Raw genomic sequence first — 70,216 nt, 5'->3', positions numbered from 1 at the left:
GGATTCATAAGTCCGAGCAAGTCCATATGCTCCATACGGTCCAACCAGTCCGGGTCCCTCGTATCCCGGGCAGGGAACAACCCAATCGGGTCTAGCACGATCTCAAGAGGGTGTGCCCGGCAGAACTGGGTCAATGTCTGCAAGGCTCCGAACTCCCAGGCGTCGTGGAGCGTGTGTCCCTCAGCCACTACCTCCAACAGTGGCCACTGTGGCTGATCTGGATGTGGGGATACCCGCACATGTACGCGGCTCCGCGGAATCCCGTGGTCCTGGTACGCACGGCCCGCATAAACCGGTGGCGACTGATACCCGAAAGAGCGCAGAGTGTCCCACAACACAGCTGGAAAACCCTCGTAGTGAAGGCACCATGAGTAGGTGGTGCCATCCGTGCCGACTGCAACGTGCACGGGCTGCGCCATCTGTAACCAAAGGTCAAGTGAGAACGGAGCTAACACTTGGAAATCAAATAGATTTCTAGCAGTTAGAGGAAAGCTCATAACTCATCAAGTATTCCTCCAAAACTTCTCAAATTTTACTAGCAGGTTCTTTAGATAGCGTGTAACAAGTTTGGTATTCAAAGGTAGGGCTAGAACAGAACCTAACGAGGTGATGATCTCAGATTCCCATTAAGTGTACCTGCTGGAACTCTTTAGACTGAGTCAAGATAAACTGAACACAACTTCCAAGCCAGAGACTCAACAAAGCTGAAACTCTACCAGTAAGTCCTTCACTAAGTTCTGAAAAACTTTGCTTAAAGGGCTCCTCACTGAAAAGGTCCTTAGGGTGGTCGAAACAGCAGAAACTCCGCTGGTGTGCACTTTGGGCTAACAGCCAACAGGGGGTCACCAACTGATCACAACTCTCAACCCAAAAGTTAGTACCTGGTGGCAGTTTTACTTGAGTGTTTTAACACGACTTGCTTATACAAAGTTTCTAGAGTTATCATGGCGGAAAAAGACAGCTAGACAATCCTTAATGCGGTGCATTACGTTTTACGACGTACTCGAGTTTGAATGCATGCACGTCTTAGTCGTCCTCTCAACCAAAAATAATTGCCAAAAATCTTTGGACTTACGTGGTTAGTGCCGGTGGCAAGGCAACAATACGACCCTCACTATAATAACTAGTCGAGTTACTAGGCATCATTTCGAATGCAACCTTTGTTAGTGTACCTGCAGAAAAACACAACACAGCTTGAACCTTCCGTGCCAGCACTCACGAAAGCGTCCACAATCATTACCGTTCGCTATAGAAACGGCACCCATGCGTTTAACGCTGCATGGACAGCGCAACAACCGTGGAAATAGGTTCCTTTGAATAGAATCCTATAACCCTTCGCATTCTCGCGATGCGGAATCATGCACACGTGTAACAAACGTGGGCGAACAACCGTGACGATAGGCTCGTTGGAATTGAATTCCCATCACCCTTCGCATACTCGCGATGCGGAATCATGCACACGTATGATAGACGTGTCAAAAAGTGCTGGAAGTTAGAAGATAACCAATAACTATTAGCCACCTTAAAAACAATCCCAAAATCCCCTAGGGCTCCTCGAACTATACTCATCCTTAGCGAACTTACGAGCTTCTTGATTTTTACTTCTTGTAAATTTTAGTTAGAAAAAGAGTTTTAAGGTTTATTGTTCTCCGTACTGTGCTTCGAGCTCTGATGCCAGCTGTGGCGGAACCGCCCAAATTAACCTGACTAAAATGCATTGAAGTCGCCTGACATGCGATTATGCACTTTAAGCAAGTCAACTTGGTTGACCGTCGGATTTCCTCCGATAAACCACGTAAACAGGATTGAGAAGCATCGCTCACGCGAAGGTGAGTAGCACAGAGATTACAACATCCCATCATGACAACATAGTTCAACAATTTATTACATCAGAGTTTTGGAACTTCAACCGAAATTTTGCATGGTTCGAGGTCAAATTAAAACTAGCGTAAGCTAAACGTCGATACAAGACATCATGACGGAGCCGATCATGACATCAAAAATTTCTCCCTTCACCGTCCGAGGAAGGATCCCACTCGACGGTCCAGCCTGGAGGAAGCTAGGTCGGCCAAGTGGTACCAACACCAAATCTACTGATATTACCTGAAAAAGATTAGCCACAACAAGGCTGAGCAACTAGTACTCAGCAAGACTGATCCGTCGGAAGGACACGACCGAGACCTAAACATGCAAGGCTTTCTGGCTCTGGGGTTTTTCTTGCCAAAAGCGTCTAAAGTTAGTCCTTACTTTCAACCTTTTAGCTCATGTTCTATGTTCTTTATCCATTCTAAATTAGCAACTTATACTAAACAAACATGGTTTCCAGGCAATTACTTATCAAACATCAAGATTTAAAACCTCATCATGTTCCATCCTTACTCAGTGCAGCATAGCGATCAAGTAGTCCCAATCTGTGAGAGGCAGACGAATCGATTCGAATTTATTAACCATGCATGGCAAACCTAATCTCACGACATCCGCGCACCACGAAGGGTTGCTTCATTTGTCAACCGTCCCCATCGATCCCTTAGGCACGTGTCAGGGCCAACTTCCTTTGGCATGCAATGCTCCACAGTCCCGGCCTAGTGCTGCACTGTGACCGCACTTGCACCCACATGATGCACCATGGGAACGACGTTCCAAGGACAGCTGGAAGGTATGCCACGCCCCAGTTCAATCAGGTACTAGGCTTCCCCATCCCATACTAGGTATGAGATTAGTACTTTCAATCACTTGATCACGAACGCCGACATGTTTCGACCTTAGTTCGTTTTCATTTAGACAGATGGGGCAATCCACCAAGCATCGAACACAAGCCTGACCCCGTCCGTCGTCCTTATAGTTGCGACAAAACTGAAACATTCAACTCCTATAACTCGCGAGTGACAGGAGATCACTCGACTTTTACCGAAACCTATTAAGCAATGCAACTACTCGGCCTTAGAGACTAGTATTCAAAACAAGGTACTAAGTTATGCATCTAAGGTTCCATTACAACTCCTCGAAACGTAAATGCGCAATCAAGTAATCAATCAATGGCATGAAAGCAAAACAGGGAGTTCATGCACCGGGGCTTGCCTTCAGAAAAAGCTTGGGGGTCCTCGGGGTCTTGCGCTGGCTCGGGCTCTCCTTCGAAGGGGTGCAGTTGTTCCTCGGCAGGGTCTTCTTCCGGGGCTGGATGAAGCTCGTACGTCCCGTTGGCGAGATTCAACTCTACACGGAAATGCAATGCAGGGGTTAAACATTTTAGATAGTTATTTCAACATTCTCATGCTTTAACATGGACACTTGTAGCAAAGCTACAGGAAAGGTGGGGGAGTTCAACTTCTGCATGTGGAGAGCAGGATGGAAGGGTCGGATTGGGGAAAACTTAGGGTCTGACCCTCAGGTTTAAGGAAAACCGTACCGAGGTCCTCAGACTCAACACAGAGGAATCCCCGAAAACATTTCACCGATACCCTCGGGTCAAAGAAAAAGAATTACAACCGAGCCCTCGGGCGAGGCGGAGAGAGGGTCGGCGAAACTTGGCAGGGTCGGGCGAGACGAAAAGAAAAGGGGTCGGGCGAACCGAAACAAAGGGTTCGGACGAACCAAAACAAAGGGGTCGGACGAACCGAACGGAGAGGGGTCGGACGAACCGAACAAGGACAGGGGTCGGGCGGGACGGAAAGACAGGGAGGTTAAGTAGCTTACCTCCATGTCTACCGGCGATGCCTTGGGGCCGAACAGGAACAGGCTGGGGCGGGAAGGTTGTATGCACGAAGGCTTGGGCGGCGGCGAGACTTCGACGGTGGTCCGGCGGCGGCGTGCTTCTGGTGGACACAAGCAAGCTCTAGTACCGCGCGGAGGAGCAGCGGCGGGTGTGTCGGATGAAGCGGCTTGGGGTGGCGGCGAAGTCGCCGGAGTGTGGTGGTGGCGCAAGGGGGTGAGCTCCACGGAAGCTCAGCGACGGCGCGGAAAGAAAGCGGTGGCTCAGAGGAGAAGGCAGGGCGCAGAGGAGAAAGCGGCGGCGCAGGTGCGGGCGGTGGCAAGGGGTGGCATTGCCGGTGAGGGGGTCCCCTTTTATAGGCCCGGGGTGGCGCGGAGGGTCGAGGCGGGGCTCCGGTGGGGAAAGGATAAGGCCGGGAGCGGCGAGTGCTTGAGCGAGGCGGCCATTGGCCGACGACGCTATTGGGCAGAGGAGGCGGAGCTCCGGGTGGTCTTCGGCGGCGATTGGCCTTGGGCGGCGAGCGTGTGGGGCTTCCGGTCTGTCGGGCGGGCGATGCGGAAAGGCTACCGCGGGGGTTGGGCGAGCGGGCGGAGACGCGGGATGTCGGGGGCATCTCAGCTTCCTCGGCGAACGGGCGGAACAGGATTGGCGGAGCAGAGCGTGGCAGACGGAAGGTGACTTGCGCTCGGCCGACGATTGGCTAGCCCTTCGCTCGCTCCGTCCTGTCGCGGGTGCGGGTTGGGCACCGTGGCTCTTGTCCGGTCGCTGTCGCGCTGGGGATAGGGCGCCGGCGAGCTGCTGGTGGCCGGCGGCCACGCAGCGCGCGAGCGAACATGCTCGGGCGCGCGAGCGTCGAGGCTCCCTTCGGGCTGCAAGCCAGACCAGCTTTGGAGCGATCCTTCTCCGAATCTTTCAACACAACACCCGAAACGCCCTTAAACAAACTTGTTCAACTCTGGTAATCCTTCAAACTTTGTTTAAGGTGTCGGTTTAGGTTGTGAAAGGATTCAAAGATATTTCCGGCCAAAATTAGCCAAAAATCTGGGATTCCAGACTTAGGATTTTTAAGCATCCGGGGTGAGTTGACTGGTTTACCTCACTTTGACCGGGATTTTGAACAAGTTCGGGCCCGATTTGGATCTGGGTCAGTGTAACAAAGCTGGAACACTCTTGAGGTACTACAACTTCTATTAAGGCTCTGACTCGAGTTTAGATAGGAAAACGGGAGATGAAAGCTTGCAAAGATGGAGGAAAACTCAAATTCCAGGACTTAAAAGATTTTCAGGGTCCTGCAGGAGAACCGGCTTGGGTTGCTGTTTCTGACTCCTTTCCACTCCGACTTAGACAAGGTGCCTTTAACAAAAGTTGTGGGAAATTAAAAGTTTTACAACTCTTATTTGGGCAGAAACTTAAGTTTGTATATAGAATTTCAAGCTTTAAAACAAACTCCAAAAGAGAGCTTCTTAGGTTTAAAAAGGTCATTTCACTTCGTAGCTTAGGGGTTTAATTGACACTGGTTTAGGATTAAAGCACTTAATTTAGGTAGAGTTGTTACAGGCGCCGGGCTTGGCAGTGAGGATGTGGCCGGGCTTGGCAGCAAGCCCACCGCCCAAGATGTTGCCGTCTCTGCTGCACAACACACAGGGTTGAAGAAGGCATAAAAAAGAAATGCTCCTGACACGGTAATGCAAACTGAGCATCCTATTCAAATTCAGAATGTGAATGGAAATTGGTAGCAACCGGTTAAACTTTCTTGTGTTGCTTTCTTGTGTTGCTTGTGGATGACAAACTCTGTATAGTGAATTGTGATCATTCAAGAAAGTAGCAAATTAATGTAACTGGATGCTTTCATCTCATGGTTAATAATAGAATATTGAATCATACAAAATACTTCATTTTTTTAATAGAGCATCTCACAAAATACTTCTGTAATGTAGGAGGGTGTGGTAAGGGATTAGGTTTTACATTTTTGGTTAATGAGTGTACATGACATGCATAAGCTAAACAGTTGTACTATGATTTGCTTCTTATATAATGAGTGTACATGACAGATTAGATGAAGTGGCAAATTCTGACATGATGAAAAGGTATGGGCTGCAATCTTCTATGCACATAACCACATATGAGATGCTTGCTATGTTCCTATACACATGTGTTGGAAACGAGTCTAATAGGAGAGCTCAAAATAGATTTAAGCATTCAGGTGAAACTATTAGTAGGAAATTTGATGAGGTTCTAAATGCTTTGATGGTTATGGCAAAAGATTACATTAGACCAAAAAATTTCAACTACTCCACGGTCCATAAAAGGATAAGATATGACAAATGTGCATATCCACATTTCAAATATTGTATTGGTGCACTTGATGGCACTCATATCCGTGTCACTCTTTCACATTATGAGCAAGTGTATATTGGAAAAACTAGGGTAGCCACTCAAAATGTACTAGCAGTATGTGACTTTGACATGCGTTTCACTTATATTTTCATGGGCCAACCTAGAACTATGCATGACACAAGTGTGCTGTACAATACACTCAGAGTTGATGAAGATTTTTTCCACATCCTGCACAAGGTAACATGTGTTCAATTTGAACATACAAATGTGATTAACATGTAGCATTAATCCATAACTCATATTATTTTTATCTGAATATAGGCAAATATTATGTTGTGGATGCGGGATATCCTAATCATCCTGGCTACCTCGCTCCTTACAAGGGTGAAAGGTATCATTTACCTGAATGGCATAAAGGTACCGAACCTAAGACTCATATGGAAAGGTTCAATCGGATTCACTCATCTATCTGCAATGTGATTGAGTGACCTTTTGAATTATTAAAAATGAAGTAGCAAATTCTTTGGAAGATGCTACCATATCCCATGTACAAGCAAAAGATGATTGCTGTGGCTACCATGGTCCTTCACAATTTCATTCGTGAACATGGAGGTGAAGATGAAGACTTTGCTCGGTTTGATCGTGATCCTAATTTTGTTCCTACAGTACCGAAAAGATATAACAAATATGCAGTTTCACAAGCGGCGTCGGATGGGTCAACTTCGGCACTCAACGCACCAACTATGGATGTCTTTCGTGATGAGCTAGCCACCGCACTCTCTTCCTTGGAAGTAGTTTGTAATGGCAAGGTTGATTTTGTACCGTATTTGTTGTGACTTTTCATTTGGCAAAACATTATCGGGTTGGACATTTTTTTAAAAAATAATTCCTGTAGCGAATTACTGCAGCACGTCAAAATAAATAAAGGAGTCTCCACAATGCTAAAAACAGAACCAGCTATCCATCATGGGTAAAATAGAACTTTCCCACCAAATTCTTGTATTTTTGGAGTTGGAGCACTATAAACAACCAAATGTGTACAGCAGCTTCATAGTTTTCTGGAGTTGGTGGAGTGGAGCTGGAAAAGTGTGGAGCTGGTGGAGTAGAGCTGGTTTTTGGAGTGATGCCAAACACCATCTTAAGCAGTTGGATTCATAATCTGAAGCCACAGAGTTTAGCCAAATATGCATTAGAGGATTCATTTTCAAACGGATTTCAGACTGAAACCATTTCACCATCAAGAAGAAGAAAAAAATAAAACCATTTGCATTGTACAGTTACATAAAGAAGAAGAAGATTTGTCAATTTCCTGACAACAGCACTCAAATTGAACCGTAGCCATGGAGTGGGAACATCATCAACTGTTGATTTATGCTGTACTTCTATATTTTTTTTTTTTGAAACGAAGCTGTATTTCTATATTGTTGCCCGTGTTTCGCGTGGTAGTTAACTATATCGATATCAATGTTGGCGCATTGAAATCGGCTAATAATGAGTCACTCCCGATCACGATAAGAACGGGCAGACAGGTCCCTTCTTAAACCGGCCACACACGTCGAGTCTAGCGAACTCACTCACTCTTCTCGGTGAGCCGCGAATCGATCGATCGGTCACTACTCACAAGCAAAGGAACCAAGATGTCCCCTAATGAGGAGACTAGGATCCTGGTGATCGGCGGCACGGGCCGCCTGGGCAGGCACATCGTGGCGGCGAGCGCGCGGCTGGGCCACCCCACCGCCGCGCTCGTCAGGGACACCGCCCCCTCCGACCCGGCCAAGGCGGCGCTGCTCCGGAGCTTCCGTGACGCCGGCGTGACGCTCGTCAAGGGCGACCTCTACGACCACACCAGCCTGGTGCGCCCCATGAAGGCCGCCGACGTCGTCATCTCCGCGCTCGGGACGCGGCAGATCGCCGACCAGACCCGGCTCATCGCCGCCATCAAGGACGCCGGCGGCGTCAAGGTAGCAACCTTTGTTTACTCGCATCACTGCACTGCCTTCGATGCTTCGATTCAGTGATTCGTTGACCGCAAGCTCGCTCGCGGCCGGCGTGCTTGTAAATGCTTACGTGCAGAGGTTCTTGCCGTCGGAGTTCTGGACGGACGTGGACCACACCGCCGCCGTGGAGCCGGCGAGGTCCACCGTCTACGCCAGCAAGGCGTCCGTCCGGCGCGCCGTGGAGGCCGCGGGCGTCCCGCACACCTACGTGCTGTGCGGGTACCTCGCCGGCGCCGCGCTGCCCAGCGTCGGGCAGGTGCTGTCCCCGGCGCCCCCCGCCGACGAGGCCGTCGTCCTCGGCGGCGGCGACACCAAGGTGTCGTACGTGGCCGAGGAGGACGTCGGTGCCTACACGGTCCGGGCCGCCGCCGACCCCCGCGCGGCGGGCCGGATGCTGTACGTCAAGCCGCCGGCCAACACGCTGTCGCACAACGAGCTGCTGTCGATGTGGGAGAAGAAGACCGGCCGGACGTTCCTGCGGGTGTACGTCGCCGAGGACGCCGTCCTCAAGATGATCCGAGGTCAGTAGGACACGCCTGGTTCTGGTTCTTCCTGAGAAGACAGCATCTGCATTGTATTTACTTGCTGTGAAATGTTAAGGGGGGAAAAATGATTCTGCAGAGGCTTCTCACGCGCTGGGCATCGCGCTCTCGATCGGGCACGCGGCGTACATCCTGGGGGAGACAAACTTCAAGATCGAGCCGTCGCTGGGGGCGGCCGCCGGCGAGCTCTACCCGGACGTCGAGTACACCACTGTCAGCGAGTACCTCGACAGGTTGCTGCCGACAGGCTCCTCTGGACGTTATCTGCAGGGGCACAAGGGCGTGCTGACGTCGCTGGCGGCGCTTTGCTGCGTACTTCTATGTATCTTTGTGTGGATGCTATCTGATAGAATATCCAGATGATGTTAGGCTTGTGGTTGCAAGTTCACCCTCCCCTGGAACTTCTAGCTGCTTCGCCCCAAAATTCCATCCCTACTTATTTCACCAGCATTCCTCCAAGATCTGTTTTCCTGTACAAGAGTGCATCTAAGTTTAAAAAAATGCTTCGGTGTGCAAACAATGATTATAGATGATAAGCAAAAGCAAGGATTTTGTACAAGCATATGTCCATGTACCAACAGAAAACTAAACCAGATGAAACCTACACAGCAAAAGCAAGGATTCTGGGTCCAATGGAAACGGATGAAACCTAAATAAATAGCAAAAGCAAGGATTCTACGGTGAAGGATCGGAACGGGCGACCAAAGGGTGGTGAATGGGAGCCAATTCAAATTTCTTCAAATAACCTCGGCTATAGTCTCAAACCAATCCACAAACCTCTCTTCTAGCAATATCAAGTCCCCTTAGCTATGCAAGAGCTAATGGATCTAGAAATGGTGCTAGGAACCAAATTAGAAACTAACGGAAGCGAGAAAGAAAACCCAAACAAGTGTCGGAAGAAGAGATTGGAAAACCAACACAAAAGTACGGAAACTCCGCAAAACTCTTCGGAATAATCCGCAACTTCCGGAGAATCTGCACAAACCTTTGGAGAATCCACACCTACGAAATTTCCGAAAAAATCTTCGCACCTACAGAATTTTTCGGAAAATTCTTTGGAATATTCCGCAGCTCCAAAAACAGTCTGCGTGAACAAGTCGGAACAATTCAAAACTTGATCAAACGACCTCCAAAAATTACAAAATTTGAACCATAAACTTATAACAACATACCAGGTTATTCCCAAAGGCTCACTTCGAAAAGCTTAAGTATTCATAACGAATTTTGGAGAACACTGAAACCCTACCAAGAACTCAAGTCTTTAGGAAAACTACAAATTCAAGTCGAATCCGTGGGGGATTTGAGGAGGGATCACATCATACTAGTTGGGGCTTTGAGATGAATCTGTTGAGGGCCGTCATGTATCCAGTCAGCTTCTGGATGTCCTTGATGCCTGATGGGGCATGCATATCGGTGATGGAGGAGATCTTCTCGGGGTTAGCTTCAATGCCTCGATGACTAATGATGAACCCGAGTAGTTTCCCGGAAGGTATGCAGAAGACACAATTTGTCGGGTTGAGCTTCCATCGGAACTCTTGCAGACTTGCAAAAGTTTCTTCTAGATCCGCAATCAGGTCGTCGGGATTTCTGGTCTTTATGACCACGTCGTCCACGTACGCCTCCATGTTGCGGTGTAGGTGCTTCTTGAAGCACTCCTGGACTGCCCGTTGATAAGTAGCTCCTGTGTTCTTCAACCTGAAAGACACTGTTGTGTAGCAGAAAGCTCCGTATAGGGTGATGAACGCGGTCTTAATGTGGTCTTCCTCCTTGAGAGCTATTTGGTGATACCCTAAGTATCAATCGAGGAAATAGAGTAGGGCACATCCAGCTATGGAGTCAATGACTTGATCAATCCTAGGGAGCTCGAAGGGATCCTTTAGACAGTGCTTGTTGAGGTCTGTGTAGTCAACACACATCCTCCACTATTTGTTATTTTTCTTTCACACTAGGATGGGATTGGCGAGCCACTCTAGATGATAGACTTCTTTTATGAAGCTCACCGCGAGTAGTTTGGCCAGCTCTTTCTTGATGGCTTCCCTTCTGTCTTGGGCAAATCATCGTAGGTGTTGCCTTTTTGGTGTAGCTATTAGATTCATGTTGAGTGAGTGCTCGATCAACTCCTGGGCACCCACGACATGTCTGTTGGTTCCACGTGAAGATGTCTTGGTTGGCCCGAAGGAACCTGACAAGCGCGCCTTCCTATTTAGGACCTAGCCCTATGCCAATCAGGGCTGTCTTGAAGCTGTCACCAGTCTTAAGGTCAAAGGCTTTGATGTCTAGTTCACTTGCTAGCTTGCCCTTGGTTGCCCCCGACTTCTTTTCTAGAATCTCGAGCACTGATGGAGACAACTTCTTGGATGCAGTGAAGACTTGCATCATCAAGTTTGGTACTTGAGTAATTGCTGCTAGCTCCATGGCTTCTGTGTCGCAGTTGTACAACCTCTTCAAGTCTCCGCACAGGGAGATTACTCCCTTGGATCCTGGCATCTTGAGTACTAAGTACACGTAGTGTGGGATGACCATGAATTTAGCCAATGCTGGTCTTCCGAGCATGGTGTGTTGTGATGTTTTGAAATTCAACACCTCGAACCGGATGTATTCTGTCCGGTAGTGTTCTTTGGTCCCAAAGGTAATTGGCAAAACCACCTGTTCGAGGGCTACAACCATGTTGCCTGGGACAATCCCATAAAATGGAGAGTTTCTTGGTGTGATCATATTCGGTGATGTCGAGGCCCATCTTATTCAGTGTATTGGCGAACAGGATATTGAGACCGTTGTCGCCGTCGATGAGTACTTTGGTAAGTCTTGAGCCAGCGACGACCGGGTCCAGGACGAGGGGATACTATCCTGGGTCTGAGAAACTAGTCCATTGGTCCTTTCTGGACAAGGTAATTGGCACCTCGGACCATTTGAGGAATGTTGGCACCGCAGGTTCAATGGACATTATCTCTCGAAGAGTCAGCTTCTAGAACTGCTTAGTGGCAGTACCCGGGGTTCCACCGAAGATGACGTTGATGGTGTTGGATGGGTTCTAGAACTTACCATTGTCACCATCATCTTTGTCTTTCTTGGTCTTTCCCTTGTCTTTGGTACCAGATAGCTCTGGCAGGTCCTTCATGACTCTGCGTAGACTGAAACAGTCTAACGCAGCATGCTTGTGGTATGGGTGCCATGGGCACTGTTTCTTCAAGAGCTCATTAAATGAGGGTTTATCTTGGTTCTTGCTGCCACCTTTCTTGGACGACTGCGAGATTTCCGTGACAGTATTGTCTAGCTTACGCAAGTGGTTCTTACTTCCCAAGTAGTTATTTCAGTTGTCATTGCTGGGGCGATCGTTGCAGTTCTTGTTGTTGCGTTGGCCGTTGTTCTGATTGTTGTTGTTCTAGCCCTTGTTGCGATTGAACTCGAACCTTTCGATCTCCCTATCTTCTTCATCTGCCCACGTCCATGCCATGATCTTGAGAGATTTCACATCAGCGAAGCATCTTTTGCCGATGTCCTAAAACATCTAGCGGTCGTGGAGGCCATTCTGGAAGCGGTCAACGAAGTCACGCTCCATGACATCCACGATTGTGGCCTTCTTGTCGAAGAAGCAATGTAAGTAGCTTCGCAGGGTCTTGCTTTCTTGTTGCTTCACCTAAGACAAGTCGATCCAGTTGCCTGAACGCTGCATTGCCCCCATGTAGTTGTTGGTGAACACCACCTTGAGGTCCTTGCATGAGTCGATGGAGTTCTTGTCCAACGATTCGAGCCATGTGAGTGGCGCCGCCTCCATGCAGATGGGGAAGTAGACGACTTTGGTGTCGTTGTTTCCCCCAGCTGCTTGTACTGACAGCGAGTAGCACCAGAGCCATTGGACTGGGTCTTGCTTGCCATTGTACTTGGTGATGCCTGGGGGTTTGAACTTTTCAGGTAGAGTTGTCCTCCTCACACGTCTGGAGAAGGCGGGGAACCCGTCAGTACCATCTCCTAGGCATTTGACTTCTTGATCGCGCTCGCGGCACCGTTCATCGATGATGGTACGGGCGTCGCGGCTGGCAATGATCTTGTTGTAGAGGTCTCCTACTGGGCGTTTAGGCTTTGGGTTAGCCCCATGGTGGCCACGACATCCCGAGGGTTCTGCCCGACTACCTTCAGCTCCAGCTTGGCTTCGTCTGGTGCCTCCGAGTTGACTCAGTCTCAACAGAGTGCCTCTTTGGCTACTACCATGTTGACTTCGCTGGGATGCGGAGTATTGGACTGGCTGTATCGGATTCTGCTGATCGAGTTGTTCATACGCGAGTTCAACCAACTGTCTAGTGTACTTGTTCTGGGGCATCGTGCGGGTGATGAGATCAATAGACATGACGGTAGCCATGGGAGTATGATGGTGACGCGTTTGAACTGCTTCAAAGGCATTATCCAAGTTATGGATTGGTAGGTCCGCTGCAAGGCAGCGGGGGCGCTCTGCTCTTGCGGCGTTTCTTGCTCGTTGTTGAGTTCTTTGAGCTTCGGTCTCTTCTCTGACAATGTTGGCGGTGAGCTCATCCTGCAAGACATCATCTGGGTGACGCTCATGTCGCGAGTTTCTGTCCCGCCGCTCTTCTTCTTCGTCCTCTTCTCCAGCAATGACGGCGAAGAGTTCTTACTCTGGAGAGTAGCTTCCCGAGCTTGAAGTCATGACCTCTATGGTGTCGCCTACCTCGTAGATGGGCGACAGAGAAGCTCCCTCCTGGTACGAGAAAGTGTCGAGGTAGGCGATGAGGCATGAATTTTCGTCCTTGGCAAGAGCGGGTGGCTTCATGTTGGGCCAGTAGAAGAATCTGCCTTGAGGAGTTGATGTGATTACCAGGCCCTGCTGCAGACTTGATAAAGGAGTCTCCTCATCCGGATCCGAGTAGTAGTCGAGGTCCTCGATCATATCCATATCGGATTCTTATCTGGATAGGGCCGCCTGATAAACAGTGGTCACATTGCGGAGTCCAAACAGGAATCGACTCAGATGGTAATCCGACTCACACGATGGCTTATGCACCAGCTCGTGCAAGTCAATCCGACCGGTGGAAGAAGTCGAGCTGTACTCAGACTCGTCCCCCTAGCCTCTGACTAGGTCAAGAAATAAAAATTCACCAAAATTCTTGACGAGATCCTCTAGATCTTGGCGCTGGAGCTTCATGGTTTGCTGCTTCTTCTTCGGGGTCAACGCAATGTAGCGGCAGAAATTTCCAACACCGTCTGCGATGCAAACCTAGGAGCCGAAGAGGAACTGTGGCGGAACACCTCGGATTAACTTAGCTAAAGCACATTTAAGTTGCCTAACACGCGATCATATGCTTTAATCAAGTTGACTCGACGATCCGTCGGATTTCATCCGATAAACCACTATACAAACCGAGTTAGCATAGCTCACACGAAAGTGAGTGGTTCCAGAGAATACAACAGATCTTCCACTTAAACAAGTACATTAAGTTCATCAACACCGGTTCGGAAATACCAAAGTTTTACAGAGTTCAAGCAGCGGAAAAAGATAAAACAGAACTGCGGAAGCTAGCGCTGGGTCGGATGTCCCTGATGAGGCCGATCAAGACATCAATGATCCCTCTCCTCACCGTCCGAGGAGGGATCCCACTCGACCGTCCACCCAGGAGGAAGCTGGGGCGGCCAAGTGCCAACAGCAGCACACTCAGAAGCTTCAACTTCACCTGAAAGAGATGCCACAAGCAAGGCTAAGCTGCTAAGCTCAACAAGACTTAACCGACCGGTGGGAAAAACTACTCCACCAACTTCTAGACATGCAAGGCTCTTTAGCTGAGGGGTTTGTTTTGCTAAAAGCAACTACAGTAGGTCCTTACTTTCAATATTTTAGCTCAGATTCTAAGTTCATTAACCAGGCTATATTGGCAGCTTATGCTAACAATCATAGATTCCAAACAAAAGTATAGAACAAGCCTCAAAGTTCATATCATCATCATGTTCCATCTTTACTCAGTGTAGCATAGCGATCAAGCAGTCTCAAACTGTGAGAGGCAGATGAATTGATTTGAGTTTCTTAACCATGCATGGTGAACCTAATCTCACGACATCCACACACCACAGAGGGTCGCTTCCTGTGTCGGCCATCCCCATCAATTCCCAGGCACGTGTCAGGTCCAAACTTCCCTTAGCATGCAATGCTCCACAGTCCCGACCTCTTGTCGTACTGTGACAGCACTTGCACCCACATGATGCACCATGGGAACCTCGTTCCAGGGACAGCAGGGGTATAAGCCACGCCCTAGTTCAATCAGGTACTAGGCTTCCCCATCCCATACTAGGTATGAGATTAGTACTTTCAAACACTTGATCACGAACACCAACACTTTCCGACCTTAAGCAATTTCATATAGACAGACAGGGCGATCCACCGACCACCAAAAGAGTTCACAAGGCTCTGCTCCGTCCACCGTCCTTATAGTTGTAACCAGAAGGAGAACAAACAACTCCTATAACTCGCGAGTGATAGGAAATCACTCGACTTTTACCGGGTCCTGTTAAGCACTGCAACTACTCGGACTTATCATGCTAGTGTTCAGATCAAGGGAACTAAGTCATGCATTTATGGTTTCAAACAACTCCTGTAACATAAATGCACATACATACAAAGGAAGGCATGCTCAAGTTTAGAAAAGTTGGGTTATGCTTCGGGGCTTGCCTTCGAGTGGGGCGGAAGCAAACTGATCTTCAGTGTGCTCTGCTTCAGCTCCTACGGTCGGCAGCTCAGCTACTACTTCATCTTCTGGCACCGGGTGCAGCTCGTAGGTGCCCTCGGCGAGGTTGAGCTCTACACGAAATGCAAATGCAGGGGTTAAACACTTAGACGGTTATTTCAACAACACTTGCAAGCTTAAGCTTAGAAACTTGTGGCAAAACTACAGGAAAGGTGTGAAATCCTAAGCTTCTGTTGATAGAGAACAAGATAAAGGAGTCGGATCGGGAAAAACTTATGATCTGACCCTCAGACCTAAGGAATAACTGTACCGGGGTCCTTAGACATAACACAGAGAAGTCCCTAAAATTTTACACAGATATCCTTGGTCAACAGAAAAGGATACAGCCGAGCCCTCAGACGAGGCGGACAAGGGTCGGCGAAACAAATAGGGGTCGGGCAAGACGGAAAGGGGTCGGCGGCTTACCCTTGGGCCTACTGGTGAAGTCTTGGGGTCGGGAAGGAACAGACTCAGGCGGAAAGACTTAAGGCGCTAAGGCTTGGGCGGCGGCTGGGACCGGCGGTGCTCCGGCGGCGGCGGTGCTTCTTGTGGACAACAAGTAAGCTCTAGCACAGTGCGGAGGAACAAGCGGCTGGCGGGTTGGGAAAGGTGGGTGTTGAGCAGAGAGGGGAGTTCTTCAAGAGCTTATGCGGCAGCGCTTGAGTGCGAAACAGAGGAAGGTGCGGCAAGGAAACGATGGCGAAGGAAACTCCGGTAGAGGCTCGGGTACTCCCTTTTATAGCTGCGCGGAAGAGAAGGAGTTCGGGCAGCCCGAGGATCAGGTCGAAGAGAATGGAGTGCTCTGCCGGGGCGGCGATTGGTCGATGCCTCCATTGGCCGGCGAAGCGGAGCTTCAGGGATAGGGTCTTCGGTCATTGGGCACTGAAGACAGAGCTTAAGCAGGCATGGTTTTGCCAGAGGGAAAGATTGGCGAGGGTGAGCGCGGGTCTGGTCGCGTCAAGCGGCGGATTGGGTGCGGCGGCTTGGCTAGCGTGCGGCAGGAAGGAAGGAAGGGGCACTGCAGGCGAGGGCGCTGCAGGTGAGGTGACAAGGCGAGCGGCGACGCTAGCAAGCGCCGAACCAGCAGCTTTGCCGGGGCACGCTACTGGCGAGACGGGAAAAGGAGTTGTCACTGCTGGAGCCGTGGTTGGCGAAGGCGGTTTCGTCGCGGGGAGCGCGCGTGGGCAGCACAACTAAGGGGCGACAGAAAAGCCAAAAGGCGTTGAGACGCGAGGCCAGGGATCCAGGTGAGGAGATGTGCGCGGGAGACGAGGCGAACTGACGCGGCAGCAGCTAATCCTTGGTCGCAGCGGCGACAGGGCGCCTGGCGCAGCCGGCGAGGTTGCAGGCGAGATGAGACGAGGTGGAAAAGGGATGCAGGGCGCTTCCGCGCGTGATTGGGAAGGAGGTGCGCTGATCCATCCTGTTGCGGCTAGCGACTGGGCGAGGCGGGGCTCGTCGGGGATACCATGCCACACGGCGACGGGGCTCTGAAGTAGGGCGCACGCTTGCTCTGGCGCGCTTGGCCTAATAGATCCGGGGAATCCTTTCTCTAGGTCCAACTTCCAGTCTCTGGCTCTCCCAAAGCTCCACTTTTGAAGGAACCCTGGTTTCGGGACTTAGAGAGAAACGGCGGTTGGGTTGAGTTTCAGGGGTCGGGGCTGATTGAACTGCAGATTTGGGAACTTGTAAGATTAACTTGGCTGATTAACCTGAGTCGTTACAAGAATGTCGCGCCTGCTTCAAATGCAATGATTGGCTTGATGATGACTTGTACCATCGAGTTCACCAGCGGATTCTCGATGAGAACCCCTACCTGACGCGCTAGCTGTCGGTGTTTAGACCCGGCACCCTATCGAGGGGGGTACCCGAGGGAGTGTTTTGGTTAGTGCAGCTCGTCGAGATCAAGAACTCGAAGGTAAACGCAGACACACGATTTAGACAGGTTCGGACCGCTAAATTGCGTAATACCTTACGTCCTGTGTGTTGGTTGGATTGAATTGCTTTGGAGGGGGTCCCTGCCTTGCGTTATATAGCCGGGCACAGGGTTACAGGTCGGTTGGTTACAAGAATACTAGTTGGATACGGTTAGAGGAGTTATTCTCTTATTACAATGAGTACTTTCCTAATTCCCAACTAGTTCTTGTCCTTCCATGTAGACTACACCGTCCCGCGCCATGGTCTCCATGTAAGATGTGTCTCGATGTCCAGCCCCATATATAGAACTATCCAAACCTCCTGGTGGGCCATAGATGTATGTACGATATCGACCAAATCGAATCGTTGGGCATTATCGGTGGTAGGAAACCGATAAGGGCGATTAATCGTGACTAATCGTGATTAGTCAAACAATTTATAACATTGCCCTAGAGGGCTCAGGCTTCACGTAGCCTAGGGATGGCAATGGGGCCCCAATCCCCAGTGGGGAATTCATCCATTAGGGGATGTAAATAGGGTGATTTTACTCCCCTCGGGGAGCTTAGCAGGTCAAAACTCATCCCTGTCTGGTGAGACGGGGGCGGGGACGTTACCTGGCGGGGGCTCCTATGTAGCTTCCATGTGCTAGCTAAGCAACATGGCTTTAAAGTCCATTAGGACCAACTAATGGACCCAACTAATAGGCCCAAATTCATCAATGAAAAATTACATTCAACATTTTAAGAGAAATAGATCAATATTTAAAAATACTACATTCAACATTTTTGGAATGTATACCATTTTCAATATTTTTCACAACCCGTTTAAACATTTTGAAAAAAGGATTCAACATTTATCCACAAATGCATCAACATTTTAAAAAAAATAGTCGTGGCTTCTTCTCCGGTGCCGACGCCAGCACACGGCAAGCCGGCAGGCTGCGCGCTGGCGTCGGCACCGGCTAGTGCGGTGGAAGGGCGTGCACGGTGGTAGGCCGTGGCCACAGCATGACCAGGGGGTGCCTGTGGCAGGTCGGCGGCCAAGACGCAGCGGCGGCGGCAGGTTTTGGACGCGCGGGCAGCAGGCCAACGCGGAGGTGCCAGGAGTCACGTGTGAAGGCGCTATGGGGCGCGGCGGCGACGCTGGGGTCGCGGGCAGTAGGCCGATAGCCATGGGGCGCGGAGGCGCCGAGAGTCATGGGCGGCGGTGCAATAGGCCCGCCGGTGGAGGTGTCGTGGGGGAGCGACAAGCTCGGGGTCGAGGCGGCGGCCATGGACAGGGGCACGGCTAAGTTAGGGTTGAGGAAGATGGGTGCAACCAAGGGGTGGGATTTCTTTGCACGAATCTCAAACAATGGAAGCCATATAGCTAACGGGCCACCGGAAACCAGATAGGAATAGACTTCCCTGGCTCCCTGTCCCCGATCCCCAGCGGGAGCCTCGAATTCATGTGCTTGTGCATTAGATATAGGCCGAAATCAGCCCAGCAAAGAAAATTTGGTAAAGCCCACAAGTTGATATAAAATTTGGCTAGCGATCTGCTAACCCTAGCTCTCCCCATCCCCTCGTCTCCTCCAGTCACTCAGCGGCCAGCCCGCCACCCTCTTTCCTCACGACGCGAATACGAGTACTTGAGCGCGCGACTGCGACGGCCGTTCATTGATCTCCTCTCTCCTCAAGCCTCAACCCCTCCCCAATCTCCCTGGCGCCGACGCTGGTGTTAAACAATGTAACATGTCATTCAAGTTAGGTGGCCAGCCATAGTTTGTTGTTAGGCTGATGTATATCTTGAATGTTGTTGTATGTAATCTAGAGTGAGTTTAGATTACCAACAAACTCATGGCTGGCCGCCGGCAACAACAACACCCGCAGCAACGGCAACGCCCCTCGCCAGTACAATGGTGGTAGGGGCAATCCTGACAGCAGGCCCAGGTGCTAGCTGTGCCTCAAGAAGGGTCACATGGTGACAGATTGCTGGCATAGGTATGATGGAAATACCTGATGAGAGATATGCAGGGATAGCAACCATATCATATAGGGTGGACACCAACTTGTACAGAAATAGTGGTGCCACTGACCATGTGGCGACCAATCTTGAGAAGCTCACTGTCCATGACCGATACAAGGGGAATGATCATATCCAAACTGTGAGTGGAGCAGGTATGGGAATTTGTCGCATTGGTCATTCAGTTGTTAAAACCCCTAGCCACAATCTTCATCCTTAAAATGTTCTCTATGTTCCTGAAGCCAGTAAAAATCTTGTTTCCATTCATAGATTAGCTACTGATAACTCTTCCTTTCTAGAACTTCACCCTGATTTCTTTTTGATCAAGGATCAGGCCACGAGGAAAAATCTTCTTAGAGGGAGCTGCCATAAAGAATTGTATCCCCTGCTGTCTACACATTCAATAAAGCAAGCCTTTGGAGTTGTTAGGCCATCTGATGAGCAATGGCATAGTTTCCTTGGGCATCCATCTCTCCCAGTTGTGGAGAAAGTTATCAGTAGTTTTAATCTTCCTTGTTCTTTTGATTTGAATAAACAATCAGTGTGTGGTGCTTGTCAAATGGCCAAGAGCCATCAATTACCCTATCCCAAGTCTTCTAGTGTTTCCTCTCATCCTTTGAAACTTGTCTTTTCTGATGTATGGGGCCCTGCACCCAATTCAGTTGGAGGACAAAAATATTCTATTAGTTTTATTGATGATTACAGGAAGTTTATCTGGATCTATCTTTTGAAGTTCAAATCTGATGTGTTCCAAAGAATTCATGAGTTTAAAAATCTGGTCGAAAGATTTTTTGATAGAAAGATCATTGCCATGCAAACTGACTCGGGAAAGGAGTATCAAAAAAATTAAACTTATTTTTTACACAAATTGGCATCACACACCATGTCTCATGTCCTCATGCGCATCAACAAAATGGATCCGCTGAAAGAAAGCATTGCCATATTGTAGAAGTAGCTATTGCTCTTCTAGCCTATGCATCCATGCCGCTCAAATTTTGGGGTGATGCTTTTCTCTCCGCTGTCTATCTAATCAACAGAATTCCTAGTCGAGTTATTCAGCATGAAACACCCCTAGAGCATCTATTCCGTCCGAAACCACATTACACATCTCTACGAGTCTTTGGTTGTGCATGTTGGCACAACCTACGCCCCTACAACTCTCAGAAACTTCAATTTCGATCTACACAATGCACTTTCTTGGGTTACAGCAGCTTGCACAAAGGTTTAAGTGCCTTGATCCTTCATCTGGTCGGGTATATATCTCTAGAGATGTCGTTTTGATGAATCCATATTTCCTTTCTCTAAACTCCACTCCAATACAAGCAGGCGATTACAAACAAAAATTTCTTTTCTAGATCCATCTCTTTTAAATCCAAATACTCTAGGCAATGGTGCCCCGCAACTGAGTAATCATGTGACTAATTTCCCTAATTTATCTGCTAATGATTTTTGTGAAGAAACCGGTGCTTTTCAGGAGCTTCCTACATCAAATACTGAGAATACAGGTCTGGGCACGAAAATCGAAGCAGATCCTCCTGCACTAACATCTTCTTCGGGATATGCTCCCTGCACTAAACCAGGCTCAACAGGCTCTGCTAGGGTGGATCCCCCACTGGTGCACCCGTCGCCAGCTGACACGTGCACCGTGTCCGGAGCTCCGGGGACATCCGGCAGTGCCCCCTTCCACGTCGCCCAGCCTCCACCAGCCATGCGCCCGACGACTGGGGAGCGCGCGGACGATGGCGTCCTTCCCGCCACACATCACACTGCCACCGGCTCCACCCTGCCTGGAGGTGAATCTTCCCCTGCGCTGCCTCCTCGCGAATCTGCCTCGACTCTGGAGCCCGGATCCCCTGTGGTCTCTTCGGCAAGGGGAACACAAGACTGAAGACACGCCTACAAAGTGGTATTCGTAAGGAGAAAACTTACACTGATGGTACCATTAAATACAGCAATAAGTTCAGTTTTCTTACAGCAACTGGTGAGCCATATAATTTAGAAAATGCCTTGCAAGATAATAATTGGAAAAGTGCAATGGATAGTGAATTTATGACCCTGCAAAAGAATGCAACCTGGCACCTTGTTCCACCTCAAAAAGGTAGGAATGTCATAGATTGTAAGTGGGTTTATAAAATCAAGTGAAAACAAGATGCCAGCTTGGATAGATATAAAGCTAGACTGATTGCAAAGGGATTCAAGCAAAGATATGGAATAGATTACGAAGACACCTTTAGTCCTGTAGTAAAGGCAGCTACTATTAGGATTATTCTCTCTATTGCTATTTTCAGGGGTTGGACTCTTCGACAACTAGATGTACAAAATGCCTTCCTTCATGGTGTCCTTGAAGTAGAAGTCTACATGAAGCAGCCACCTAGATATGAGGATAAGACATGTCCAAACTATGTGTGTAAATTAGATAAAGCACTCTACGGACTGAAGCAAGAACCCCGAGAGTGGTACTCTCGCTTGAGTAAGAGACTGTGTGATCTTGGTTTTAAAGGTTCTAAAGCAAAAACCACTTTGTTTTTCTATTATCAAGGGAGTGTTGTGATATTTGTCCTTATTTATGTTGATGACATAATTGTAGTGAGCTCCAAACCGGAAGCTGTCTCGACTCTCTTACTGGATCTTCAGAAGGACTTTGCTCTAAAGGACCTTGGTGATCTACACTATTTTCTTGGTATAGAGGTACACAAGTTACACAATGGAATTCTCTTAACACAAAAATATGTCTTGGATCTCCTAAAGAAGGTAAGGTTGGTATGGGAGACTACAAGCCGGTAAGCACACCGTTGTCTACTAGTGAAAAGCTATCAATACATGAGGGAGTTCCTTTGGGACTAGATGATTCTACTCAGTATAGAAGTGTGGTAGGTGCTCTCCAATATCTGACATTGACCAGGCCTGATATTGCTTTCCCCGTAAACAAGGTGTGCCAATTCCTACATGCTCCAACAATTGTTCACTGGGTGGCTGTAAAAAAGAATATTAAGGTACCTTAAATCCTGTTCCAAGCTCGGTTTAAAGTTGTGTAAGTCTACATCCATGCTGGTAAGTGCATATACAGATGCAGATTGGGTAGGATGCCTAGATGATAGAAGATCAACAGGAGCATTTTCTATTTTCTTGGGAGATAATCTTGTGTCATGGAATGCTAAGAAACAAGCAATTGTGTCCAGGTCAAGTACAGAAGCAGAGTATAAATCCATTGCTAATGCTACTGCTGAAGTTATGTGGGTGCAAACTCTTTTGAAGCAACTGCACATTCAGAGTCCTCCAATGGCACGAATTTGGTGTGATAATATGGGTGCTAAATATCTTAATTCTAATCTTGCCTTCTATGCAAGAATGAAGCACATTGAAGTTGACTATGGCTTTGTCAAGGAATGGGTCGCCAGAAAACTCTTGGAAGTTGACTTTGTTCCGTCAGGTGATCAAGTGGTAGATGGATTTACGAAGACTCTCCCGGTCAGACAATTGGAGAACTTCAAGTACAATCTCAACTTAGGAAAGCTTAGGAAAGCTGTGATTGAGGGGGTTGTTAAACAATGCAACGTGTCACTCAAGTTAGGTGGCCGACCATAGTTTGTTGTTAGCCTGATGTATATCTTGAAGGTTGTTGTATGTAATCTAGGGTTAGTTTAGATTACCAATAAACTCATGGCTGGCCGCCGGCTGATCTTGTACATGCCACGATGATGGTTCTTATCACCTATATAAATAAAGGTGTGGTCCTAAAGGTTCAACCTTCCACAGCCCCTCTGATTTTTACGGCCGGGACATCCTCGTGGCCTCTAATCCGTCCGCTAGGACATCCTTGCGGCTTCTAACCTGTCCGCTTCCTCCGAATCCTACAACACCTCCACCGAGCCAGTGCTGGCAGAAGTGAAGATCTGTCGATCTCCGCGCAGGTCGCAGTTGCATGCTCTCGCCACACAGTGAACCCTTCACCCTTGCACGGTGAATGATTGACATTTATTGCCTTGCCACGGTGAGTCTTAAAGGCAATCAGAGGACAACGTGAAGATTGCAGGGATTTTCTTATTCCTTTTGTTTGCTCCGTGAGAACTGAGAAGGCTAGCAAATTGTATAGATAATAGATGTATATATGGTTGTGCGATTGATCTGTGTTTTGTTTTTCCATAATCCTTGGGATGTTTCTTTCAAAGTTTTCTTTGCATACTAAGATTGAACAGAGAAAGAAATCAATAGCTACGAATATCGGGGATTTTTCAAGGTTGGGATCCCCGTTGGGGGTCTAATCCCCGCTAGGGAACGGGGACGGGGATGTGGGAAAATTGCCCCTGTGTGCAATGTCGGGGATGGGGAGCGAGGTGATTTACACCTATTTGTTGTTTGTTTGAGCTGCAACTTTCCTAAAAGCTAGCTTTTGTCTTTTGCTCTTGGAAGGGTGGCTTTCTGAAAGCTAGATTTTCCCAAAGCTGAGGCGTTTGGCAACCTAGCTTCTCTGAGGATGTATATGCTGAGGAGGTGTACAACAACATGTATTTCCTATGTGTCTGTATTATTTGTAATTTTGTTGTAAACTATTACTAGAGATTTTTTTAGTACAATTCTAATAAATTGCATCGGTCATTATCCATTAATTTTGAAGTACATGTGAAGTCATAAATTATAATTAGGACACATCTTGAGTACATATTACACTAGTCTTGCAATCAAAGCATCGGCAATACTATCACGAAAAGCATTCATGTCACTCTCCTCTTGTCCATTTGCTTGCGGCTGAGAGGATGATGATTCACCAACACTTGGAACAAAGTCTTCATTTTGATCACACATGTCAAAATGCTCATCACTCAAAGCACTCTCTCTAATAAAGTTGTGTAGCGCCATACATGCATTATAATCCTTATTTGCTTTTCCATTGGATAACTAGGCAACTTCAATAGTATTCTCCACTTCATTTTCAGAACACCAAAGGACTGTTCGATCACATTCCGTAGTGATGAGTGCAAGTGATTGAACACTTCTTTTTTACCTCTTGGCCTAGGACCTTGTTGAAACTCAGGTAAATGGTACTTCTCTCCTTTGTATGGTGAAAGGAAACCCTTCTGGTTAGGATAGCCCGAGTCAATAAGGTAGTACTTTCCTATATATCGCACATGTGTTAGCAATAATATATGGTCACTCTGCATGTGTTCCTGCACAAACAACAGAAGAGCACAAACAGATTGGTCACTTGCACATATACACTTCAAAGAATTACAAAAAATATACACAAGATAGATTGCTAACCGTTGTGTTTGCCTCCCTCCATTGGACACTTGTTGTCACTATCCCCAACTCTGGATTCCTCCTGAGCCTAGAATTGATCCCACTACTGGGGAAAGCCCCATCAGTACCGGTTGGGAACCCCCTTTAGTACCGGTTGCGCAACCGATATTGCTAGTTCAGTACTAAAGGGGAGCTTTTAGTACCGGTTGAAATAACCGGTACTAAAAGGGTATTAAAAAATAAAAAATAAAAACAAATCCCACCCCGCCCGAGCCGCAACCCCCCCCCCTCCCCGAGCTCGAGCCCGAGCCCCGCCCTTGCCCCTCGCTGCCACTTGCCTCTCGCTGCCGCCTCACCTCGCCCCACCGCTGTTCCTCACTGCCGGTGAGGAGCTAGCCGGGGGGAGGCAGAGAAGGTCCCGGCAGCAGGAGAGGAAGGGGGAGGGGGTGGTGCTGAGAGAGAGAGAGAGAGAGAGAGAGAGAGAGAGAGAGAGAGAGAGATAGGGGGAGGCCAAGATAAGATGGGAGCGGGTAGCGGGCTGGGCGGCATGGATAAGGTGGATGGGAGCTCCTTTACTACCGGGTGGGAGCTCCACCCGGTACTAAAGGGGTCACGGGGGGCTCCTGAGAAACTATCCGTTAGACCCGGTACTAATATGAGCATTAATGCAGTGGACGAAAGCTACAATTCCCCAGTAGTGTCTATAGTGATTTCCGAAAAGTATACAAGATCTTGAGGTTATCCCAACGGTTCTTCAGCTGTTTCTAGGTATAGTTTTTCCTTGTTTGCTCAAAAAACTTCTCCCGCAAGTTCTTATAACCTCTTCGATTCAGAGTGCCCAGGGGTCTATTCCCAGCATGGATCTCGTCAACAACAATTTTACAAAAATATTGTGGTCATCTCAGGATTATCCCAATCTACCTTGCATACGACCTTATCCTTTTCATTCCTCTTTTCCTTGCCCTTTCTATTGTTCTCCATCTAAACAGAGAGGTGTTTGTTCATGATTTCATACATTTCATCTACCAAACAGTGAATGCTAGAGTTTTAAGAATATTGGTTCAACAAATCTGCCTCTAAAGACACCTCTATTTAACAGATCAAACAATGTTTTGTCGCTTATCAAACCAAAAGTATGAGTTGAACTTTAACAGTAGTATTAACTTCAAATATTCAACCCTTTAATATACATCATATTTTACTGAGATGTACAATTGAAATGCAAGCTAATTGAATAAAATCAGAACATATATCAGTGAATCCAAATCCTAATCAGTGAATGACTGGTTAAAGGCATCCAAATCCTAATCAGTGAATCCAAATCCTAATCCATGGTTCAAGGCTAGAACAACTCAAGATCGAGGAGGGGAAGGGCTGCTCACCTCGGAACTGGCTCGTGTGGAGCTGCTCGGCGCAGATCTGCAGGGGTAGGGTCGTTGGCTTCAAGGGTTGCCCGGACGGTGAGCGGAGCAAGGGGGCTGAGCCGGCTTCAACAGGAGGCGCCGGTTGGCCTTGGACGACGGCGGCCCCGGGAGGCCTTGGATGGCGGCGGCCCCGGGTAGCCTTCGGCGGACGGAGTATGCCGCGACGGTAGTAGCGACGGGTGCGTGGGGATCGATGGGATGGAGGGGAGGCGGCGGGCGAGATGGGGATGGAGGGGAGGCGTCGGGCGTCAGGCGAGAGGCGAGCCGTGAGTGGATAGGGTTGGCCGGTTGGGTCGGGGGGAGGGGGAGCGGAAGAAAAGAAAAATAACGATCCGCGTATATTCACGATGGCAGGCAGGTAAATAAGGTGAAGTGGGACGTCAGAAGCCAGCGGAAGCTCATTTTCGCTCGCTTTCGACCTTTCCATGCTACGGCAGCTTCTGTGAATTTTTAACATTGCAAAAGCTGCGCTGAGAAGCCTGCTCTTTATTTGGACTTCCAGCTTCGGCGGTTCAGAAGCTGGCCAGAAGCCCAAACAAATGGGACCTTAGTTTACAGTTTACTCAAGGGGCAGAATGTTCCGCCGGACTCCGACGGGGATAGCCCCGTTGCCATCCCCCCTAGCGCAGCCGCACACGAACCGACGAGCATGCAGGGCGTGCATTGAACGAGGTTGAAGATAAATCATTCTTGGGCTAGGCAGCACTTTGGTGGGCTGCCTGCACGCCTGCTATTCTGGCCCAATGGATGAAGTCATGTCTGCTCGGTCCCTTGGCATGTTGTGCACTTTGCTTGCTCTTTTGATGATCCGAGGTTTCAGTACGCGCCTAGTTGATCAAAGTTTGAAGGTGCAAAATTACTATTGTAGTATTGTAGCATATTGTAACATTTTGTTTGTATTTGTGAATTATTATCCAAATATTGACTAATTAGGTTTAAAAGATTCGTCTCGCAAAGTACAACAAAACTGTGCAATTAATTTTTAATTTCGTCGACATTTAGTACTCCATGCATGTACCGCAAGTTTGATGTGATGGGAAATCTTCTTTTTACTTAGTGTCAAAGTTAGGAAAGTTGGAAGTTTTGAGGAACTAAACATGACCTGCCTGGTTCTTCCTGAGAAAACGATTCTGCAGAGGCTCCTCTCGCGCTGGGCATCGCGCACGCTGCGTACATCTTGGGGACTGTGTTACCAACGACGGTTGTCACCCAGACAGCAAAACACGAGGTACATTTTCACCGTTTCACGTTAAATATCTAAACGACACGAAGGACCATAAATTTTCTGAATATGCAAAGTTTATAAGACATAGTAAAGTCAAATGAATTTTAGTTTAGTGCTCAAAGTTTGGCATTCTGCTCCGGTTTGGTACAAAGACAAGCTAGTGGCACGCCTCCCATTGGGACAGTTTCGCGTGCCACTTATTTCTGGGATCCTGAGATATGGGGTGCCTTAACTAAACGAAATAATTTATCAGAGTGAAACACGCTATACACGCACATAAGGAAGCATTTCTAAGCGCAATATCGAATTAAACCGTGAACCCAAGTCAGAAACAGGAGCGAATATCCGTCTACCTCTAGATATGAATGAAGTATTACACTTGGTATTTAGCACATCAAATATCATCATCCACCGTATCTTGTTCCCCTGCCATGCTTCCTACGGGTAGGTACGGGATCAGTCTCTTGGGGAACTGCTGCTCGAGCCGCTCTTCTTCCCACCATATTTCTGGCATCAGTCAGGGCAAATCATGAGGAATGGAAAAAAAAAACTGACACTTCACCTAACAACAACTTGCAGCTACTACACAAGCATTTCTTGAACATCACAAAATAAAGATAAAATTGATCTGGGGACCATAACTGATGGTGTTTAATGAAAATGCTAGAAAACCCCCACTGTCCATGTGTTTTTAAACATGCAACCCCCTTGGTACCCACAGCAGTAGACTTTCAGCACATAACCATTTAGCGAATAAACAAAAGTCAACAAGTTTAAACAGTAGTACTGACCTGCTTCCCAATACTGAAGGGCACATATTTGTACTTGATCATATGCACAATCTGGCGCTTCATTGTAAGGACGAAGAGAACAACCCAGTAGCAAAGGAGTATGGGCCAGAAGACAGGAACATCAAACACAGAGAAGAAAGTCATCACAAAAGCTATAACAAAAGCTTTTGTGATTGCATACCTGAAAGACAAAGAAATGGTTGTTATGGGGGGTATACTGGATTGGAACTTTAAGAAAGATCTTCAGCATTAAGATTTAACAAAACAAAACAACTATTTTAGAAAATACTCGAAAATGGATGAGCAAATACGCATGCATTATATTTTTGCATGCTGTGCTGCATCTAAATTCACATTACATGGGTGACACTCAGAATGACACCCTAAAAGGAGGAAACTTGAGTACGGAAAACATAGAAAGCAGTCAAAGTACTTCATACGTTGCATTTTTATGCATACTACCCAATAGCATTTCCAAAATAAAACCTTGCAGATGGCAATAGTTTACTCAACACGCACAAAATGAAGAAAAGAATACTCGACACTAGTGAGGGTGAACTATTGATGAAAAATTGAACCACTCACAGATAACTTCTGAAAAGCATTACTATAAATTTCAAAAACTACAATTAGTTCAAAAAGAAAACATAAGAATCCATCTATCTGACCTCTTACCAAAGCGAGAACACTTCAAACTTGTCTAAAAAGAAATCCACCACTAGAGCTCACAGAAACTATAAATGATTCAAATTACATACGAACTTATAAGTTGTCATATTTAGCTATACAGTAAATCCATCCCATGTAGATGTAGATGTAGCTAGAGAGATTTCCACAAAACCATCCCACATGCAATGACATCGAGGATAAAGACAAGGTATAACTTAAAACACCGCACCAAGCACATGGGCAATGCCTAATTGCCTAGACAGACATAATCACCAATCTACAAAGGCTCAGGGGTAGTTGAGTAACTAGGCAATGAGAGAGATTTCAGGTTCTTGAATGTGCAATAATCAGGAAATTGAAAAGCTATTGTCTGGCTACCTTTTGGAAAAAGAAAAATATGGATTATGCACCAGGCAGATCAGAGACCACAAGTGATGGTGACCCAGACAAATTAACAAAGAGAAAAGAAAGAGAACTCCTCACAACGATTTCACCAAAAATTTCAGAAATTCCGATTAATCCAGATAGACACCATTTAAAGCAGATATATTTTAACTAAAACGAAGGCGCTTCAGAATAATTCTAGTTTCAACGAAGAAACCCCCTGTTACCAAGCACATGGGCATTGCATACAACGATATTGCCACCTACCTGACGGTCCGCTTCAACTGGGAGGACCAGAAGCAATAAGTGACAATTTTCTCTGCTACATGGTGGTGCAACAACATCATTAGAGTATGTTTATATCATTTTCATCCACTGGAATTCCAAACGGTATGGTGGAATTGAAGGGATGCAACATGCCTTGAGTGATTTATTCAGGAACTGATTGTAGTTTAAGAGGTAACCAATATGCAACAATGCTTGGTTTTCGGGTTGCTGGAGGATATGCAAATCAGTATGCAGCACAAATAAGCACTGATTGACAATGATTGTGCAACTAAATGCATGGTCAGCTGACTTGGAACTAAACAACCATAATCAGGTGACACACGAACTTCCCAACAGAAAAATTTTGCAACCCTTTTCTTCTATGACTAAAGCAATTGTTGATAGATCACACACACTCCAGGATTTGTGCTCTACAAGCTAAAAGTTTTCTCCTGCCAGTTTCTCATCAACCGAATGAACTGCACGATGTCTTCCATTGATTGATTCAGTGGAAGAACCTGGAGGGCAGTGGGTTGCCACAGACGGTCGAGAAAAATGCCTATTTACTGTGGAGGGGGATCAGCAGTAGCTGAGAAATAGTAACTTGAGTAGTAAAGGAAACTAATCGGTTTTGAAAATGCCGATTAACACGGCTCTATATAAATTACGAGAAGCTGTCAAGTAGCTATCTAACCGACCCGATCGCCCCGTTCCAGTGGGCAAATACATACGGGCAAGTAGCGAATTGCCGGAGCAGGTGCAGTAATAAGAAATAAAAAAACGCGGATCTGGCGAGGAGCGGAAACAGATCTGGGGGAGGGGAGGCGGGATCTGACCAGAACTTGAACTCGGGGAGGCGCCTGATGAAGGGTTTGAACTCGTCGGATCCCCTGGTGGGCAGCGCCGGCCCCTCGGCGGCGGCGGAGGGATCGAGCTCGGGGTCGACCATGGGGGAGAGGAAGCCGATGAGGAGGTTGAGGAGGTAGATCCCGAGGCCGTAGGTGACGATGTAGAAGCCCTGCACCATGTAGACCCGCAGAGCGTAGATGGCGGCGGCGGCGAGCGTCCCTAGCCACCGCCCCGTGGCGTGCGGCGTCGAGCGGTCCAGGTAGTACTGGAACGCCCGCGACGCGTCGCTCCGCCACTTGGCCGCCGCGGCCACGGCGCCGCCGGCGCCGGCGGCGGAGGAGTCGCCGCCGTCCATGGGATCGGATCGGGGTGGGGTCGGGTGGGGTGGGGGCGGAACCCTAGCCTGCTGGGTCAGAGGCGAGGGGGGTCGAGTCGGGAACGGGAGGGGAGGGGAGGAGGTTGGGGAGGAGACGAGGAGGAGACTTGGCTCGGCTCGGCTCTTCCGGTTGGGAGTCGGTGCCGTTTACTTGCTGCTTGGTGGGCGTTCCGTTCAAGCAGCAGGCCAGCAGCCAGCCAGATCGAGCGCGGGGGATAACCGGATGAGAAAGTGATGGGTCTCGCCGTTGGCATATGCCGTTGCGGCGTTGCCGTCCTCGCCAAATTCAGGATTCTATCCTGCTCCTGCTCGATGGTTATGGTTCCGTGCCTGCGGTCAGAGAATACCGTCTCAGGTTACGAACTGACAACAAAAATCGTTTAGGTTGTATCGCATGTGCAACCAATGCGTAATTTGATCATTAATATTTCTTTTAGGCAAAATAGCCACTTTATCCTTAAATTTTACGGGATCAAGTTCGTCCCTCAACTTTCATATTGACATTCATTTTTGGGTCAAACAAATCCTTGTGCTAATATAGTATTCTATGTTAGCATAAGCCTAATGCGAAAATATCCCGTTTGCCCATGAACATGTAGATCAAACATGTATGTGCTCATACTCCCTTAATACATACACACAATAATATATTTTTTAAACTAACACAAAATATGGTTTCTAAAAAGTGTATCTACTCGTAATCTTTAAAGTCATTCATGTGCTCATACGCATTCGATATGTCTATACTCAAACAAGTATTTAATCATATTCTTTTAGTATATATACAACTTAATGTGTGTACGCATGCTCTAAAATCAACATGTGCTCACACACTCGTGGTGTGTTATACATGCTCCATGTATATATTCATAGTTCCTCGGTAAATATATGCATCCTCATGGTAAATATATGCATCCTCATAGTTCCTCGGCAAATATACACGTTATTGTAGTTCTAAAGGCGAAAAATAAAGAGAGAAAAGAGTCAAGGTAAAAAGGACTTTTCGTATTAGTTTCATGCCAATACGGAGCCACATATCAATACAAGAACGAGTTTGAAATAAAAACAAAAGTTGAGGGACTAAATTGACCAATTTGAAAGTTGAGGGACGAAGTTGACCCTCGGTACAAAGTCCAGGGATCAAAATACCTATTTTTCCTTTTGTGATGCCCATGCATTACTCGGGTCTTTACCCACTCTCAGGTAAATCCATTTGTACGCCGCCCCTATGATAGAAACGGGATACTAGGGTTTGTTTTCTTCGCTCTCCTCTATGAAATCATGTCAGGTTCGGGAGGAGCCGCTGCGAGCTCCGCGCGTGGCAACCATGCGGACTCCCCTTCCCATTCCCCTTCGTCACCAGGCAGCTCGAGCTCCTCACGTCGCGTGCCGCCGAAGAGGAGGTCGGATCCGGAAGCCTCGCGTTCGGTGGTGGCCGGCGAGATGAGGACTGACGTGTGCTTCCGATAAGTAGAGCTGCGGCAGTGGCTCCGGAGGGTGCGACGGTGGCGCTTCCTCTTCCTCTTCGCCACAGGACACCTGCCCATTGCGGGAGGGTGAATCCAGGGAGGCAATGACGCGGCACTGGTGACCCAGCACCGGCGAGGCCGGTTAACCTCTTTTTTTCTTTTCTTCCTTGTTTTTTTATTCGATAAATTTGGAAAAGTTATGCATATAATTTATATATATAAATACATTTTCATAAGTTTTTCTTTTTTTCATAAGTTATATTGATTATTTTTTTTGCAAAAAGTTATGTCTATAAGTTTGTTATATGATTATATTTAGCATAAGTTTTCAACATAATTTGTTGTATATACGTTTGCATATATTTTGTGTGTTTTAATGTGTTTTCTTTAATGTTGTGTGCATAACTTTTGTCTTATATAAATTTATGTGTATAAATTATATACAAAAGTTGTGTTACAGAGAGAAATGCGTCGGGGTCACTGCTGGATAGGCGTGGGGATAGTGGGTGACCGCTGGTGGAACCATGTCTAGGGCGCATGTGCGGAAAGTCATCGCGCGCGAAGGCAGGGAAACTCGCTTTGTCGGAAATCGATGGTTGCATTCGTTGCTGGCGCGCATGCTGATTAGACACACCCATGTCATGTCGTCCTCAATTGAAGCTGACACGACCACCTATGTTATAAGCAGAGCCTGCACGAAAGGTGGTTTGCATGGTGGTTAAGGGATGACATCACGGGATGGGGTTACACTACTGAATAATATTCGCAGTGTAATTCTTCGAGCTCTTCTCTTTTCCTAGGAATATAAGTATCGTAGGGAGGTACATTACATTAAAAAAGAGCTTCTGATGATTGAAGTTCAAATAACTACTTATTGAATGAAAATGTTCTCAAATAAAGTTGTAATAAGAAAATTGCATGATGCTCAAAACATAAAACATTATAAACAGTGCCGAATTTTAACTTTTCATCCATTTGTCAGACAGGCTATTGTTTTTTATCATGAGAGTATAATTTTCTTTTGTTTGCAAGTAAGAAGGTTTAAAACTCATGTGGATGCATGGGTTGATGGACTAGTACGGAAAATATCAGGTGCGCATGTAGGCAATTGTTGAGGTGCTCCTCCCTTGGCGTCACTAGCCCTTTATTGCCAATTGTGTGTTAGTGCGATGCTCCTTTTCTCTTCTCCAACATAAGAAGCCATCCAACCTTTCCATTGGATAGGGAATATGAAGTCTAACTAACAACTCATTTATTAAACATATTGTTACAACTCCTGTATTGGTTTATCTATAAAATAGCTTACTCTCAAATTGATTCCTAGCTATTTTATAAAAAAAATATGCTCTAATTTCCAGCATCCAATTTGCACAGTTTAAAATAGCTTATGTTACAATTAACTTATTGCTATTTTTATCTAGAAAATAGGCTATGCTCAAATTGATTCCAAGCATCCAATTTACACGAATTGAAGTAGCTTATGTTCAACTTGACTTCTACGCTCTGTGCAAAATGACTTCTAGCATCATATTTACATAGAAGTTTGCCTTTTAGAATCTAGACTTAGAAAAAAAAACTAATCTGAATCAACAATTTGACACAGTCCGTCAACAACACTAATTTAAGGTAACGGATCATATGGTTTTGCTTCCATTTGCACACAACTTCCAATCCAAATCAAGAAAATTTTTGTAATGTTGTGCTGTTGTGTCATGTATGAACTGATTCTCGTTTGAATGGGGCCATGCAAAAAGAAACGAAAACGCACATACAGTAATTCCCAGTTAACCTTCTGACGCAATATGGACTGGCCCAAAAAAGAGCCGATGTGAGAAGAGACCTAGGCCGAAATAGATAGCCCAATACTGCCTATGGACTGGGCTGTTCTTTTTCTGTTTTAAACGGCCGCTCACAACAAAATTACTGCGCAGGCAAGGAAGGAAGTTCTGAAGCGTGGGCTGAGCTGACCTTCTTTAGCCTCAAGAGGCCCAGATCAAATCTGTGAATCCTCTGGACCTTGGGCCAGACAGGAAGTAAGCTCTGGACCGTCGTGGGCTGCTCAAGCTAACCCTAGTGAAAGGCCCAGATCAAAATCGGTCCGCGGCCCGGTACTTCTCCTCTGCTGGACTAGTGCTGCCGGCCTGCTGCTGCGTGCTGGAATGCTCTTCCGGGCGATACATGAAAGCGCTTGCGGGAGACTCCGAGAGAGTGTGTGGAACTGTGGATCGATCACGAATCGATGCCGGCGGACCGGTTGGGAGGTCAATGCCCTACGTCAACGAGAGTTTTCATCTGCTACAAACAATATTGCGCGTGGGCCGTGGGCTGCTACTGCGAGCGGGCCCCGCCGCCGCGCGGTGCCGTGTCGACCAGACGATCCACTTGCGTGTGAGGCCGCTGCGCTGCCGGCTCGGCCGGATGCGCGAGAGAGACGAGAGGAACGCATGGATGCTGCGGTGGGCGCTACTCACCAGTCACCACCGTCCCCCAGCACTACCTGCCACACGCAGTGCCGCCGCAGAGGAGCTAGCCTACGGGTGTAGGCTGGCAGGCGCATCAAATTCCGGCCTTGTTGTTGGCTCGGTCCATTTGTTTGTTGTTCAGCTAGCCTACACTAGCCCTCACTGCCTCACACAGTAGCAGTTCGTGCTCGCCTGCTCAGCGGTTCGTTGGAAAAAGAAAAGGAAAAGAAACGGAGAAAAGAAAGAAAAAGTGCTCCGGCCTGCGCCGCGCGCACTGCGATTTTGCGAGCCGTTGCACGATCGTCTCGGGGCAACGGGACCTTTGCCGTCGAACCATTGCCGTGACGAGGAGCCACAGCAGCAGGCAAAATCTTTAAGAAACAAGACGCAATCATGCGCGCGTGGGGGCACCGAGTATCATTCTCGGATCGCCGGTTTGTCACTTTCGGCCGGTGGAGCCCCGGCCGCCGGCCGTCCAGCCGGAACAAACAAAAGCCGCCCAGAAACCCCCTCTCGTTCACGTGTTTTTCGGAGTGCGTCTTCGGTCTTCCTCCCGTCCCCTTCTCACCGGCTGTCACGCGCCTACTCCGGCTGATTGATGTCACTCGCTCACTCCGTCACGTACGGGGCATCTTGCTCTGTTTGTTTTCGCCGGCAGTAGCCATGAGATGCGCCTGCGCCTGCGCCTGCCGCGAGGCTGGGAGCTACTACCGCTCGTCGTATTCGGCCAGGCGTGGTGCCCCTTTTCCATCATCATGTGCACCCGCCGCCACCAGGGCCCAGTTAACAGCACCTAGCCGTTTGCCACGTCGGATTGCCATTTCTCAAATGCCTATTGGAACACACTTTAGAGGAAGGGCTAAGAGAGAGAGAGGGGGGGGGGGGGGGGGGCGAGTATGCATCACCATGATTCATGCCTCCTCTCCTCTCCTTTTCTTTCTCTCGTGGTCTGGTATTCTGACGAACAAATCCCAGCGGCACGCCAACATGACACTGCGACATGCTTTTTTTTTTTTTTGAAAACACTGCGACACTGCGACATGCTTTGCTACTCGTGAACGGGAGGAGCAGACGAGCAGTTGTGTCATCCTACCACAGCATAGCTGCTGCTGCAGCAGGGCTACTATACTCAAGTGGTGTGCTAGCATGCATGAATTGGGCCTGGGCCGGACGCTGGAGCGCGCGCAGAGTATCTATCTGGGTGGTCACTCGTCACTGTCCGCGGGGGCCATGTGCTTGGACGGGGGCTAAGCTGTCGTCCCGCCATTGGGCGGCCTGGATCCCACGATTCCCAATCAGATACTCCCCGCCGTGTCGGCTTGCGAGCTTTTTAGGCACAACCTTTGCTAGATAATTTAACCATTTTTGGCATAGGCATAGCACTCTGTAAGTGACGGACATTTGGGTGTAAACATTTTGCATACAACTCAGGTTTAACCATTTATCGAGATCGCCCATGTATTTGTAAGCTTTTCCATCCTAGTGATGTTAAATTCATCCTTTTTCCAAGCGATCGGAGAGGCCCCGTCGTCTCCATGTGAAAGGAGATAAAGAGAAGGGCATGTGATTACGGACATAATCGTGGCCATAGTGCACGTGCTGCCTGCTCACCTCGTAGCAAAGGCTCCACACATCAATGTCACTAATCATGGCAAGTGACGTGATTAGTGCTGTAATGGTAGGACCATTTGGCTGGTTCAGCACACTAAGATAGTGTTTGTTTCACCATCTGGTAACACAAACGGTACGGGAAATGGATTACACTGCCATTGGCAGTGAGATCACTGTTTCCCTGTTTTGTTTGGTTCTACAGCGGATGCAACGGTATCGATTAATACATCATGCACAAAGCTCACTTTTCCTAGGAAAGAGAACTGATATCTCGTTACGGGGGAGAAGGAGGGGTATCAGATTTCTATTGGCCGGTATCTGATTACGTGGGACTCGTTTACAGGCGGCGGTGAAACAAACAAGATATAACGTAATCAATTAACAGTGTAGATAGGTTACATTACATTTTGCTGAACCAAACACTATCTAAACGTGCATGAAAAAAATTTAATAAGAATATAGATGGATAAAGTGTGTAATCATCTATATGCATATAATAAAGATCAAAACTTGGGGAGAAAAAGGAAAAGAAAAAATCATCATGTGACCCTCCCTTCAACCGCTGGACGGCGCGCCGGCGCCCACCTGGTCTGCTGCACCTAGCGGCCCGATTCGACACGCCCTATCTGTCCAACCGCCCCCAACGCCACCCTCTGCAGCGGGCAGGAACACGGAGGTGGGGCATGCAGCAGCGAGCAGTAGAGGAGGAAGGGAGTGCAGCAGCAGAGGGAAGTAGCACACCAGCAGATGGCTACATGAGACGGCGGCCATGGAGGTGCGCAAGTAGTAGAGGAGTAGACGCCGCCACAAACGAGACCCTCGTCACCAAAATCAAGCTCCTTTATGCTACAATCGGAAGTTGCGACGCTAGATCTAGGCTCAAGAAGGGGCGCGCAACTCATTTTTGTTGAAAGATTTGGCTACTGGGCTAGCGGCAGCTGTTGATTCGAGCAGTTGCAGTGGTACTCCAGTACCTGCAAGGGGAAAGAGGGAGAGAAGGAGAACTGGAGGTAGCGGCCAACGATTTTTCTTTTCTTTACATATACCGAGCTCAACGCTATGCGGTTCAATTGGAACCAGAGCTACAAGTGTGCCGTAACGGCGACCGGTGAGCTCCAAGAAAAATTAATGGCAGTGGGCAGTGGCACCTAGCTACTAGTTTTTTATAGTATCAAAAGGATGGGTATAATTTCTGATGGCATATAAGGAATTTTCTCTTCTCCCAGCGTGCGACCTGGTATACGGTACTGGTACAATAATTAACCGAGTGGAACATCTACGTGACTGTGATTGATTTGTCCTCAATTTATTACCACGGCTTCACCACCCCCATACGTGTAGTTTCCTGGCACGCGCAAATCGTGTCACCCACTTGTGTACTGTACCTGACGGAAGCTGGGTACCACACCGAGCCGGCCGACGGATTTGTCCCCGTCTGCCGGAACGGGAAGCTGCCGAGAAAATTCCCGTGGATCAATCGGATCGGCCGCTGCTAGGCTGTTCTTGACCTCCTTGACGGGAGCTGACGCGAGTCAATGGCCAACCGGCAGCGCGAGCGAATGGCGAATGCCAGTGGCTCTACCGCGCGACTGCGCGAGACGGAGATCGCTGCCTCGTTGGCCAGCTGACGCGAGCCAAATCGGACGCACGAACGGCAACGACCGGTTATTTCCTCTGAACTCCACGAAGCACTGGAGCAACCACAGAGGCGCGGCCTCCGTCAACTTTATAATCATATCCTAATCACTTTGTCATTCTCATTTTCAGCCGGCACCTTTTGTTCCCTTGTGCCTTCTTTAAGCAAAAGTTGCAGGGACCCAAATTTGCAGCGCAACTGCACCGTGCCATCATAGTTTTTTTTTCCTTTTTTCTTTTTTGTTTTGTTTTGTTTTGTGTGTGTGTGCATGTGTGCTCCGGTGATTCAAAAGAACAACAAAGCACTACGAAGGAAAGGAAAACAGAGCACTACGATACAAAAGAAAAGGGGTTTTACCCGCGAAAAAAGAAAAGAAAAGGGGTTTCTTCGTCAGACTGAATATGCGCCACTAGCCTAAAGAACGAACGGCTGTTAGAGGGAGTATTATTATTGCAACAAAATACTACTAGTAGCTAGCGTGAATGATGGGTGAAAGATCCGAGATGTCGCTCCAATGTGCAAGTTAGGGGGTGCTTGATACCCCAACTAAACTTTAATCCATATCACATCGGATGTTTGCACACTAATTAGAAGTATTAAATATAATCTAATGATAAAAATGAGGGTTAATTCATGAGATGAATCTATTAAGCTTAATTAGTTCATGATTAGCCCATGTGATGCTACAGTAAACATGTGCTAATTATGAATTAATTAGGTTTAATTTTGCATATCATGGAAAAGGTGCTGCATCAAAAGTGGCCAGCGGGTGAAGGGGCTTAACTGCAAAATAACCCCACTACTAATCCTATCCATTGGATTAGCATCTTGTGATCTTGATTCATAGTTTCCAAGGCTGCACGGGATAGATGGTTTGCATCATATACGTTCCATATATCTGTACCAATTTAGTGACGGTTTTAAACTTTGACCAGTGCAGTCTTACTATCGTCATTTACCCGCAGGGTGAAAAAGGTGGTTCCTAGGCCATAACCCGCAATCACGAATTGTATGCACACTTGCACAAAATGTATAATTGGAGAAGCCATGGATGGATCTGTACCTAGCCACATAATTTCATACAATTATAATTCAGAAATATGGAAGAGTCAAGTGTTGCTTTGCATGGCTAGCGGAGTTGACTGTACCTTCTACTCACTAGGTATCGAATCCTAGGTGCTCCTTTTATCCTAAATTATAGATCATTTTAGGTTTTATATGTTTATATCAAAGCACAATATATATATAGGTGCATAGCAAAATCTATAAATTTTAAAAAAATAAAAATAACTTATAATTTGGAACAGAGAGGGTACGTACTTTATATTTCATTAATGTACCCTACTCATACAAATGCTTACTCATACAAATGCTTACGAGAGACTAGACGAAGTCACTGGAATCACTTCGCTACAGGAGCAGAGCCAAAGATTCTTTTGAAGTGGGCATCCGTCAATATAACACCAAAGTATCATTCCATATAAAGACTTAAACATCAATGGGGTGGTAGATCATTGTATTTTGGTAAAATTTCATAAAACACATAGTCCAGTCTTTTGCCGATGGGTACATCATCTATTATGTAGATAAATAACCATACTAGTGATTAATGAGACACACAAAGAGTCATATAGGGTTTAATCCATAGTGGATAGGCATGACCCAGTACTATGTCGTCTATCTGAGACACGTAACTCCTTGAGACACAATAAAATCATCATGAAATGATTGGAATGTTTTTGGTTTGAATCTCGGTGCCCATAATTTGACATACACATGAATAAATAATCCATGTTTTTTAAAAATAATCCATGAAACGTTTTCTTAAAATAGACTCATGTTATACAGTAGGTGCGCCGGCGCGGTTGTGTAAGTCGTGGTGTGGTAGTGGTACATACTCCATGCATCACCCATCGAAAATAAGTCAATAATAATAATAATGAGGTGATTAATGACGGAGACAATAATCCACGTAATCGAGCAAGATGCATCGAGATCCGTGCAAGGGCAGTGATGAACAGTGCCGAAGAAGGTTGCCCCCTCTTCCACCTCCTATAAAACGGCGGCGAAGAAGCCCTCCCCTTGGAGGCTTTGCAATCCCATCTGCTCCCGACACGGGCCCAGCAGCCCCCCGCACCGCCGGCGCCGGCGACCGTTTCCTCCTCCTCCTCCGCTCGAGGAGAGGGCCAGCGGAGGGAGACCGGCCAATTCACCTGGACCGACCCATATGGGCGCCGAGGCAGAGCACCCGCAGCAGCCTCCGTCCTCCCTCCGGCCCGGCTGGGAGGCGGCGGCGGCGGCGGCGCCCGCGGTGCTGGGGCTCCAGCTCTCGGCGCTGATCGACCACGTCGCCCGCGTCGACTGGTCCCTCCTCGACCGCGTCCCCGGCGACCGCGGCGGCTCGCAGCAGGTACTTCGCGCTCCTCCCCTCTCCCTCCGCGCGCAACGCGGCCCGTATGGTTGTAATTCACTTCGACAGTTCCAAGCGCACTCTTCCGTTCAATTTGCGAATTGAAATCGCAACCCCAATTATACCCTGCAAGGGCCGGTCTGATGGAGCCAGTAACCACTTATGCTGTATTGATTGCCAGATGTTTGCAATGTTGTTCGTCGTTGGAAATTCGTTCCTGTTTCGAGGTCCAACACCCTCGGAATTCTTCCCCCGTCCCCTCCGTTTCTTTTCCTGTTTGAATTTTCGGGTGAATCATTTGCCATCACGTGGTTATTTAGAGGTAGGCTGTTGCATCACTGGCCGAATTCTAGCTTCAATTGGCGTCCCCTCCATGTTCCTTTTCTAGCTGTCCGCCGGCCATGTGACGTTTGGATCTCTTGTTCTTCAATATTCTAATGTACTCAATTTTGTGACCTCTGTATTTTTTCTGAGAAAAAGAACCCTAAGTGCTGCATCAGAAGTAACTTGTTGAATCTCATTCCGAATTTTGTATATTATGATTATGATGCACTCTTTATTCTTGAAATGGTTTGTGCAGCTAATTTTGTTTCATATTTTATAAGACACATGCTTTCATGAATGAATGCCCTACTGACTTATGTTATGTCTCCTCGGATTGTCAAGAAATTGCCTGTTCTTTTGTTCCACATGGTTCCACTCTTCCTGTACTTGAACAGAACAGTTCAAGTACTTTTGGTGGGCGTAGAGACAGATATTTCCTATATTTGAAGTGGTCTATACTTTGCTTTGGTTAAATGCAGCTATATTGATTAGATTTGGTGTTGCTTTCATTGAGAAAGTGCTTGCCTGATGGTTTGGCATGCTCTGCACTGCACACTTCAGGAATGGTCAAGCATGGCCTAACGTTTCTTGAACTGATTGGTCTGCGGGCACCTAACTATTTATGCCCCAGACTCAGTGAAAGTTTGTAGTGAAAGAAACCACCATGCTAGTTATGGTCGTCAGACATTCTTGACTTTTCTATGCAAAGATACATGATTGCAGGCTCAGCATCTTGTCAAATTCTAATTACTTATTTTCTCCCTGTCATATTTGATCTCCACACAGGAGTTCCCCGTAATTGTCAAGAGAGAAAAGTAGTACTTGCAATGATCTTGAATCTTAATTAGCACCTGCCACCTTTATGATGTGACTGCTGCCCTTGTGTAAGGAAGTAGTGTATGCTCCCAAGATAGTCTATAATGCATTTTTTTTTGATAGATGAAATTATAAATTGGTAGCAGTTAGATTCCAACCTAGATTTTAAAATGTCATACTTTGTACCTGTATCTTCTGGATTATGTGCAATAGGTTAGAGTCCCTCTATCTATCAAATCAACCTACTCTCTTATATACGAACTGACAGTCAGAGATTCTTCAGTTGAACATGCTGAAATGTTATCATTTTCCTTCCCATCATACTAGCATAATTCCAAGAAGGCAACATTTGGCTTTAGCTTCTAAACAAAGCAAAAGGCACATGCATACATGTGCAGGAACAATTCCATTCTATCATAAGATTTTTCTTTAATGCAACATAAAAGAAATTTGGAATCAAAGCTACCAAGAAAAGTGGAAATATATGTTATGCTAGTTGAAAACTGTCTACAACCTTTTTAGTTATCGCATGGATGTTGAACTGTTGAAGAATCACACATCCAGTGTGTTTTATTGTTGTTTTTTGTGGTTGCATTTGCATTATGAAATATTTTCTGAACCTTGAGTTGTTTTGCATCAAGATAATGCAACTAACCTGGCATCGCTTACAAGGGGAATCAAAACTTTGTGTCATTGGGTTGGGTTCTGCATTTCATCTGACAATAGTTTTATGTACAGGTGTCCATTGAGGAGCTGAATCATATTCTTACTGAAGTGAATGCCCACATCCTTCCTTCCCGCAATGATCTCACTCCAATAACTACAATGGCTGGTGGAAGCGTTGCCAACACAATCCGTGGGCTCTCAGCTGGTTTTGGGATATCAACTGGAATAATTGGAGCTTGTGGAGATGATAACCAGGCCATTTTGTTTGTCGACAATATGAGTTTTAGTGGTGTAGATCTCACAAGATTAAGGCCCAAAAAAGGGCACACCGCTCAGGTAGCCTAACAGAAGCCAGAATTTATCTTTTTTGCCCTTATTTTACTGCATAGTGGATAAGGCTGAAAAGCATACCTGTTATAGTGTGCGTGCTTGGTTGATGCAAGCGGCAATCGCACCATGCGGCCATGCCTATCTAGTGCAGTCAAGCTGCAGGTATACCCTTGTCTGATGCAGTGTTAAATTTACATCTCTTAACAATCTTATGATTGGTGAGATCATTTGTCCATCTAACAGGCCAATGAGTTTAGAGAGGAGGACTTCAAAGGCTCCAAGGTGCTTTCCTTTTCCCTCTTTGGTGCACATCCGTTTCGTGATATATTATTCTTCTTATAAAAAACATCCTAGCACATGTTTTTGTTAAGTCTGAATTTTCATTGCTATTTATTTTGATGCAGTGGCTTGTTGTGAGATATGCACAACAGAACATGGAACAGATTATTGAAGCTATTAGGATTGCTAAACAGGAAGGACTTTCAGTATCATTAGATTTGGCCAGTTTCGAGGTCTGGTTGCATCTTTACTGAACTAATTGCTCTCCTCACAAAAAAAAAACCCACTAAACTAAGCTTAGTTGAAATCAACTTTGTAAATACAGTATGATTTTTGCTCTGATTGATTGGATACATGCAGATGGTTCGTGACTCTAGGTTGAATCTCATTAACCTTTTGGAGACTGGCAACATTGACCTTTGCTTCGCCAATGAGGATGAAGCTAGAGAGCTTATAGAGTGAGTCTTGCTATAATCGTTTATTACTGTATGTAAGTAGGAAAATAACAAAAGATCGGGAAAAAAGGGTAAATTGTTCACACCTTTTGAAGTGACAAAGTGCAACCAACCTAAAGTATGTGCCCGGTGTTTGTCTGTTGCTTGTATCTATCTGCAGGGGAGGTCCAACATCAGATCCAGAGGAGGCACTTGCATTCATGGGAAAGTACTGCAAATGGGCTGTGGTGACCCTTGCTTCAAAGGGATGCATGGCAAAGCATGGCAAACAGGTGAGTTTCAATTCTTGGCGAATGTAAACTGCACAGTCAGCTAACAATGTAGTTGCAGCCAATTTCGATGGCAATGTTTCTTAAGAATGACATGTTTCGAGCAAACTTTTTCACTCAATACACACAGTATACCAAAATAACAAATGAGCAGCTTGAATATTTAGTAGAACCTAACAATAATACTACAAGAATAAAAATGTACGGAGATTAGTGCAAGATGTATTTTCATTCAACTGGTGTCATGTGTTGATCACTGACCAAGTCTTTCAAAAAAATGCTATAAAAAAATGCGATCACAAGTCTGTAACAGCAATGATGGATGAATGGATGCAGGTCGTTAAAGTGCCGGCGATCGGGGAGAGCAACGCGGTGGACACGACCGGAGCGGGCGACCTGTTCGCGAGCGGGTTCCTCTACGGGCTAGTGAAGGGGCTGCCGCTGGAGGACTGCTGCAAGGTCGGGGCGTGCAGCGGCGGGTCGGTGACGCGGGCGCTGGGCGGGGAGGTGCGGCCGGAGAACTGGCAGTGGATGTACAAGCAGATGCACGCCAGGGGCCTGCTGCTCCCCGAGCTCAAGAACTGAACTGCTGCTGTTGCTGTAGCTTAGCATCACCAGCTGCTGTATCTCACTATTCCTAAGAGGCCATTATCCAGCCTCCCCCGTTATTGATTGTTGCTAGAATGTTGTTGGTTTACCATGCTTGATTCATGGCATGGTGAAGGGCAAGCCTGGCACATTAGTTGATTTGTTGAAGGGAACCACGGAACCACTCCTAAGTCCTAAGATGAATCAATCGAATGGAATATATTGATTACCTCACTTCATGTGTCTGCTAGTGTAATTGAGTCGAGTAATTTGCCTTGTCTTCTTAGAAAATCTGTAAGCTGAGTAATATCCGGTAGATACACTTCAACAGCAGTTAGCAATAGCATTAGATGTACTGCACCATGCTTGAGTGCTTAAAAAAAGGATACTGCGTAGGCGTGCAGAGAAAGAAAGATGTCAAGGAAAAAATAATTGGGAAATAAAATGCCACCAAATAAATACCAGTGGACGGGGGAGATAATCGTAGTGGAACGGACCGCGCAGCGTACGATCCCAGCTTTCGCTAGGTGCGTTTTTAATTCCGTTTGCGCCATTCTGTTTCTAGTGATGAGATCTACAAAACAAGATCATAAATTGCCAGTCATGTAAAATAGCATCAAAATATATCAGATATAGATCTTGTTTTGTAGATCTCATCACTAGAAATAGAATGGCGCAAACGGAATTAAAAACGCACCTAGCGAAAGCAACTTATATATAAACAAAATAGTGGTATTATCAGTCAACTTATATGAAGTAAGTTATATAGAGAACATGTGATAACTTATATGTTAATTATAACTCATATAGAGTCAATGTAATAGCTTCTTCGGAGCTAATGTATCCATATATACAGAGACAAATGAGATAGTTCAAATAGGTACATCAAATACGTAACTATATTGGGTGAAAAAAGTAGGAACTTATGTATATAATGTGTTGATAGATTTATACATAAGTTGCTACACACTTCATACATAACTAGCTATTATGTATTCAACATAAGTTGCTAGAATATAAAAAATATATTAAAACATATTCATTATAGATATAGTTTTATAAATATTATTAAAATAAATATAGTGGTACAAACGGAATTGAAAATGGACACAAAAGTACCCGATGCCGTACAAATGCGCCGCGGCAGGCCGTGCGAAGCGCGACGCGCGCTAGCTTTTTTCTCCTAATGCAACTCTCTGCAAAGTACCCGATGTTCAATTTGGGCCAGTCCTAGGCATCTGGTGGGCCTAAAGGAAAGGCCCGGTCCGTCGGCCCACCGGTAGAGTCGACGAGACGAAGCGCAACTCGTCGTCATTCCTCTCCGCCTCCGCCTTCCAGACGCCTCCAATCCGGGTTTCCAAACGTCTCGAGAGGAAGGAAGAGGAACACGTCACGGCGAGGTGCGCGGGCGGCGTAAGGAGGAGGAGATCGAGGCGGGCGGGCGTGCGTTGGTGCGGGCAGCCGTCGGTCCCTTCCATCGGAATCTGCAGGTAAGCATCTCTCTGAGATTCGTCAGTTTTCCTTCACCTCTTCCGCTTGGGATTGAATTGATTCGACTGGAATCGGATGATGAAAGGGAGGGTATCAATCAATTCCTCGCATCGCCCGCTCTCCTCTTCTAATGGAATTATCATGCAGTATCGATTTGCCAGGATATCATCTCGAATTAATTAGCTGTTTCTAGCCCAATCTAGGTTTCATAAGGAGACATCTTGATCCGTCCGGTTGTCAGAATCTCCATTTCGGTCCAATTCGATTGACGTTTTATGTGATTCCGCTAGGACTTTGCTTGTGCGGCCTGTTCTTGGAGGAGGGGTTGCTGAGGAAGCCGCAGCCGGTTAACCATGTCGTCCTCCGTGCTGAGGGCTGCGGTCGACAGGGCCATCCGGAGGCAGGCAGTCACGCTGACGGACGCCGCGGCGTCCAGGATCCGGCAGCTCCTCAGCCTCAGGCAGCGGCCGTACCTGCGGCTCGGCGTCAAAGCGCGAGGCTGCAACGGCCTCTCCTACACGCTCAATTATGCCGGTATGCTGCTTTCCTTGTCTCGGCTACCAACTGTTGGTAGCCTAGTTCCCTGTTTATTCCTGTACCTGTTCTTCACGGTTCCACTTTCATATCAAGAACCTCCGTCTTCAACAACTTCAGACAGTATTTTGGAGGGCTCGGAAATGAAAGAAAAAAGTGATATGCCCCTCAAAGTCAATAAGTTCATGTTGCACACTTGCTACACATCTTGGTGCATACTGTCCCTAACATCACATATGTAGAATTCCATACCATATGCTTCACTGCCTTAAACATGTCGAATCATTCATATTGCATATGTGGAGACCATGGTGTTCAGTTATAACTTATACCATGCTTAGTTTTCTTTACCATCTAGTTGGTATTTAGGTATCTGGGTCGGATGCTCAATGTTATTTTAATTACTGTCATTATACCTGATTGGATGGTTTCCTCATACTTGCCCAACATATACCCTGTTTTTCACAATTGCATCAGCATTAATCAGTGCTAGAAAAAGCCTGGCCATGTCTGTCAAGTTGTAGCGTCCAAGTGTAACATTGCTATCCAGTGAAAATTTGGTAGAAGCTGATGGTGAGTAAGTCAGAGTGGCAGGTACCTTTATGATTTTGTCTGCATAAATTGGTCCACACAATGAGCTCTACTAGTTATGAACATGCATGGTATTTGATGCCGCCGTAATCGTTGTATTGTGTTCTGAATGTGTAACCCTTTTCTTTTGCTGTTACTGCTGTCTGCTGGCTTCACATGGCTGCTTCTGATCTTGCTGTATATAACCATCATCTAACTTCAGATGAGAAGGGGAAGTTCGATGAGCTTGTTGAGGAGAAAGGGGTTAAAGTGCTTATCGACCCCAAGGCTTTGATGCATGTTATCGGCACCAAGATGGATTATGTTGACGATCCATTGAAGTATGGCTCTTCATAGCAACTGTTTTGTTTGGCCCCTGCTTATCTGTTTTCAGTAATTAACCAAAATTCCTATTGTAGGTCCGAGTTTGTGTTCATAAACCCAAATTCCAAAGGGGAGTGTGGCTGCGGTGAATCCTTTATGACTACAAGCAGCAAAGGGTCCACATCATGATGCGTTTTGCGTTGTAAATGCGTAACAAAGTATTGGAGGCCTCAGCTACTGATTTTGTTGGGTCTATTGTGCTGCAGCAGGCCTGCAGGACATGCCACAAGAGTGGTTATGTAATGGATGCGCCTAACATACATGTACTTCTTCATTTGCCTCAGCCTGTTATGAACATGGAGTCATTTATCCATGTTTTGTATATTTTGATTGCACACGATATAAGACCTCGAATGGTTACCAATCTTTTAGCGCCATGCTTGTCCAACGGAGCTCTCTGAAGTTTATCTCTAGATTTCTTTCTTTTGGGTGTTATGGAGAAGATGATAATCTAACCATATTATGTGTGGCCAAGCAAGAATCAATATACAGAGACGACACAAAGACAGATGGTGTTTTCTTTTTTTTGCCTGAAGAACTCTGATTAACCGCGGACTACGATCAGTTCCGAGTACACTGCTGTGTTGTGTCTCTAGTTGACATGAATCAGTTTCCCCTAAAGTTTGGTGGAGCCCAGGCTCCATTCTCGTTGGTCACGTACGACGTGCACGAGAGGGGCACCAGGCAGAGCCCCCTGCTGCGCAGATCAAGCCTTGTTTCCTCCTCCCCACCATTTGCGTCTGAAGGCCCCTGTTTTAACACGCCAACAATGCAAAACAAAGCAGCATATAACATCATCAGGATAAAAAAACACATGAAATGAATGCTGATTATATGTATACAAAAAAATGTACTGTACCCGCTGTGTTGTCCTGGGTTTCTTATTTCGGGAGGATTTCAAGTACGGCCCGCTCAAAGTCTGCAGGGGGTGATTAAACTGCTGTCAGGAGGAAATCCTAGCAAATGCTAGTATATGGAAAGGTTTTTTATTTCTTGAAAATCATACTTATCATCAGTTCTCAATCGTAGCTAAACAGTGATGTGTGACTAAGCTTAAATGGTTACTGAAAGTCATTACCTCAACTTGGTCTTGAAGAAATTTGATATAACCAATGGCCTCCATGAGTACCGATGCGGTATCAGTCTGCACACAGTTATTAGATATAGAACCAGTAAGTACTTTTACACGCTGGTAAAATAGCACTCCCCTCCGTTCTAAATTGTAGGTCGTTTTAGCTTTTTCAAGTTCATAGTATATCTAGCCTAGAAAAGTTAAAACAACCTACAATTTAGAATGGAGGGAGTAATCCTGAACTATATTTTCGGATGGATGAACAGAGCATCCACTCTATACTTTTCACATAGTTTTTTTTTTTTGCAAAATACTGGTAGTACATATATACTGAAAGTCCAAGCAATCTTTGCTAGTAATAGTAGGTCTTAAATGTTACCTTGCCAAACGGTGAGACCAGTTGCTGAAGGGCTGCAATCCGATCCCCTAGCTTCTCTTTCCTTACCTAATCAAAGGGCAGCATGAGTATGCTTACTATACTTCATTAGCACGAAGAAAAACAGCAGATATCCTATCTAGAATGTGTACGTGCTGCTGATCGAAGCAAAGTGACGAGGCGAGGCATGATATTCTTCTCGGGAGCAACGTTAACATCTATCCATTCCACACATATATGCATTTACATGTGTATATGTGCTGTGCGTACCTTGAAAGAAGGGACGATGGTGGAGGCGCGCGACTCGACTCGAGGCTTCTTCAGCGACGATGGCGCCTGCGACGACGGCACCGGGCGTGCTGCCTTTTGACACGCCGCGTCGTGCTCCGCGCTCCAATGGCGGTTTCCTCCGGCTGCCTCGTTCACCAAAGCTGCACCCACCATCTGCTGCAAAGGCTCACACATGAATGTCGATTTCAAGCTAACATAGAACTTTGACTTATTTTTTCACAAAAAATGTTTTTACTACTAGGGTGTATTCCTTGATCAGTTAGGAACGTAGTAGGCTTTTTCAGCAAGTAATTTATTGGGAGAAGCATTATTGCAGATAGCACATGTAGTAAGTACGGCAAATAAAGCCTGTGGAATAACAGAATTAACAGTTGCTGAATTAACTCAAGGTGCAGGTTAGCGATCGACAGAGCCCCTGCTAGGGGCGGTACTGATCTTGGGCCGAAAAAGATGACGCAGGTCACTCGGATCCTAAAGCTGCGCGCACGCAGAGCAAAAAGAAGAGGCTGTACTTGTACAACAAGGGCCGGCCGGCCGGGCCTAGCCGGTCTAAGCTTGCTCAGCTGCCCTGCCAGCACTACTACTGCAGATCCATCAGGAAGGAACAGATGCACGAGAGGAGGAGGAGGGGGAGGGCATCATATCATGCATGTAGGTAGGCACGCAGTGAGCTGTGTAGTGTGTAGTACCCACCAGGAGCTATCCAACCATGCATCTTCTAGCTGCACTCCAGCATGATCTATCGATCAGAACTAAATAAATGGTCCTGTGATGAAAGTTCAATGTCTTTTGGCATAAAATGTTCTACTTACTACATATATGGCTCATTACATTATTTAAGTATTCCTTACTCTGGAGTATATACACTATTAGTACAAAGTCTTTTTTTTAAAAAGTTTTTTTTGGCTCACTCTTCAAAAGTAGACTTTTATTATTAATTTCTCTAATAATGTATCATTTAATTTATATATAACTATAAACCAAAATAGCGTGGAAGCATTTTGAAGTATGAATAATCTTGCTACACAATTATGGACACTAAACATACTACATATAATTTGAACAAATGTTGGTTAACATAAAATGTCTAAAGTTTGAGCCCGCCGCCGCCCCCCCCCCCCCCCCCCCCCCCCCCCCCCGCGCGCCGGAAGGTATGCAAACATATGCCTACGTCAGGATAGCTAGTTCCCAATGACTTTTCAACGATTTTGCATGCATGCTACCTGCACACATATAGTTCATGCTAAAAAGAAATGTTTTTGTCTAGGCGACAAGGTGGTTAGATCAGCGTATAGGTTTCTGGAGGTGATGCCAAATACCATAGTAATTTACTTGTCAATACTCTAAATAATCCATAAAAATGATCTTATGTTATCACCTATAAATTAATATTTTAAGTCAAGATATGTTCAGGTTCTGAACGTTATGCATGCTATACTTCATTCTTGAATTTTAAGACACAACAGCATGCATATTATCATGCATTAGCTATTCAGCCAAAGAAAAAACGCATCAGCAGTTGCAAGTTGCAACTGATGAGTCATGTGGTTTGATGCAATCTTGAGCTTTCCTAAAATTTTCATGATCAAACTTGAGTCAGACATTGTATTTTAGGTTGCTGGATATATGTAGTTCTCTGGGCAAATGCTAGTTAAACAATGGCGGCATTGCAATGGTACTTACACATATATTTTTCTAGCCCTACAGTTTCATTACTAGCTAGTAGCTACCTAATCCTTTTCCTTTCAGTTCTGTCTGAGAAAAAATACTGTGCATGCAAGCTCTACACGTCTACACACCGTACTTTAATTTGACTGACCTGCCTGTAGTTGTCACCGGATGGTCCTTGGGGATGGGCAGGAGGAGGGCCATGGGGCACATGCTCTGATCTCAACAAAGGCATGCCATTATGGAGCAGTACTGAAGGGCTCAGCAGCAGCGTCTTGCACAGCCTCGACGACGCCAGTATCTCGAACGCGTCGCCGGGGAGAGGCGGCGGCGCCGCCGGCCACGCCTTCATTAGCTGCTGCGGCGGCCGCGAGATGTTGACACTAGGAAGCACGGCGCCGTCCAGACCGGCGGCGGCCATGGCGGGGAGGCCGCCGCCGCCGCCGCCGCCATCGAGGACGATGTCATGGTAAGCCATGGCTGCACCAGCGCACGACGATGACCTTGGGTTGAATGGCTGCTCCTCCTTGATCTTGCTGTGGCCATCTTGCTGGCCGTTCGTGGGCACGGAGACGGCGTCCGCAAAGCTGCAGTTGCTCCATTGGAACCCTAGGTCTTGCATCATTAGCAGCGAGCTGAGCTGGTGAGGTGCCAATGGAGAAGCAGCGTGATGGCTGTGGTTGTGGCCTTGTGCTGAGAGGAGCACCTCAAGCTCATCGGAGTGATGGTGATCACCACAGTTCCTGCAAAATTAAAGAATCTAGTCAAAGTTTGAAGAAGGATTCATCTGACCAATCATCTGACCAAACGAGAAATGCATGGTGTACGTGAGATATGGCATCCATGACAAAAGGAAAAAAAAATGTACAGAAACCTTTCGGAGGAAACCAACAAATTCATGGATGGTGTCATGGGCATAAGTTTTCGTCCGTTCTTTGTTTATCTCTTTCTGCCTAAAGTTGTCATTTTGCCGAGCTACAATTCCCTAGACTCCATAGAGAGACAACAGGGAGGAAGAGAACAAGCATGCAGAGGAAAACTCCAAATCCTAGGAAGAATCCAGGCAGTAAAGGATATGAATACACTCTACGACATCCCTAAATTTTCCTTAATTTGAGAGAGAGAGAGAGAGAGAGAGAGAGAGGGAACAAGATGGAAAGAAATGCAAACAAAATATTAAAATTTGAAAATGTTCTTGATTTGGCCCTGAGAGAATTGTAAACATAAGCAACGACAGTAGTAGTGCTAGCTAGAGCTAGACCAGGTGCTTACAGCATTGGAGGTTGCTGGCTCCATTGATGGCTGCCTCCAATAACGGCGCTGTGAGGAGTTGGAGCAAATGGCAGGGAGGAAGAAGAAGGCCATGGGAGGTCATCTTGCACGAGATGATCGCTAAGGTTGGAGGAGGAGGACGAAGATGCCATCATGGTGGCTGTAAAGTGGATCTTAATCGATGCTAATTCCAAGAGGGGGAGGATGAAAAGGTCTCACTCTATGACGAGCTTTTAGAATCTCTCAAGAACACACACCCCACCAATGGAAGCTATATCGGGTTTGAGAAATGGAGATGCCCATAAGGCTTCATCGCTTTCCCCTCCTTTTGTATCTGCTTGGTACCTTTGTTCCCATTCCTCCTTTCAAGGCATCAGCAAAGAAGAAAAGCTCCACACTCTCTCTCTCTCTCTCTCTCTCTCTCTCTCTCTCTCTCTCTCTCCACTCTCTCTCTCTCTCTCCCTCTCCCTCTCTCCCCCCTCTCTCTCTCTCATCATTATAACATTTCTGCCACGATCATATAGTAGGATCTCTGCCGTTAGATCCCGAAGCATAGCCTTCAACATATGGCACCAAAGAGACAAGTCTTTTCTCCGCCGGGTGCATTAGACATATATAGGGCTAGAACGCCTTATCGATCAGTCACTGGTACTAATGGTACAGATTGTTCTCAAGAAAAGAAAACGGTCTACGGAAAACTGCCAAAGTAATGTCAATTATTTGTCTTGCCGTCTGCTATATATATAGTATTTGTCTGTCTGACGAGTTGATGTAGATGTCTAATCATGTTGCATTGCTACCAAATGGAAGTAGAAAAGATCTTAAGCTGTAAATCACCTACTTATGGATGTACAGATTTAAAGGAAAACTAGTAAGTAGTTACTGGAACAATTTTGGACAAACAGTAGTATCTAGTTCAGTTCGATCAAAGTAAAGTAAGATTAAAGCCAGGATCACTCATATTTTTCTTCAGGGGAAAATGGCATGGAGCTCGACGTCTCGTGAACACGGAGTTAAGATCGCTAATTGACCACACTTTTTACTTTCAACCTTTAATTTCAACATGATCTTTCTTAGCCGTTGCTTGAAAGGTTCTTCTCAATCTAGAATACAATACCCCGGTCCCCGGCCCATTTTCCTCTTAGGAGAGGTTACTTAATTTCTTCTATAATTTATAAGTAAACTAGATATCCTTGCATATAATTAAGTTTCTGCTGTTCTACCACCATCCTCTTTTTTCTGCATGTGTCCGTGCTGGAATAAAGGGATTAGTAGCGCCCTCTTTTCCCCATGGAAAACGCACACTTTGGGGGCCTCGGTAATTGTGATGTATGATTCCATGGCAGCAAGGGGGTGCAAAAAAGTTGGTCTCCGGGCCTTCTCCAGTTCTCCCCCTCCAAGAACAAAACTGGAGAATGCCCAACATCGATGCAGGGCCCGCTGTCCTACAAACCCCTGAAATTTAAACGGAAAAGAAAAGGAAGTAACATGATGACTGATCAGATCAGCCCCACATCCATTCATGTCACGTCAGTGCAGAAAAGGGAGGAGCTAGCCAGGAGATTGAGAGATGCCAAGTATGGGCAGATGCCCGTGCCTTTCCCATGTATTGTGTTCATTGGTTCGCAGTTCTTTTGCTGCGGTTCTAAAAGTGTATACAAGTTTGAGTTGTGTACTTCCTGTTTGATTTTTTTTGACAAAAAGACACTCAAGTGAAATCCATGCATGCATGCAACTTGCTAGCTAAAATATCAAACTTGCAAGAATGTGTTTACTACTGAGTACTTCCTTCCATCATGTGCATGCGTAAAAGTTTCTTATATTGAGAAGGTGGTTTAGCTATATATTGGTAAAAACAAAAATGCTGTCAACAGTAATGCAAAGCAAATAACTAATGAAATACTATTATCAACTAGTTTACGAGTAGAAGAAGTCTTGTGATAGAACTGATGTGAAGTTAACTACCATCAGACCAGTTACACAGTACGCGACATTTTAGGTCGGGTACATATGCATTTTTTTCATGAACTTTTCTTGAGAACATGAGGTTTAAATAAGGGATCCGAATGTATTATCAGGTTACCGTTTCAAACTGTAACACCTTTATTGTAGATATCTATATAAATAAATTTCTACCCATGGTGCGGTTTGTCGATGTCAGAAACATCTCTACTGTGATTCCAAGTCACGGCTATATTGATTACTCACTCCGTTCCAAAATATAGATCATTTTAGTATTTCTAAATACATAAATTTTGTTATGCATCTAAATATAGGGTTATGTGTAGATATATAGTAAAATCTATATACGTAGAAAAATCAAAACAACCTGCCTTCTGAAAGTAAACATTCATGGTGCCTGATTATATAAGGTCGATCTTAATTTAACAGGTGCCAACAATGACTTGAGTATATGCACATCGATCTGCATGTCCCCGGCACATCAGTCCATCGATCGGGTCTTGTGCAAACATCACGTCAATATAAAAAGAGGAGAGCCCTACTCTTCCTTAAAGGAGCTGAAAGCCAACAGAAAGGCATCGGGAGAAAAGAAAAAGGGTGAGAAAAGAGTGATTGAAAAGTTTCAAATGTGACTATGGACCTTTAAGCCTGCTGTGAGTGCGCATACGAGTTTCTTTGCGAAAGAGCAACTCGATCGTTTGATCAAACCGATCTCTGGCACTTAAAACAGTTAGATCAGGAGGACTCAGAGCAACAACCATTTGATGCTATGATTGCAACCTTTTGAAGCAGCTTCTAACCCATCATGACCTAATCATATTAAGCTGTCTTTCATGGTATTGCAAAGTCAACCTGTAATAATTTGTGTAGTATTGCTCACTAAACCCCGGAAATGTAATATTTCATTAGCTTCTAAATCTAAATAAAGCCTTTTAAGTTTTTTATTGCCACCAATGCTGAACGTCAAAGATTTCCAAACTGTATTTTCCAAGTTATTTTAGTTAGAAACACTAAAATAGAGATTAGAGCATCTCTAGCAGTCTCCCTTTTCCCAATCCAACTACCGTATTGGGAGTTCGTAAAAATTAGTGTTCCAACAGTCTCCCTTTATTTTTTCCTTTTCCCAATAATTATTGGGACAATCCAATAATTCATCCCAACTCTCCCTAAATAAAGGAGAAGTTGTGACTCTCCCAATACGGTAGTTGGTTTGTGATGAGATTATTGAGAGACTGCAAAAGCTACTCCCCCTGATAACAATGAAAGAGATATTGAGATATCCCAATCAGTTAGTTATTGGGAAATATTTATTGGGAACTGCTGGAGATGCTCTTAGAATTGTTTTAACCAGATTAATTGTTGTTGTTCCATAGAAAACAGCAAACTCAGGGGCCACCGCCCCCTTTATTCTGCACTATCCTCCGCCCCTAACAATAGGCATTGCCCATTAAAATTCAAATAATATGAAATACTACGTAATGCGTAGTGCATATGCACCAAGGGAACATTAAGTAAAATTCAGCATTGCAATATTCTTTTAGAAGTATTCTATTGAATGAGACAATACCTTACAACTAGTATGGAGGTTTCCATGGATGTCAAAAAACAAAAACCTTAGCCTAAAGGCCATTAGAAGATCCCAACACATCTATGCTATTTGCTATAGGCCCATATTGGACATAAGACATTAGAAATTAACCATGTTATTGGAGAAACTAGAGATAGACTTCTTTCTTAATTTGTTTAACCTTAGCTTTTGCATCTTTATAAATTGGTGAAGAATCCTGCTATTTAGGAGTCATGATTTTTTTTTCTTTTTCCTATGAAGAAGCTAAGTTAGAGGCCTTGCTATAGGGAGCTTATATAATACTTCAGGCTAGGTTGCTTCACTATAAAATTAGAGAAAACAAAAATTCTCACATTAATAAGTAAAAAACAAGTATTTAGGTCCGAAGTAATATGACATAGATGATCTACTAGTACAATATTTAGCAAGCGCTATAAGCTAATTGTTCAATTAAAACTAAGTCTATTCTTCCTATGCCTTCCCTAAATTATTTGCATCCCATGCATGAGTTAAATGGCTAATGCATCTGAATCCATTGAACCTTCCATTCCTCACGCCCCCTCCACCCCAAATTGTAGGTTGTTTTAGTACTGCTAGGTTCGTATATTTTGCTATTCATCTGGATATACATACTATGTCTAGATACAAAATACAAACTATGAATCTATAATACCAAAACGACCTACAACTTGAGGCGGATAGAGTACTTCATATATAACAAGTAATGTTATACTGGAATGCAATATTGTAATGCCGAATCGAATTGATGCACATAAGCAAGATATGCATGCATGGCGCGGTCCATATATGATTATTTAATTACTGTTGATATGGTTCTGTTAGCAGCAAGATCCAAAATATACGACCGATCCACGTTTGGGGTTTACTACAGTATCTAGTATTTAAACGGGTGCACCCATGCTATCCATCAGTATCACACATGCATGAGAAAAGGGTCGATCATTGCTTTAATTTGTTCTTGTGCTCCTCTAAAGGTGATTGAGAAGAAGACAAAAGGGGTTCCGAGAGGAATATATGCTTTCCAAACAAAATGCTACGACTCCCCATGCATAATTTCATATAATACACTGCCATGTACTGCATTGGTCCTTACATGTTGGCGGGAGAATGCAACCTGTGGGGATATGGGTATGCTCTATAGTCCACACAAGGTCATGAGGGGTTTGCAGTGGTTCAAGGGTAACGCCCCGCGCATTGGTAGAGCCAACTGGCACTCAGTCAGCACCACTCGTATGGATATTTTTTATATTCATGCTCGTATTTAACGGGATCCAACACCAGCAAAGGGGTGTTAGGATTTTAGTTCGGACTAAAATTCATGTCACATCAAATATTTAGATGCTAATTAGGAGGACTAAACCTGAGCTAAATATAAAACTAATTACACAGATGGAGGCTAATTCCCGAGATGAATCTATTAAGCCTAATTAATCCATCATTAGCACATATTTACTGCAGCACTACATTATCAAATCATGGACTAATTAGGCTTAATAGATCCGTCTCGTAAATTAGCCTCCATATGTACAATTGGTTTTATAATTAGTCCATATTTAATACTCCTAATTAGTATCTAAACATTCGATGTGATAGGAATTTTAGAAGCTCCTAAAGAACCAAACGGGACCTAATATCTATACTGGCTCTCATCCTCCATGGTATGGATACTTCGATTCCACTCTGTAAACTCAAACCTTTTAATCAAACTCAATTTTCTGCTACATTCCTTCCCATCACGCCACCTCCCCTCCTCTCTCTCCCTCTCACTCTCTCCCTCTCTCTCTAGGTTAACTATATAAATGATGACGAAAGTGATATGCATATGTGGGCCTGACCCATTCGATACGAGGACCGTAAGCAGATTTTGGACGTGAAATGTTACACACTCTCTTTCTCATGAGCCATGGCCTAGGAGCATAGCCTTCCTGCTGGCGTGAAAGCACGTCACGACTGGGCTACCATGGCAAATGCATCCATATGATGGTCCGGAGACGTCATGGATACCTGACACGTGTATAGCGGTGTTTGTTTTGAGCCGGTATGGATACTTGAGACATTCGTGCAGGTGCTAGTGTGGAGCCGGCATTGACACAACTAATGCTCTACCCAGCTAGTATCAATAGCATTTGCATCAGAGTAAATTTCACCTACGGTCCTTAAACTTGTTCCGAGTTCTCATCTCACTCCCGGTATTCTCAAAATGCACATAACAGTTCTTAAACTTGTTCCAAGCTGTAATCTTAGTCCTGGTACTCACGAAATGCACATAACAGTCCCTAAACTTGTCCTGAGCTCTCATCCGGGTCCGTAAACTTGTACCGAGCTCTCATCTAGGTCCATAAACTTATCTCGAGATTTCATTCACTAAAACTTTAAGTTAGATTTGAAATTGGTTTCAAATCCTCATAAATTTTTTTATCAATTTTGAATGGGATTCAAACTTAGTTTTAATTTCTTAGGAATTTCGGATCGATTTTCAGTGGGATGAGAAGCGAGACCGGAATGAGAGCTCGGGACAAGTTGAAGGACCAGGATGAGAGCTTGAGCCAAGTTTAAGGACCGTTATGGGCATTTTGAGAGTATCGGGATCAGGATAAGAACTCGGCATAAGGACCGCTAGTGAAATTTACTCTTTGCATTGTACACTTCTACCCACTGTACATCTGACATGGATCAGCATATCGTACAATACCATCCTTGCAATGTTTATTCTTCTCTAGTTACACACAGCTGGAATAATTAAAGTATAAAACTAAAATGATAGTCTTCCGAAAAACTAAAAGGGTATATGTTGCTTGAGCATGCGGTGGTATCCTTCTCATCAGAATATGCTTCTTCTCCCTCGTTGTGGATGGTGCTGCTAAGGCTAGTGTGTGTATGCATAGCAGGCTGCCCTTTTGAGCACCAGGGCTGTGATGCAAAAGGCATCATTCAGGGACCCATGAGTGTCTTTTTGTGCTTCCCCTTGCCCTTGCCCCTCTGACCTAGAGAACCTAGGCCCGTTTGGATCCACTGGATTCTGATAATCCAGCTTCCAGAAGCTAGGTGGGATCCAAACGGCTCGAATTTCAGCCTCAGATTCTAAAATCCAAAAGCCAGATTCTGAGAATCCTGTAAGCTGGAGTTTGGGAGCTGTTGCTGGATTCTGGCGGCCAAATTACCGAAATACCCTTAGGATTTCATTAGAATTTACCTCCCCTGCCATCGCCTCTACCGTCTCTTTCCTTGCCTTCCCCGTCGCCGGAGCCTCCTCTCGCATCGCCGGCCGCGCCACCTCCAGCTCGCCGGAGAAGGGCCGCCGGCTGCCGCGCCCAGATCTGTCGGCCGCGCCCACCTCCACATCGCTGGAGAAGGCCCGCCGGCCGCTGCGCCCAAAGCGCCCGCCTCCAGCTCGTCGGAGGAGGCCCGACGGATGCCGCGCCCAGATCCACCCAGCGCCGCCTCCTTCCCGCCCCTCCTCGTCGAGCCCTCCTCCATGCCGCTGCACCTTTTCCCCTTCCTCTCCTTTTCACGAGCTGTTGTTGTTGCCCCAATCTCGCTGGCCGCCGCCTCCGTCTTCTGCTGCCGCAGATCGTCGTGCGCCATCGGGGGCTGACGCCGCTGCAGATCCAGCGCCGCTCCGGGCCGAGGACCGTGCGCGAGCAGATCTCCAGGACACCCCGCGTCTGTGCAGAGGATTTGGAATCCTTTTGCTGTCGCGTGCAGGGCGGCGCTGACGAAACGGTGGCCGGCTGCCCGGACTGGGAGAGGACGTGCTTCATTTTTTTTTTAAATACTGCCGTGCTTCAGTTTTGCGGCATGCAAATAATCGGAGGGGAGCGGAGAGAAAAGACGAAAGGAAAGCAGCCGAATTTTTGTTTTCTTCCTTTTACTGTGCTGCGGGCAAGGCAAAGGGTAATATGGACATGAGCCTCCAATCAAATAAAATATAAGTGCATAAAATCCAAGTATCCTAACAGAATAGATTTTTATCATCTAAAATCCGGATTCTACAATCTTTATCTATAATCCAAGATTCTCATAATCTGAATCCGGGGGCCTAAGGCAGGTCCAGACGAGTCGAGGAGCGAGAGAGATGCAAAGTGCATGGAAATGAAAGCCGACCGCCATTGGTTTCGGAGCCTCGATCGATGGATGGATCACGTTCATGCTCTCTTTCTCTCGTAGCATCACGTCGTCGCTGCCTTTTCCTTGGGCCATGTGGGCACACCTGCAGGGTCGTCTACAGCATGCATCTGCCATCGAGGGAGCGAGCGAGGTGACGCGCGTGGACATGGACGGGCCCCGGTTGGCTGGCCGGCAGGGCCGGGGCAGGTCCCGTGCATGCATCGCTTGGTTCCGATGGGAGGCAGCAGGGGCCGTATGTTTTCGTGGCCGGCCGGGCCTGGCGCGCGCGCGCAGCAGACTCGGTTTAGTTTTGAGGCAGATGGAGGGCTACACAAAATGCAACGCGAGCACGCTTGCAAGTGCCAATGGATGGATCGAAACACAGTTCCCAAACGCTCACACACCTACACTACCACAACCATGCGCATACACAAACGGCTATAGGAAACTGGGCGTGCAAAGTCATTACGGAAATCTTGCTATTGACAAGTATTTTCGTTTAATACTGAATAAAAAACCATACAATACTTTCCTATAATAAATTTAGAAAAATACAAGCACTCATGATGAATTTGAGATTTGAAGTAGGTTGGTAGATTCCACGATGAAGAACCAAACCAGCTAGGCCACTCTGCTGAGCATGTCGCATGAATGCTAGCCAACCAACCGAGAAAACGTTGAGGGCTCCTTTGGAGTATAGAATCGAAAAAGGTAGGAATGCAGTAGAATCATGTATGAAACGGAGGTTTCAAAATCAAAGGAGTTTTATATAGCTTATCTTACTGGCTTGTAGCCTCCGATTATAATTAAAAAATAAATTATAATTCTATTTTTCAACTTTCAAATCTAAATCAGACTTGTAGATGGTGCTTGCGTAGAGTGGTTTTGAAACATAAGCTAAAGTGGGGTTTGCATTGAATGGAGTGGTTTTCAACCTTCCTCTAAAACTAGACTAAAAAGATAATTGAAGGCTACTTAAAAGAATTGTTGCGTGGTACATTTGGAAAATATTTCCCTAATTAAGAGCATTCGTTTGAATTGTAAAATTTATATTTCAATTTTTAATTTGATTATCATAAAAGATCATGGCATGAAAACTAAGTTGAAATAAGAGGTAAAGTAGTATTTGGTTTTGGTGTTGAACGTTAAAGACCAGAATTTTTGTCTCCACTAGTCTTCGTCCTTTCCTCTGACCCACCAGCGGACAAACTCATGGGGACAATGGAGGTGAGGATGATTTGCCAAAGTTCTATACAACCCCAAAAATGGAGAGGCTCGAGTGGATGTTTGAAATCCTTCGATTACACTACTGGAGGAAATTACCGGTCGGTAACCCCTCTAGTATCGGTCAACTTTTATTACCGGTTGATAACTCCCTTTAGTACCAGGCGTCCGATCGGTACCGATTGGTCGGTACTAAATGCCACGTCATTTAGTACCCGGTACTAAATGCGCTATTCAATACCGGCCGGTAACACCAACCGTACTAAACTGCGAGCCACGTCGTGCTGTTGTGGACGACAGTTTAGTACTAGTTGGTTTTACTAACCGGTACTAAAGTTTATTCTTTTTTTACCCTTTTGTTTTAATTTGTATCCGACGGAGCTTTTAATAATAATATTACGTTAATATATCAACCCATTAAAATCTAAGTATCACAAGTATCAACCCATTCAAATCATTAACACTCAATAGTTCGTACATCAATACTTAAGGTCTTAGAGAGAACAAGTTCAAATCCATAAGAAAAGGGTACGGGAGTACATCCATGCATGCTACATATTCAATAATTCACTTTGCTTATGTAGATATGCCACATAGCTTAAGTCTCCAATTGTAAAGTCTTGAACTTCATTAATATAAGCTAGAGCATGAAGTAGTGCACTCTCTGGTGCTTCACAAGGACGGTCATATGCATTACCATAAATCTCAAATAATGGAGACGACGTCAACTGAAATGGCCTGCAGAAAGTGAGATGAGCCTGGAGCTTGAAATCTTTGGTGTGTATCGAGTTTTCATCGGTGTAACTATAATTCAACACATCCAAGACTTGAGCCAGAATCGTATGAAAGCTCATTGTCGCCAAGGTTTGACCAAAGACATCCTAAAAGAAGAGAATAACGTGATGAAATTTAAAAGATGTAACATAATTAAAGATAAAAAGATTATTAGATATGTTCCATACCATGTCATGTTGATTTAGCTGACAAAACCTCTCAGTAGTCCTAGTCACATTACTTTCTCCCTCCTCGAGCACCTTTATTCGAAAATATGAGGTACCCATGATGCTGTTGTAGGCAGCCCTCCACGGTGGTCCTTTCAAAAGTTACCCTACTTGGTGCTAATTGACCCCATGCGGCAATTGAAACCATCGGAATAGGCTATCCTGGTACTCTCATCCAGTTGGCCTGTGTTTCTTGAACAAGTACTTGAAAAAAAGTTTTTACTCTTTTAAAATTCCATGAACCAACTATCTCGGATTGCACTAAAGGAGAAGAAGTACCACCTAGAGCTTTGACAAATCTAATATTGTTGATAATCTACATTGTATGTAACTAAATTTAGGAATTATTCATGTGTAGTAAAAAAATAATTACAAGAAGGAAAGAATATTACTATGTTGGGAATTGCTCCTTTGCTTTGATCGCCTTTTGGTAAGTCAATGACGTGATTAGGGAAGTGAATTTCAGGAGGATGAGCCAATGGTGGCTCCTTGAAAATGTAGTATACACGACCGCCAACACCATGGCGAGAAGAACTTCCACTTGCCATAGTTAACCCAAACTATCCAAATAAAATTGTGATAAGATAATTTGCTACCATTTTTCCTAACTAGTCAACTTTGCCACCAATAATACATTATCATATACGCACATCATATACATTGAAATAAATCTAGACCATCATTTCATAGCCATCCACAATTCTATTACAATGCAAGCCGTGAATATCTACATGTCCTCTAAGAGATATAGCCTTATGCCATAATTATATCACAAAATAATTACTTAGCATCCAATACAAATTGGTATCCAATTGAAACATCGTAGCCATTTTAATTCAATACGGGTAGCAAAATTATTTTAATGCATCAAAATCAAAATTATCGAAAAAATGGAAAACTAACTAGGGAGGGAGCGCGGGGGAGGTGGGGGAGGGAGAGGTGCGGTGGCGGCCCGCGGGGGAGGCGGGAAAAGAGAGAGGCGCGACGACGGGGACGGCGGCCGGGGATGGGGTTGCGGCGGTCGGGGATGGGGCGACGGCAACGGCGACGGGTGACGGAGCCGGAGACGGGGCGACACCGACGGGGACGGTAGTCGGGGATGTGGTGGCAGCGGTCGAAGATGGGGTGACAACGACGGGTACTAAATTGCTCTATTTAGTACCGGGTAGGGCTTCTAACCGGTACTAAATGGTCTAAAATGGCAGGAGCAGAAAATTGAGGTATTTAGTACCGGTTAGAACCCTTGCCCGGTACTAAATTGCTCCAGCAGTTTCCTTTCATGCGTGCAATATATTTTTTTATTTTTGTGACTATAAATGTTGTCATCATAATATTAACTAAACACATTACATATAAAAATGTTTAATTGTAATAAAATGCTCCGATAATTATGACAAGGTTGTCACATGTATATATATGAAATAGTAGAGATAAAAATTCAAACATCGATCATCTGCATCATGGCCGTTAATCCTTATGACATATGTAGAGTGTTAACTGGAGTAAATTATATATATGAAATAGTAGAGATAAAAATTCATCATACAATTAAGTCTTACATAAATGAGATATTTAGAATATAGGATTGTCCACATCACGACCGTTAATTTAGGAGACAAAAAGATACACCAATCCTACAATAATAGTACAACATAAGATCTGCGAGTCCACCTACTAGGACTCCTCTTTATTACCGACTAGTAATCCCACCCCCTGGAATATATAAAGGAGGGTAGGGTACCTAGATCGGCAGATAGAGAACCACAATAGAGAACCAAATCTTCAACATCAAACAACACCCAAGCGCATGGTGAAATACACAACACCCAAAAAGCACATAGGGTATTACGCTACTCTGGCGGCCCGAACCTATATAAATCCGTGTCTTGTGTCCTTACTTTTACCATCGAGTTCTAGTCCGAAGATCCCCCACCAACTAATCTACTACCTTGGGATACCCCTCGGTAAGTTACCGGGTACAAAACATCAACATCTGGCACGCCAGGTAGGGGCGATCGTCGAGACCATCGGGCGAACTTGAAGGACCTCATCATCAAAATCAATCTATTCCGCAACACGGCGTGGTTGTTGTTAGGCAATGACTAATCGGCACCTCATCATGTCTCTGCGTCAAGATCCAAGGCAAAGTTCAAGACCAAATTGATTTCCTGTGTTGCTCCAGACGATCAAGATTGTTGTCGCGGGAGCACAGGAGATCAAGGCTGTTGCATATGGCTTGTTGGCAGAGGCAAATCTAATTCGACTTGGAAGATCAGGCAAGCCGAGGGACCCATGCCATAATTCCCAAGATCACAAAGATCTATTACAGTCACGCGCGGATTGAGGCAAATAATCAGCTCCGACTACTTTCCGTGAAAAGAAATTTTGAGGAATTTGTGCTACACACATGTGGAAGGCTACCACAAGATCTCAAAATCATAGCCTAACGTACATAGAAGATGTACGCAAGCATTGCTACCCCGACGTCCGGCTGCATCAATTCACCGACAACTACTTCAACTACTCGTCTCGACTAGAAAACTAGTCGAGGACAAGCCTCACACCGACGACAGCTAGTCGGAATCGACTCTGACTAGTTGACTTCATCAACAATCGACATGGCTTCATCGACAACCGTCCACGAATCAAGCTAAGTCACTTTTTTAATTATTTTATATAATTTTTCCAGCTTGTTTTCCTCATGCAGGGCAACACACCAAGTACTTTTTTGTGTACGCCTCTCGACGGAAATTACCCTCTAGAGTTACACTTCGCCAATTATTCCTGGGGCATGTTAACTGACAGCCATGGGCTTGGTACACCAAATTACGGAGGCTATAGCCATAAGTTTTGTGCAATGAGTTCCAGAAGCTCCGCTACAGGCTTGGTACAACGAGTTAGGAGGCTTTGCCACGAAGTTTGGTGCACTGAGTGCTGGAGGCTCACAACGGTTACACCCTAGTGAGGCACAAATCCTATGCGTAGCAACACGCGCTCTTCTCGTCAAAAGGCAGAAAAAGTCTCAACGACTACTTTAAACGCAATCGCGTTCTCTCTTTATTGTCGAAATGCCTACTACTTATTTTCAATGTCTCCTCTTAGTGGTCGCTAATCTCCTCGAGCAGAACACGCCTCAATTCGTGAAAGCCTCGGATCTTCTGTCATGCCTAAATGCTAGGACGCGAGATAAAGATCTATGTAGCAGCAGTGCCAGTACACGTATACGAGATAAAGATCTCACACGCAGTGGCAATGGCTAAACAGAGACTGGGAGCCTAAACATAACAGGCTAACTACTTTTTCACAATAAGCTACATATGTATGCATCTTCTTTTTCAGGTCAAGCTTTGGCGACAACTCTCCAGAACACTTAGCGTACCTTCAATGGCTCCGTTAGCTCCCAGTCTCGAGGGCTAAGCACCAATTACTATTCAGGATATCTCCAATGACTTGGCTAGCTTCCAAGCTCGGGGGCTAAGCGCAAATAACTACTCGACGTGGCTTCTACGGCTCACCTGACGCATAAGCTCGGGGGCTGTACGCCGTAATACAACTCGGATGATGACTTGCGTGAAGACTAAAGACCCTTGGATTGACTATTTAATTATTCCAAGGCTCGGGGGCTGATAAGCTACACTTAATAGTTGATTTTTTTTCAAGATGAAAGAAGAAGATTCAAGATTTTATTGACCCTCAGCCTGATTCTTTGATTCAACATAAGGCTCGAGGGCTACTCCATATGGAGTGCGACTTCCGCCACCCTTCATATCACATTCCAAAGGTGAAGATTACAAAATCAAGATGATCAAGAGCTTGAGCACACCATAGCCTCATGGTAGTTTTAAAGAACTTTGAAGATTCAGCTAGACAAAGTTCTCGAGGAGCACTAATACTACTTGGCGAGGATTTGAAAAGTACCCGAAGACTGCTACATTCGACTATGAAACGCTCAGGGGCTTATCAGGGATAGATTCCTAGTACCCGTAAGGAAGAAGACGGACCCCATCTAGGATTCCCCTATAATCCTACTAGGACTCATACCTTGTTATCCTACTAGGACTCCTCCTTGTTACCGACTAGTAATCCCACCCCCTGGAGTATATAAAGGAGGGCAGAGGTATCTAGATTGGCAGATAGAGAACCACAATAGAGGACCAAATCCTCAACACCAAACAACACCCAAGCGCAGGACGCAATATACAACACCCCAAACAGGACGTAGGGTATTATGCTACTCTGGTGGCCCCAACCTGTATAAATCGGTGTCTTGTATCCTCGCTTTTACTATCAAGTTTTAGGTCCGACAATCCCCCACCAACCAATCTACTACCTTAGGATACCCCTCAGTAGGTTGCCGGGTATAAAACACCGACACCTCACTCTAAAAAACTCTCCATACTCCTCATTCTAAAAGATCAACAAGTATTCTGTTTGTAACATAAAACTCATTCTAAAAAAATTCTCCATTCTCCTCACTCTAATAAAGTATCAAGTACTCCATTTGTAACATAAAACTAGCTCATTAAAAAACCTAGAACACTATGACCAGAGGAGGGAGAATGAAGTTGCTAACCGGTCTAGTGAAGAAGCTGGTTGAGTGAAGAAAAGAAGCCCAAGCAAATGGTTGAGCTTGCTCGGGGAAGGAAGCTAAGGAAGCAGCTCATTTATAGAGCAAATGTTTGACATTAGTACCGGCTGGTAGGTTCAGCCGGTACTAAATGGTTTCAATTAGTACCGGGGTTGATGCTACCAGCCGGTACTAAATGCATTCTCACCATTTAGTACCGGCTGAAGCCACCAGTCGGTATTAAATAACTTACCGGGAAATCTAGCTATCGGTCACACGGTCCACGTGCCACCATTTAGTACCAGCTGAGGCTCCAAACCGGCAGCTCCAAACCGGTACTACAGGAGCTCCGGTGGCACTGTGTGTGATGGCAGGTACTAACGTGGTACCGAACAAAAAGTCATCTAGTACTAACATGTTGGACGAATGCTTATTTTCCAGTAGTGTTAATTTCCTGTAAATCGATAGTAAAGGAAACTTAAATTTCCTCCACTACTCTAAAGCTCTGTTCCAACGTTCCAAACAGTACTACAGTCTACAGTACAAAAATTCCATAGGAATGACGACAATCCAGTGGGGGTTTTTTCTTATATTTTTCTTCCTTTGATCTACTGGCGGCCCTATGAAGCAAGATGCATGGAAATTTGAAGCACCAGGATATCTGGATGGTTGGATAGAAATTAAAGATGATGATGGTCGGGTGGACGGACGGCTGGCGACGGCCGGGGCCCCAGACGCGCCGGCCAACCGGCAGGCTTTCCGGCCGGGCTCAATTATACGCTCTCCCGGCCGGGCCGGCTGGGTCACAAACATGTATAGCAGTCGCCAGTCGCGCGCAGCACTGCAGCTGCACTGATCTGACTGAAGCTTGCATTGCATTGGTAGCCCTGGCTGCCACTGCACCTGGAGTGACCGCTACCTGCAGCAGGTAGCCGCGGCACGCGACTGTAACAATCACAAACTTAATTAACCACGCCACCTGAGCAAGCAGCAAGAAAAGCCTAGTTCGTTGCTTGCTTGCTTGCACACTTTCGTCAAAGCCAATGCATTGCATCCAACAAATGCACAAATTTTTTTTTGTGTGTGTGTGAGAGAGAGCGCATAACTTTTGCCACGCATGTGCGTGTAACTGTGTACATATATACGGTAGATGTGTTGTCGCCGGGCGTTACTGCTTGTTGCATATGCATCGTCGTCGTGTGCGAGATGCCGAGATCAGATATGGTTTTGGTACCTTTGTGTGTGCGACTGTGGTGCAGCGCATTATTTTGTCGTGTACCCATTGTTGTGTTGCTGCGTGCGTACGTGCTTTGCTTTTGGCTGTCTCTCTTTTTTTTTACGCATACGACATAAACTGTTGCATGCATGCGAGATCGACCTATAGGCTTTGGTGGGCTGCTGAAGCCTGAAGCACCCTGCAGTTGCCGTAGCGCAAAACCTGCACCACTGTTAGCTGCATGCTGCACATCTTCGTTCACGTACCAGGCCAGCTTGTCATTATAAGGCACGTACGAAACGCATCTTACATAGACATAGATTTGTAAAAATACGGTTTTGCAAAAGTATGAGAAATATATACTTGCAAGCTTTTTTAATTTAAAGCAAATCAAATATATATTTGATATGAGTTTCAAACTAAATAATTTAAGTTCAAAGCCAAAATCTTTCTTGCGAACTGAGAGTAGCTCGGCTCGTAAGGTTTTTTTTGTGGTGGAACCTATCCACCAGGATTCGGTTCCTCGACTCGGCACTAGCACTCGCATTTTTCTAGATTTATTCCAGGATTAACCAGTGTTCTTTCATTGGTATGCGACGTGTACGTCGATAGCGAGTCACCAGTGGTGACTTCATCAATCTCAAGGTATGCCAGCTCAGTCTCTCGGAGATGCTCATAAGGATAGGGTTGCATATGTGTATGTGAGTGTCTGCGTTTGTGCTGTGTTTCGAAAAAAAGAAGCCAAAGTCTTTCTCAAAGGATTTTATTCGCATATGCAATATGGAAACCATTTTGAAACTAGAATTTATTTTTGGCATTTTGAACTTGAGGTCAGAAGAGAAAATTGCTTCAAATTAAATATATTTTATTTGAATCTAATCAATTTGGTCAAAAGTTCCGTCAGAGTCAGACCCAGCATGGCTTCGATCAGGTTGACCGGCCGGCTGGCAGTTGGACCATCCCTTTCCTTGCTCTTGCAATCAGGAACGGCCATTTACCTGCCTGTCGACTCGGGTAAATGATCATGGAGAGCGCATGGCCGTTAATTAAGGTATATGCAGATGCTGGGACCGGCCGGCCGGCGAGGTCACCGTACGAGATGCGCGTTTGATGCCGGCCGGCCGGCCAGAGATATCCCTCTCGCCCACTGCACGGCTCTTCCGTAGGTGGGCGCCGGCCGGCAGGCATCGTCGGTCGTCGCCGTCGGCGAAGGAACCAGGCCCTCTCGCGGTTGCCCTTTGACATTTCGCTGCTGCCTGCACATCTTCCCTGGCGGCTGGCGCGGCGCCAGGTCGTCTGACTATGCTGCATTATAGATAGAGAGAGATGATGCTGATTGCATCAGAAATTCAGAAGGAACCATCCACCGAAAGGCTACGCGGATTGATTACCAGACGACCAAGAAACTAAATTAAACTAAAGCTGCTTGGCTACTGAACTGAAGACTTTAATTGCCGGGGTCCAGTCTCGATAGCCCGCTGACTCTTCTGAGTTCTGATGTGGGGGCAGCGGGAGTACTACCTTGGTAACTACTCTCTCTGAGTTCAACATGTAAGTTGGTTTAACTTTTCTAAATATCAAAATATAGTATGTATTTAGAAAAGTTAAATGGACCTACATTTTGAATGAAAATTGTTACTTCCTCTGATGTACCAATATTAGCCCATCAACTCTTGGAGTACGGAGTATTTAGGAAGCCAAGAGTTGTTAATGCTACGACGGCCCAGTTACAAGCACTACATGGAATAGATATGATGGGCTACTTCCGGCCCAAGAGTTGTTAATGCTACTTACGGCCCAGTTAAAGAAGGCCCACGCACGATGGGCTTGGTCAGTAAGTACCCATGTTGGGCTTCATTCACAGAGAAAACCATCACTAGTCATCAGGCGTACTACCTGTATAACGCTGCAATTGGAGTCGGTCCATCTCGGAAATGGTCTCAAAAAAGAAAAATGACCCCATTCGAGCGATCGTATCTGTCTCTGGCACTCACTTGGTTGTTTCTTTTCCGAGGTCTCTTTTTAGTGGTCGTCACCTCGGAGGCTCGGATAAGGTAACCTGGCAGACGGTGACATTTTCGGAGCAAAAGTTTGTTTATATTGCCTTCCATCTCGTTGTTCTCAAACTTTAAGTTGCCGAGTCTTCGTCCGACCAAGCTTGAGCTCCATTTGAAGCTTGAACCTCCCCATCGTAGCTACTTTCTCCGGTAAAAAAATATATGAAAGAATTTAGACACCATTCAGACATCGATGTAGTCTTCAACACAACACTTCTACTAGCAGTATTATAAAACATATTTTATCTTAAATGAAAATAATGTTCATGTTAATCTATATAAAATTTATACATTGATAGTCAAAATGTAAGTATGTTCGGCGATAACCATATGGACTCCCATGTGTTCCTATGTGTCTATCCTTGGATCTTGCCAACGCCGTCCTTAAAACATGACATGTGGCTGAATCTCTATTTGGATAGACACAAGGATAGATATATTGGAACACTTGGGAGTCCATATGGTTAGAGCATGTTACGGACTTCTTCGCTCATTGCCTTGGGCTCCCGTGAAACCATTGGATTCCAATTTGATGTGTTTTATTTCCTGTGAAATCGATGGATGCAGGAAACTTTCCTTCATTTTATTGTTGAAGCTTCCTTTGCTCCAAACAATATTTTGAGAATAATTTCCAAATGAAACGATTCCTACGAAATTTCTTCGATCCAAACATGCCTTAGTCAGCCGGGAAGGTTACGAGTTGCTGTCTGTGCATTAGAGGGGGGGGGGGGGGGATGGGGAAGGTTTAAGGGGTTCCATCACTTGTAAGCAACCACTATATTTGTTTGGATAAAATAATTGTGTCAATTGAATCGACTGAACACACAAGGAATATTTGTTCCTAAGAATATGGCCTCATGGGCCTCCCAAAGAATGAATGGATACCTGATGGTTCGTTCTTGCTATTGTTTTCGTCTTGTAATTTCTTTTTATTCTTTTCAGCACACTCCTTCAGTCCAAAAAACAAAGTCATCCTAGGAATTTTAAGATAAGTTAATAAGAGGTAAAATGATCTCGATTGCCCCTGTTTATTAGCCATAATTGGTGCTAATTGACTACTACATGCT

General features: G+C 45.8%; 5 protein-coding genes across 8 annotated transcripts; 3 read left to right on the top strand and 2 right to left on the bottom strand.

Moving 5' to 3' along the window:
- Positions 1 to 7,576: 7,576 nt before the first annotated feature.
- On the top strand, positions 7,577 to 9,144 carry LOC117854959 (isoflavone reductase homolog IRL). Of its 3 annotated transcripts, none has more exons than XM_034737222.2 (3): positions 7,577 to 8,007; positions 8,120 to 8,564; positions 8,644 to 9,144. In XM_034737222.2, exons 1-3 carry the CDS (start codon positions 7,684 to 7,686, stop codon positions 8,946 to 8,948), a joined length of 1,074 nt encoding a protein of 357 aa, XP_034593113.1. In that variant the 5' UTR covers positions 7,577 to 7,683; the 3' UTR covers positions 8,949 to 9,144. The 3 variants fall into 3 exon arrangements, with proteins under 3 accessions (XP_034593113.1, XP_072150330.1, XP_034593114.1); XM_072294229.1 differs by having other exon boundaries at positions 7,579 to 8,007; positions 8,080 to 8,564; positions 8,665 to 9,144; XM_034737223.2 differs by having other exon boundaries at positions 7,580 to 8,007; positions 8,665 to 9,144.
- An 18,062-nt stretch (positions 9,145 to 27,206) lies between these two features.
- Positions 27,207 to 30,610, bottom strand: LOC117857735 (protein RER1A). Its single transcript, XM_034740565.2, has 3 exons — positions 30,066 to 30,610; positions 27,910 to 28,090; positions 27,207 to 27,625 (listed from the first exon to the last, which is right to left on the bottom strand). Exons 1-3 carry the CDS (start codon positions 30,431 to 30,433, stop codon positions 27,575 to 27,577), a joined length of 600 nt encoding a protein of 199 aa, XP_034596456.1. The 5' UTR covers positions 30,434 to 30,610; the 3' UTR covers positions 27,207 to 27,574.
- Positions 30,611 to 39,717: 9,107 nt separating this feature from the next.
- On the top strand, positions 39,718 to 44,003 carry LOC117858141 (uncharacterized). Its single transcript, XM_034741152.2, has 8 exons — positions 39,718 to 40,042; positions 41,921 to 42,184; positions 42,269 to 42,340; positions 42,422 to 42,460; positions 42,583 to 42,690; positions 42,818 to 42,915; positions 43,073 to 43,184; positions 43,518 to 44,003. The coding sequence occupies exons 1-8, from the start codon at positions 39,860 to 39,862 to the stop codon at positions 43,764 to 43,766; spliced, it is 1,125 nt and encodes a 374-aa protein (XP_034597043.1). The 5' UTR covers positions 39,718 to 39,859; the 3' UTR covers positions 43,767 to 44,003.
- A 1,088-nt stretch (positions 44,004 to 45,091) lies between these two features.
- On the top strand, positions 45,092 to 47,125 carry LOC117858934 (iron-sulfur assembly protein IscA-like 1, mitochondrial). The gene is made up of 4 exons (XM_034742093.2): positions 45,092 to 45,259; positions 45,551 to 45,794; positions 46,588 to 46,705; positions 46,784 to 47,125. Exons 2-4 carry the CDS (start codon positions 45,614 to 45,616, stop codon positions 46,875 to 46,877), a joined length of 393 nt encoding a protein of 130 aa, XP_034597984.1. The 5' UTR covers positions 45,092 to 45,259; positions 45,551 to 45,613; the 3' UTR covers positions 46,878 to 47,125.
- Positions 47,126 to 47,218: 93 nt separating this feature from the next.
- Positions 47,219 to 51,977, bottom strand: LOC117858932 (uncharacterized). Of its 2 annotated transcripts, none has more exons than XM_034742091.2 (7): positions 51,428 to 51,977; positions 50,307 to 50,898; positions 48,467 to 48,643; positions 48,200 to 48,265; positions 47,827 to 47,892; positions 47,608 to 47,667; positions 47,219 to 47,498 (listed from the first exon to the last, which is right to left on the bottom strand). In XM_034742091.2, the coding sequence occupies exons 1-7, from the start codon at positions 51,580 to 51,582 to the stop codon at positions 47,355 to 47,357; spliced, it is 1,260 nt and encodes a 419-aa protein (XP_034597982.1). In that variant the 5' UTR covers positions 51,583 to 51,977; the 3' UTR covers positions 47,219 to 47,354. The 2 variants fall into 2 exon arrangements, with proteins under 2 accessions (XP_034597982.1, XP_034597983.1); XM_034742092.2 differs by having other exon boundaries at positions 48,467 to 48,640.
- Between the last annotated feature and the right edge of the window lie 18,239 nt (positions 51,978 to 70,216).

The sequence above is a fragment of the Setaria viridis genome, chromosome 5 (assembly GCF_005286985.2).
Source record: "Setaria viridis chromosome 5, Setaria_viridis_v4.0, whole genome shotgun sequence".
NCBI lineage: Eukaryota > Viridiplantae > Streptophyta > Magnoliopsida > Poales > Poaceae > Setaria > Setaria viridis.
This window is presented reverse-complemented; position numbering and strand designations above follow the sequence as displayed.

Bases quoted from the DNA above. Each gene is read 5' to 3' on its own strand.
- LOC117858932 (XM_034742091.2), bottom strand. From the start codon at position 51,582: ATGATGGCATCTTCGTCCTCCTCCTCCAACCTTAGCGATCATCTCGTG. The intron at 50,899-51,427 runs GTAAGCACCTGG...TTAATTTTGCAG, and splicing joins AGCCAGCAACCTCCAATGCT to GAACTGTGGTGATCACCATC. The intron at 48,266-48,466 runs GTACGCACAGCA...CCCTTTGATTAG, and splicing joins CCATCGTCCCTTCTTTCAAG to GTAAGGAAAGAGAAGCTAGG.
- LOC117854959 (XM_072294229.1), top strand. From the start codon at position 7,684: ATGTCCCCTAATGAGGAGACTAGGATCCTGGTGATCGGCGGCACGGGC. The intron at 8,008-8,079 runs GTAGCAACCTTT...GTTGACCGCAAG, and splicing joins AGGACGCCGGCGGCGTCAAG to CTCGCTCGCGGCCGGCGTGC. The intron at 8,565-8,664 runs GTCAGTAGGACA...ATGATTCTGCAG, and splicing joins CGTCCTCAAGATGATCCGAG to AGGCTTCTCACGCGCTGGGC.
- LOC117858141 (XM_034741152.2), top strand. From the start codon at position 39,860: ATGGGCGCCGAGGCAGAGCACCCGCAGCAGCCTCCGTCCTCCCTCCGG. The intron at 42,691-42,817 runs GTCTGGTTGCAT...GGATACATGCAG, and splicing joins TAGATTTGGCCAGTTTCGAG to ATGGTTCGTGACTCTAGGTT. The intron at 43,185-43,517 runs GTGAGTTTCAAT...GAATGGATGCAG, and splicing joins TGGCAAAGCATGGCAAACAG to GTCGTTAAAGTGCCGGCGAT.
- LOC117857735 (XM_034740565.2), bottom strand. From the start codon at position 30,433: ATGGACGGCGGCGACTCCTCCGCCGCCGGCGCCGGCGGCGCCGTGGCC. The intron at 28,091-30,065 runs GTCAGATCCCGC...TTTGTCTTTCAG, and splicing joins CTCCCCGAGTTCAAGTTCTG to GTATGCAATCACAAAAGCTT. The intron at 27,626-27,909 runs GTCAGTACTACT...GACTGATGCCAG, and splicing joins CCTTCAGTATTGGGAAGCAG to AAATATGGTGGGAAGAAGAG.
- LOC117858934 (XM_034742093.2), top strand. From the start codon at position 45,614: ATGTCGTCCTCCGTGCTGAGGGCTGCGGTCGACAGGGCCATCCGGAGG. The intron at 45,795-46,587 runs GTATGCTGCTTT...ATCTAACTTCAG, and splicing joins CTACACGCTCAATTATGCCG to ATGAGAAGGGGAAGTTCGAT. The intron at 46,706-46,783 runs GTATGGCTCTTC...TTCCTATTGTAG, and splicing joins TATGTTGACGATCCATTGAA to GTCCGAGTTTGTGTTCATAA.